This window comes from Chiloscyllium plagiosum, chromosome 21, assembly GCF_004010195.1.
Source record: "Chiloscyllium plagiosum isolate BGI_BamShark_2017 chromosome 21, ASM401019v2, whole genome shotgun sequence".
In the NCBI taxonomy this organism is placed as follows: domain Eukaryota; kingdom Metazoa; phylum Chordata; class Chondrichthyes; order Orectolobiformes; family Hemiscylliidae; genus Chiloscyllium; species Chiloscyllium plagiosum.
Window position 1 is genome coordinate 38,403,864 of NC_057730.1, and position 72,089 is coordinate 38,475,952.

Here is a 72,089-nt window from a genome sequence, read left to right on the forward strand (position 1 = left end):
AAATTCTGTGCCTTACAACTGTGCACTCCACAACCACCTGATGAAGGAGTGGTGCTCCGAAAGCTATGTTTCCAATGAAACCTGTTGGACTATAACCTGTTGTTGTGTGATTTTTAACTTTGCATCTAAGGAACAGTGTCAAAGAAGCTCCAATGGTTGCTTCCAAGTCACACGAGCACAAGCATGTCAACAAAATCTAAGAGGTAACAGAAATGTTACAGCTTACAGACACCAGTTGGACAGTATATGGGGTCAACTTGACTACATTAGAAAAGCTGAAGCCATTACTTCCATCCAAGAGCTATATCTCAAAGGATTAGACAACATGTACTTTATGCCAAAATCGACACGGCTGCCAGTGTAAATATTATCCCTTTACACATTATCCCGTTACACGAGATATATTCAGGAAGCTTACTTCATAGGAAGTGGATGCATCTCAGAAAGGTCGCAGAGCATATTTACAATAGGATAACAACCCTATTCCTCAATACCTTCAAATTGTTTCTCAAACTATAAAATGATCATCAAATGTAAAGCAAGTTGCCAAGATTTTTGGATAGCTGTGCTAAATCTATGTGTCACTCCGCTAGGCAATGTCTTGTCCTCACCAGCAATTCTCTTCTTTGGAAGATAGAGCCACACAGTTCTTCGCCTCCCACACTGTCACCATCCAAACACATCTGCATGATGCATTGCTGTGCAGAAGGATGAAAATGACACAAGAGTATGACCAATATGCATGCAGATACTTGTACCAACCTGAATCAGGATGAAACATATGAGTTTGACAGTTTCATATGAACACCTGTTAAAGGAAAAATACTTCATTGTTGCGTCTAGTCTAGGTCATATGTCATTGTACTAAACAATGGTCAACTCTTGTCCAAAAATAATCAACTTATTTGAACTGTATCTCATCAACTGTCTTTATACAAGATGAAAACTCTGATTCTGAAAATATGAACACGCATCTATGAAAACATGATACACATTTACCTGCATTGAGCACACTGCAACAATACAGCCAAATTGTGAAAGTTGTATAAGGACAATATATGGCTATGTTGTTTGTTGACCGCAGCATGAACTGATTATATAGAGATAATATATCTACAGGTGTATGCTTCCTTGTAAACATTTATCAGAAAAGGGTTCCCATTTTTAAGGGAAAAAGGAGGGATGTTGTATTATAGCATAGATTCCAGATCTAACAGGCTTGTACCTTTAAGACAGTTGTACCGCATCATGACATCTGATATTCCAAGATAAAGGCACCCATATTGATGTTAGTCATTTCCCCATGTAATGGGGTCATTAATCAGTTACTTTATTGTATGTAATATACAGTAATATCAGACAGCACAAAACCCAGAATACATATGCAAGTCTGTGACGTTGTGGCAGAATAAATACTTAATAAACTTCAAGACATCTGTCTCAACATAAACCTGAGTCTCTCTGACATATGTTATGTAGATTAACATATAGAAAGCCACAAATTGGATCAGTGGTGGAGGGATAAATATAGACCAGGAAACCAGATTGTGAGGGGTGTGGGATCTCCCTCCAATGCCACTTTCAGATAGAAAGATTGCTTTAGTTTAATGCATCATCTGAAAGATAGCACTTCTGACGCTGCAACGCTTTCTCAATACTGACATTGTAATGCCATCCTGAATTTTAAGCTCAACCTATAGTTTCCAACTCTTACTTAAATATTTCTCCACCACTACATGCAGGCCGGACTGACAGGATTGAAGAGTTTGTCATGCCTCAATGGAAACCAAGCTCCACTATCCTGGAATCTTCAGAAAAGTTAAAGATTTAGACTTCCTCAATTTACCTGGTACCTGATTTTTAGACCCAGGTTGACAGAAAACAAAGATCATGTTTCTGTACTTGACAAGAATTATTATTACAAATAAACAGATTCTATCAAAAGATAAATAATTAAAAACTGTTGTCATATAACTCTACTAGTTACAACTCTTACCTACTTGTAAATCTCCCCTCCATACACACATACAGATTGACACAAAAGGTATGTTATATGCAGGGGGAAAGATTGGAAAAGCAGTTCAGTGGTCCCTGTTCACAGGGCTTGCTGAGAGGATCCTTGTGCTGATCAGAACATTGCTTCTTGATCTTCCTTCTCAGGATACATTAACGTGCTTGTAGGAGGCACAGGGTAGCTGCTTCACATTTAGAAAGATTCAAATAAGTAATTAGAAGTCACAGGTTACATCAAATGCTGTGAGGAAATAAACTGACTGGCTTCAGGCTCGAGATGCTTCAGTACTGCAGAGCAGAAACAGTTTCATCCCTCCTAGAAATCCCAAGGCTTCTGCCCTGAACAGTAACGCCTCCAAGCTGATCAGTTAGCTGGGAGCCAATCTCCTCGTTGCTGGCAGGCAGGAGGCCCTTGTCACCAGTTCACAGCCAATCAGATGTATTGCTGGCCACATCTCCACTTGTAGATAGCCCTGGCTCCAGCTCATTTATAACTCAGGCTTCCCGACTGCTTGATCCAACAGCTGTGTAAACAGCACTCGCCATGAGTGTCAGGCAACTTCGTCCTAAAATGTTTAGAAATCTTTCAACAATTCTTGGCTTTTAAAACAGTTCTCTTCCCATTTCAGTCTACAGCCAAAAAATACAGAAAATAAAAGATTTGCAAGGATGTTGCCAAGGCTGGAGGGTTTGAGCTATAGAGACACTCTGAGTAGGCTGGAGCTATTTTCCCTGGAGCGTTGGAGGCTGAGGGGTGACTTTATAGAGGTTTATAAAATCACAAGGGGCATGGAGAGTATAAATAGACAATGTCTTTTCCCTGGAGTGAGGGAGTCCAGAACTAGAGGGCATAGGTTTGGGGTGAGATGGGAAAAATTTAAAAGGGACCAAAGGGCAACTTTTTCATGCAGAGGGTGGTGTGTGCATGGAATGAACTGCCAGAGGATGTGGTGGAGGCTGGTACAATGACAACATTTAAAAGGCATCAGGATGGGTATATGAATAGGAAAGGTTTAGAGGTGTATGGGCCAAGTGCTGGCAAATGGAACTAGATTAATTTAGGGTATCTGGTCGGCATGGACAAGTTGGACCAAAGAGTCTGTTTTCATGCTGTGCATTTCTATTACTCTACGATTATAAAAGGATATCAGCTTTAAATTTCTTGCGGGTTTTTCAGTGCTTTGAGAGTTGAGCTTGGACATTCTCAATTGAGTTCCAAGTGGGTTTCAATTCTTGCTGCAGGATACTTACATTGCCATTAATGGGCTATAAGGTTGGTTGATGTAGTAACTGGAGGCATCACTCAGGTTCAGAACAGCTGGTCGTATAAACTATGTTGGCTTTCAACTGTGTGTGAGTATTAGTGTGAAAATGTTAAGTATGAAATTCCTTCTTCAAGATTTTATTGGACAATGTTAATCAGTTAACAGCAATCGCTAACTTTCACCAAAAAGGTAATAAATAAATATTTGTTATGGATGCATAAGTCTACTTCATGTTAATAGCCATACAACCCAAGATCAACTCAGTTGACAAGCAGAATTAGACTTGCTTCATGTGCACTCTGTAATACCATATATTTATTATGGGATTTGTCAATGTTTAATTATACCTGGTAAAACGTGGGGATGGGGCACTGAAACTTCCCACTTTAAGTGGTCAGAAAACTACAAACTTCAATTTGATTTGAGGACTTGGAGTTCTCAAGTTTTAAGCAATAAGTTTAAAGGCATTAAAAAACTTTTATCAGCCTTGGACACATTAAGCTGCGAGTCTCCATGCCGTTGAGATTCACTTTAAGATTGAGTTTGCCAGTCAATCGAATACAGTCAGTGTGAACCATATCTGAGATTGACCTACTTTCCAGCTGAAATGATTATGGACCTTTCCTGTGTACCCAGTAAATAACTGGCAACTTTTGGAATTTTCTTCTCCATTGGTATTTATCAAAGGTCAAAGTTCCCTTGACATACTGTGGAGCATTAACTATTAGTGCTGTGTGGACTCACCAGTATGAGAAGGATGCACTTTGACAAGAATGATCAAAGATAGAGCTCTCTTCACTGGAAGGGAATTGAGTCAAAGTACGATGAAAAATTATGAGCGAGTTCAAAGTGGCAAATAATAAAAGAACAAGAACATGATTTCAAATGCAACAAGCATTTATCCAGATTTTATATTTAGGACATTTAATACAAAATTATGGAGGGAAAAAGACTTTTAAATTGGCCCCCAAAGCTATGAGCTGTATTGCTCATCCTATGCTCATTTTTAAAAAATCATCATAAGATTTGGCTGTCACTGACCAGACCAGCCATTTATTGCCCATCCTTAATTGCTCAGAGGGCAGTTAAGAGGCCACCACACAACTGTGGGTCTGAAGTCACATGTAGGCCAGGATGGCAGATTTCCTTCTGTAAAGGACATCAGTGAACTAGATGGTTTATTCTGGCAATAGTTTGGTGGTCATCATTAGATCCTTAATTCCAGATTTTTATGGAATTCAAATTCCACTGTCTATGTGATTCAATCTTTGGGTCCCCAGAACATTATTGGGTTGCTGGATGAATAGCCCATCAATAGTACCATTAGGCCATTGATTCCAGCTCATGATTGTCATTTTTTTCATCATTGTAATTTCAAAGTCCACTTAACAGGCATGTGTTTAGTAAATCATAGAGTCACAGAATGTTCAATGTGAACTGACATCGTTGGACCATTGGACAAATCATGTAAGTGAAAACTCTTTGGAAGAATTAGATAGTTAGTCCCATTCCATAGATCTTTCATCATAGTGCAGGAAACAAATTCCCTTTAACCAGTTGCCAATTTCCTTTGGAACATCATTTTTCTTTCTGCTTCCACCACCTTTTTTAGACAGTATATTTGATCAATTTAGAACAAGCTGCTGTGTATTTATTTCTCCTCGTGCTGTCTGTGTTTCCGTTGCCTCTATAGTAAAATGGAATGTGATGTGATAACAGATAATATTGTGCTATCATGAACAAATTTGTGAACAATAAGAATGGCTCTGGTTGCAATATTTATTCACAAGGGAAACTAACTACTGACAACTTCCTATGTCTGCTATTTCTAGTGAAGCCTTTAACCTATACTAATTTCAAATTAATTCATTATCCACAAATTAGATGTCAGAAACATGTACCAACTTACATGTGAAACTGTAAGAATGCCAATTTATTGGGACGGTTGTTCATTTTAAATTGATTATATGCTGAAGCATAAGAGATTCAAAACTGCTCCAAGGTAGCCCTAGTATTGATCATGTCCTGTATCTCCAGCTGGGCTAAATGGTTTGGTAATTTAGCAACTTGCACAATGTCAGCTGATGACTTTAACATAGATTCAGTACAGTCAGGGTAAATGTGTTATTTCTTAAAATGTCTGTGGAATCTATAATTGATTTTAAGGATGTTTGAAAAGGAGTTGATGAATTTGCAACAATTTTAAAGGGAACAATTGTATTTTGTTGAATAATAACAAAAAGGTTGACTTTGAACTGGTGACTCTTGACCTGGAAGCATGAGTAAGTGAAGGAAAGTTAAGAGTATATGTGGCTGGACACAAAGGAGAGTTACATGCTCAAAGGATACCGACAAACAAAGGAACTGAAGGGTGAAAGCACAGATGTGAACACAAAAAGACACTGATATAAAGAGGATACATGGAATTCCTCACTGCTGGAAAGAGGTGAATTCCATAAGACAAGAGCTCTTCAAGATACTGTATAAGCTAACCAAGGAGGTCTAAAACCTGGAAAACTGAGTAGGTAGTTTGGAGAAACTAAAGAATTAGGTGCTTTTCGAGAAATGGCTGATTCATGAATTCAGTTGTTATTGGTTGATTGGTTAAAAAGGAATTTCAAAAAGCTACCTAATCATGACATGTGATCCGAGCTAGAGAGAGTTCATAGAGGTGTGCATTGTCGATTGTAATTATACCTGTGAAACCTAGAAGTGAAAGCTATGTTACCCTGCATAAGTAAAGAATAGCATTTTGTGAAATTGTGTAGCTATATAATGCTATATATACTGAAGGGGAAAACTGTGGTTCTGAAAGACATCTTAGTTGAAATGACTATTTAAGTTTAAATGTACCTTTTTATTTGATGAATCATTCAGCTTTATTTTATGTTGGTTATGATTTCTGTTAAATTAAAAATCTCAAAATGTGGAAGCTTATTGGCAATTTCTTCATTTGGGGGTCATTCAATAAATCTGGTTATGTTCATTTACAGTATCCCCATGGAATTGCAACACTCTGACACACTTATCCCGATCCTCAGATTGTTCTCACACTGTTTCACAGCATTGCCCCTTTTCTCCTGTAGCTCTCAATGCCATATATTCAGAATTGGCATTGGATGCTCAACCTTTCTAGTTATCCTTGTGATGATCTCCTATCACATAGCTGTGTAGCCTTTCTTGAGTGGCAGCCACACTTTAGTGTTTGTCACTATGACCTTTGAGTCAGAATGGGTGTGGGTTAATGCCACATTCCAGAAATATTCATAAAAGTTCATGATGGATATTCCAGTGAAGTATAAAGGGATTGCTACACTGTTTGAGGATTTGCTTTTTGAATGAGATATTTATCTAAAGTATTATCTTCCCTGGTGGATTTTAAAGATCCAATATCATTAGTTAAGTAAGGCAGGGGAGTACTCCCCAGTATCCATCTGAATATTTATCCTTTATTCAGCAGGTTATCTTTTTTTGTATGATTGCTGTGTGTGAGAGCTTGCTGTGTCCAAACTGGCTGTTTCGTTTCCTTCCATCAAGCCAGTGACTGCATTCCAAAAGCACTTCATCACTAATGGAATGTTCTGGAGTGCTTCCTTTTATTTTCAATGCATTTACTGTGTAACACTGGGATCCTGGTTTATTCCTTCATTGACGGTCATTCTGTTCCACTTGACCTTTTTCGTCAAGTTTCAATCCATTCAGAACACCGCAGCCTGTACTGTCTGTCACAAAGCTGAAATGATAATCCTCAACTCCACTTTCCTGCCTTTTTCCCTATAACCCTTGATATCCCCTACTGATTAAAAATCTGTCTATCTCAGCTTTTAATGCACTTAATGATCCAACCTTGATAGCCCTCTGTCCTAAAGAATTACATATATTCACTGCCCCGTTCTCTCTAAAGTTCCTGTTCCCCAACATTAGGGTTTGTCTTTGAATATGAATTAGCCCCATCCAAACTTGGGTCATAGCTGTCCTTATATCTCTGGGTACACCTTCCTTCTACCCCACGATTGTCAACAGCTGCTCATTTCATGCACTGAGCACCTGATCATCCAGCCTTTCTATGGCTTGCCATCCTTTCACAAACTTCCACAAATATTTTCCTTTTCATCATTCCTTGTTTGAGCTCGATTCAAACCCTAATTCATTTCTTCTTTCTCCCTTCCGCTTTGCAGCTGCTGTTCCTTTTTTTAACTTGAGTGAAAAATCCTACTCAGAAGGGCAACTGTAGGAATAAAAGCTCAGCACTTACGCAATTCAGTGGTGATCTTTCAAAATATAGGAGTCTATCAAATCAGCAGGAAGTGACTTCACTGGTTACAAATGCCTTACCAAAATGCCTAAGAATAGTTTCTGAAAGGTACTTAGAAAGCAAATGTCCTCTGTTTAAAGGACATCAAGACTTTGGGAGGACACCCTGGGATGTATGATTACACCAGCAGAACTATCCAGCAGTTTTATCACAAAGTCCCTGTACATCTGTATCCTTATCATGTGAATAGTTTTATTTAACTCAATTTTCATACCTCCTGGACTGAAAGCTCCTTCATGGCTTTCCCTGCAGCTACCTCCAGACAATGCACACCAGTGAATTGGCCTCATTGTAACCAGAGTAAAGGTCAAACAGCTTGACTGCATTCACTATCTTAGATGCTCTTTGGAAGATTGGGTAGATAGACATAAGACCGTAAAACTTAGAAACACAAGTAGACCATTCAGTTCATTGAGTCTGCTCTGTCAATGAGATCATGACTGAAATGATAATCCACAACTCCACTTCCCTGCCTTTTCCCTCAAACCCTAGATTTCCCCTTCTCATCAAAAATCTGTCTAGCTCAACCTTAAATGCACTTATTGATCCAACCTTGACAGTCCTCTGTGGTAAAGAATTCCATAGATTCGCTATCCTCTGAGAGAAGTAATTCCCCTCATTGTCATAAATGTGTGAACCCTTCTGAGATGATGCACTCTGGTCCTGGACTCTCCTACAAGGGTAAATGGCCTTTCCACATCTACCCTGTCAAATCACCTAAGGACCTTGTACATTTCAAAAAAGGTTGCCTCACATTCTTCTAATTCCCAATAGTATAGGCCCAAACTACTCAACCTTACCTCATAGGACAGTTCCCCCATACCTGGTATCTGCCTAACGAACCTTCTCTGAACTGCTTCTAATGCCAGTATATTTTTCCTTATACAAGGGGCCCAAAACTGTATTGCATTGTGGACTGACTCAAGCCTGTATAGTTTTAGCAAAACCTCCCTACTTTTAGATTAGATTCCCTACAATGTGGAAACAGCCCATTTGGCCCTACAAGTCCACACCGACTCTCCGAAGAGTAATCTGCCCAGATCCATTTCCATACATTTACCTCTGATCAATGCACTTAACACTATGGGCAGTTTAGCATAGACAATTCACTTGACCTGCACATCTTATGGGCTGTGGGAGGAAACTGGAGGAAACCCACAAAGACACAGGGAGAATGTATGAACTCCACACAGACAGTTGCCTGATGCGGGAATCAAACCCCGGTCCTTGGTGCTGTGAGGCAGCGGTGCTAACCACAGAGCCACTGTGCCACCCCTTCTTCTGAGATGATGATACTGTTATACTTCATTCTCTTTTAAATAAACACCAACATTCCATTTGCCTTCCCTAATACCAGCTAACTTAGATACTAGCTTTTTATGATTCATGGATTAGCGCTCCCAAATCCCTCTGTTCTATAGCTTTTTGCACTCTTTCTCCATTTCAATAATGTTGAGCTCCTCCATTCTTCCTGCCAAAGTGCATAACCTCACATTTTTCCACATTATATTATATCCATCAAGTGTTTGCCCACTTAAACCTGTCTACAACTCTCTGCAAATTCTTTGTGTCATTATCACCGCTTGCTTTGCCACTAATTTGTGTCATCCACAAACTTGGCTATAGTACATTCACTTGCCTCATCCAAGTCGTTAATATATATTTTAAATAATTGTGACCCCAGCTCTAATCCCTGTGGCAATCACTAATCACAGCTTGTCGTTCTGAATATCCCAGCCCCTAACCCCCCACCTTACCCAAAATCTTTGTCTTCCATAAGTTTCCCACTCCCCTATCCATGCTAATATTCTACCTCCAACATCATGGGCACTTATTAAGCAATCTTATGTGTGGTACTTCATCAAAGTATTGTGAGAATTCAAATATATTACTGTTTCCCACAGTTTCCCTATTATCTATCCTGCTTATTACTTCCTCAAATAATTCTCGCCAATTTGCCAGGTGTGACCTCTCCTTCATGAAGCCCTGCCAACCCTGTTTGATCATATCTTGCATTTCTAAATGCTCTGTGATTATATCCTTTATAATAGATTCTAACATTTTCTAATAACACTAAGCTAACTTGCCTATAATTACCTGTTTTTCCCTCCCTCCCTTTTTAATTAAAGCACGATAAAGGAAGGCCACCCTGTTTCCCTGATTTACACCCCATGAGGGTGATAAAGGAAAGACAACAATTGTACAGAAAAACACCCCAGAACAAAACACTAAGTTATAGGGGATAGAGATTGGGTCCAGAAGATTCAGGCATGAGAATATACATTGACCATCCCATCCCTCAATTTTATGTGCTAAAAATTGAAGAACAACACTCAAAGTATAACAATTTGACAGCCAAATTGGACAGAATGATAAAACTATTAGCAGCTTTATTTATTTGATCAAGAACAAAGCGGAGCTCTGGTTGCAATAGATATGCATCAGGGAATTACAGAGTAGTGACTGCTCTTTAGCACATGAACCACACTGTGTAGTAATTCATTGCATAGTATTAAAAGACACCAACTCCAGTCCTCTGCCAAATTGTTTTTTTCAACATGGCAGCAAGGAAAAGCGAAGAGCACTGGATACTTCTGGGCTTTTAGAAATTCCAAGGAGCTGAGTGTCCTACTCCTGCTCCTAATTTGTATGTTTATATTAATATGCTATGACCCCACCAGCAATTAAACTAGCGTCAGACTGCTGCCCTACCCATCACTGAGGCTTTACTGAGTCAGCCTTCCAACTGTGCCTTCCTTCCTTCCTTCTTGCTGTTTGGGCATCCCCATGCCAATCATTGTCCTGCAGCTCCATACTGGCACTGGAGAGTTCACCCTTCTGATCAATAGTGTCTGCTTTCCTGGAGAGCAAGGCTGTCAGTCTTTTGATGATGCTGGCAGCTAGGCAAGTTAGACCAATTGAATAATGGGCCTGGCAACAGCCTCTGAACAGGCTGTTATATTATAAAACCTTCCCTTCAATGCCAGAGAGGTATTATGGTCCTATTTGAAGAAGAGCTGAAACTCCTGGTGTTCTGGCTGACTAGAGAAAGAGATTGATTTTCCGTGTACAGTTTTTGACAGTTTTTTTGAGAACTGGGAACCTCTGCTTTATCCTCTCCACAGTCCTATCCTGTGGTAAATTGCAGTTGAATAACTTTCCTCCAGTTAGTTGTCATGCCCAGGGAATGGAACCATTTTGTTCTGAGTCAGGCATAACATAAATCAGATGAAGGACAGTCCTCCCTTTCATCTTAATCTGATCAGATGCATGTCTTGTGGAAGTTGAACATTGTCTGAAAAGGAAACATTTGCTACGTGTAGAGTAAAAAAGGAGAGACAAATGAGTCTTGGCATTTATGTCACCATTGCAGCTGTGACTGCTCTCAAACATCAGTATCTCTGCTGTTGTTGTACATACCTTATCCACTTCATAGGTTTGACATGCAGGATGTGACATTGAATCTGATAACAATAGACATGAGCAATCTGTGTGCTTTTATGGGATCTAATCCTGTCAGTGATTGAGCCTGAATGCTTCAAGTAATTAATTCCCAACCCCCCTGTGGCAACTCATCATTGGAAGCCTTTTCTGATGGACCCATCATTATAATCAGTAAAGAGAAGTTCATACCCTTGTAAAGCCCCAACGAAGAGCAATTGCCCCACGCTGAGACATTGAGTATGCTAGGCTGATATTCCAGACTTGAGGGGAATGAGAACAAAGAATGAAACATAAAGAGTTCTTATGGAGTCTGAGAATGTTGATGTTGGGAGAGCCTAGATTAATAGGTGACCATCTCTGAGTCAGAAGTTGGCCATTTAAGTGTAACATGAGGAAATATTTATCATTCAAAGGTTTGGGACTCATTGCAATTCCCTACCCCAGGGAGATGTGGCTGCTTAGTCATTGAGTATATCCCAGGCTGTGAATGATACTTTTTGGATACTAACACAATCTGTAATAGACCCGAGCTCGAAGAGGTGAGTAGTCTACTCCTGACCTTATATCTTTTGTACTTTGAAAAAAAATGCAGGCTCTTAGTACTTACTGGTTTGTTCTTATGGTTAATTTTATGTTTAGTGGCGTAATATTCCAGAACTTGTGTATGCAAACAAACACCTCTAATTCACACATTTGGATGAAACCTGTTGGTTCTGTGAATTAAAACTGTTGCATTATAATAGTGAGGAAGATTCTCACATTCCCATTTGTCTGACTTACCCCTTACATAAAGGAAAGTTCCATTGGGACCAACCTCCTTCTTGCTCACACACAGAATCCAACTACCTCTTACATCAGTTAATTAGATTTCAGGGGTTAACGTTCACAGTTTCTGGAAATCAGTGACTACCAAATTAATGGGTTGGGTTGTCAGATTTGTTCTGCTCAAATTCTACCTGTTTATTTGTGTTGGAACCATTGGTAGATCACCTCACCCATTGCTACTGATTGTGTACATCAAGAAATTGCAAATGTACTGTCCTGACCTCCCATCTATTAAAATCAATCAAATTGTGCAAGCTGTATCAGAAAGTTTCATGTGACAAAACTGCTCCCAGCAGTAAGGTATATTTGTCAAATCATTTCCTTGAATCTCTCTTTGTGCTCGGATGATAAGGCAGCATTTGGTGGTAGTAGTGTGAGCCTGCTGCATCCTGGAGACACTCCACCACAAACAATTCCAATTTACCTGAAGGCCTTTAATCCAAAAGAAATGGCCTTTTGTGCTTCATACAGGAACAAGAACCATTAAGGGAATCTATGCCAGGGGAGGAGATATTAGTGAGGATTCTGACCTAGTGATGTTTTGTGATGAGGAAAGGGACTTGGAGGTCATACAGTCATAGAGTCAGAGAGATGTACAGCAAGTATGGTCCAACTCATCCATGTCCACCAGATATCCTAATCTAATCTAGTCCTATTTGCCAGCACTTGGCCCATATCCCTATAAACCCTTCCTATTCATATACCCATCCAGATGCCTTTTAAATGCTATAATTGTACCAGCCTCTATTACTGCCTCTGGCAGCTCATTCAATATACGCACCACCCTCTGTGTGAAAAAATTGCCCCTTAAGTCCCTTTTATATCTTTCCCCCTCACCCTAAACCTATGTCCTCTAGTTCTGGATTCCCCCACCGCAGGGAAAAGACTTTGTCAATTTATCCTATCCATGCCCCTCAAGATTTTATAAACCTCTATAAGGTCACCCCTCAGCCTCTGATGCTCCAAGGAAAACAGTCCCAGCCTATTCAGCCTCTCCCTTTAGCTCAAATCCTCCATCCCTGGCAACATCCTTGTAAATCTTTTCTGAACCCTTTCAAGCTTCGCGACATCTTTCCGATAGGAAGGAGACCAGAATTGCACGCAATATTCCAACAGTGGCCTAACCAACATCCTGAACAGCCGCAACACGACCTTCCAATTCCTGTACTCAATTTTCTGACCAATAAAGGAAAGCATACCAAACGCCTTCTTCACTATCCTATCTACCTGTGACTCCACTTACAAGGAGCTATGAACATGCACTCCAAGGTCTCTTTGTTCAGCAACACTCCCGAGCATCTTATCATTAAGTGTATACTTCCTGCCCTGATCTGCTTTTCCAAAATGCAGCACCACGCATTTATCTAAATTAAACTCCATCTGCCACTCCTCAGCCCATTGGCCCATTTGATCAAGATTCTGTTGTAATCTGAAGTAACCTTCTTCGCTGTCCACTACACCTCCGATTTTGATGTCATCTGCAAACTTACTAACTATACCTCCTATGTTCACATCCAAATCATTTATATAAATGACGAAAATCAGTGGACCCAGCACTGATCCTTGTGGCACTCCACCGTCACAGGCCTCCAGTCTGAAAAGCAACCCTCTACCACCACCCTCTGCCGTCTACCTTGGCGCCTGAAGATGTCTCATGAGGACATTACTCACTGTCTTCTTGAGGTTGAGGGTACAGTGCTCAGAGGTACATTCATATTGCAACTACTTGTCAGTGGGTAAAAATCCTCCAACTTCCGTTTCATTGTGTTTGCACCTATACCTTTTGGACTGTCATGATTCAAGAAGGTGGCTCATCACTGCCTTCTCAAGAATAGTTGGGTCAATGGGCTAAGGAGTGGCAGATGGAGTTTAATTTGGATAAATGTGAGGTATTGCATTTTGGTACAACAAACAAGGGAAGGTCATATGCACTTAAAAGTAGGGCCCTGGGTAGTGTTGGAGAACAGAGAGGCCAGGGGGTTCAGGTACATAATTCTTTAAAGTTTGCATCACATGTAGACAGGGTAGATAAAGAATGGAACCTGAAAAAGCACAGCGGCATCAGGGGAGAAAGGGAGTTGACATTTCTTAGGTCAGAACCTTTCATCAGGACTGGAGGGGGAGGAATGGGCTGTGAAGAAATTAGAGGTTGAGAGTGGGGCTGGGTGAAAGGAAGGCAGGATGGCAAAAGGAGGATGCAGGTGGCCGATTATTGGTCAGTCGGAAGGATGATGACAGGTAGGGTCAGGTTAAGAGGGCGGGGTGAAGAGGGAGGACTGGGCCTGGGATGAGGTTGGGGGGTTGGTGTTGAGGAGAAGCTGGTGAATTCTATGTTAAGGCTGTTAAGTTGTAAGCTCCCGAGGTGGAAAATGAGGTGTTCTTCCTCCAGTTTGCTTGTGACCTCATGTAGACAGGGTGATTAAAGAAGGCATTTAGCACACTTGCCTTCATTGCTTAGAGCATTGAGTGTAGGAGTTGGCAAGCCATGTTGAAGTTGTACAGGACATTGGTGAGGCCTCTTCTGGAATACTGTGTCTAGTTCTGGTCGCCCACTGTTATAGGAAGGATATTATCAAACTGGAGACTGTTCAGAAAAGATTTACCAGGATGCTGCAAGGTTTGAATTATAGGGAGAGGTTGGATAGACTGGGTCTTCTGTCACTGGAATGTAAGGAGTTGAGGGGCGACCTTGTTGAGGTTTTTAGAACCATGAGGAGTATAAGGTAAAGTGAATAGCAAGGGTCTTTTCCCTAGGATGGGGGATTTCAAGACTAGGGGGGCACATTTTATTGTGAAAGGAGAAAGATTTCAAAAGTACATGACGGGCAACTTTTTTACGCAGAGTGGTTCATGTGTGGAACGAACCGTTAGAGACAGTGGTGGATGCAGGTAAAGTTACAATGTTTAAAAGACACTTGGATAAGTACCTGAATAAGAAAGGAGGGATATGGGCCAGGCGCAGGCAGGTGGGATTAGTATAGTTTGGGATAATGGTTGGCATGGACTGATTGGATCAAAGGGTCTGTTTCCATGCTGTATGACACTCTGACTCTATAACCATAATAAATACTGCCCTAGCCAGCAATGCTCAAACCTTTTGAGATAAAGAATAAATAAGCAATACAAAATAGTCTTTTGATTTCTATTATGAAATTATGGGAAAATGAACTAAATATATTGACACATTAATTATTTAACTCCAGATTTTATTTTACCATCTGTGAAGAAATTATAAACAATAACAATTTCTATCTGTGCTTACACTGGTAGAAGACAATCAAATATTATTGTTAGATAATCAAATTGAATTGTCTGGAAGGAACATATGAATTGAGAAGAATGTAAGTGAAGTTGACTTTGTGGAACTGTACTGATGAGATTCTAAATGAGAAAATTATGTTCATGGAATGTAACCACTTTGTAAACTGTCTCTACTAAGTCACTGGGTTAGCAAAGTTAGCCCAGACACATTTTGGACCTCAAATAAAAATGATGCACAGAATGGCAAGTACAAATCATAGATGAATAAGATGGTTCCCTGGTAATGCTCCAAGTCAGTCTTCAAATAAAATAGATGAGTATATTCTTTTTTGCATGTCCATTGGGAAAAGCTAACAATAACAATGCAGGAATCACCTAAAGCAATTACTGATCTCTTTTTCTGCTAAGAGGATCATATGTAAGAAATGATACTGAACTCTACACTTGAATAGAACAGTTCACATATTCCTTCCCAGTTCAATTGCACACAGGGGACTTGCTTCACTTCTGCTCAGTACCTTTCTCTCAAGCTGGCTACCTCCAACAGCCCCATTTAGGGTGGCACGGTGGCTCAGTGGTTAGCACTGCTGCCTCGCAGTGCCAAGGATCCGTGTTTGATTCCAGCCTCGGGAGACTGTGTGGAGTTGGTACATACTCCCTATGTTGGTGTGAGTGCTCTGATTTCCTCCCATAGTTCAAAAGATGTCAGGTTAGATGAATTGGCCTTGTTAAATTGCCCCATAGTGTTCAGGGATGTGTAGGTTAGGTGCATTAGTCAGGGGTAAATGTAGAGTAATAGGGTAGGGGTATGGGTGGGTTACTCTTCGGGGGTCGGCGTGGACTTGTTGGGCTGACGGGCCTGTTTCCACACTCTGTGGAATCCTTGTGTCGGGATTCTATATTCCTGAAATTGTTTTGACTTAATATTGGGTTCCCACTTGGTCAAAATGATTTATCTGGTATTAGTACTCCTCTCCTCATCCTACCAGCCAACTATGTTATGGCACAGGGGCAGCAAGCCAAACCAAATCAGCCTCCCTATTGCTAGATATGCAACACAGTAAAATTAAATCATTCAATTAAACCACAAAATTGCTCAACTGTTATTAACCAGACTTTAAAAATAACAGATATCAGAAACCTAACAGAAATTAACAATTTATTATTAATAATGTAACTTTAGCAGCACATGGATAAACAATAAGGCAATCTACTTAGTTTTTATAATTAGGAACCGATATTCTTTAAGCAGAACCCCCTTACATACCAACAGATGGACACAGTTAAGGGACAAAATAAAACAAAGCATCATAATTTGCCAATTCAACAGTTTCATGATGGGTACCAGACCTTCAGAAATTCTTAGTTAATATAATTATTCACAGGCAATTATTCACATGTAGGTCTTCTTGAGTTGCAAAATTCTGACTCATGCAAACGAGGTCCATACCCTTTCAGGATTATTCACCCACATCTTAAGGAGAGGTTTTCTCTTACAAGAACAGCCAATAAGTTGATAACAGCAGTGAAAGCTTAGTGAGAGAGAAAGAGAGAGAGAGAAATCAAAAAATAGCAACACTGCCCAGATGCTTTTTAAAAACACAGTCATGGCTTCAAAGGCCCAGCGAGATGGCTCATCCTTCTCCTCCTCTCTTTTACAAGCATTCTCTGTGATTGGCTGGCTGATCCACACTTGATTGACCATTTCACTAATATAGTAGTTGCCCAGTCCTGAGCCTAGAACATCTTCGGGCTGAAATATCAGGAGTGTCCCTCGGACAGCAGTAAAATCTGCAGTTATCTTTCCAGACCAGTTTGCATAAGCAAACGATTATTTGCTCTCTCTTTTTTGAAATAAGCTGCTGCTCAAAGTTCAAAGTTCGATTCTCAAGTTCAGCTCAGAGTTCCAAACCAAAGATGACAAAATGAAAAAGAACGATCAGTGATGGCCTCAATAACTATCAATACCACAATCACCATGATGGGGGCAATTGATTGAGCATATAAAAAGTAACTTTTCCACTGAGAGAGTGGCCACTAACCAAAGAACGCAACTACGAGACGATTGGCTAAAGGACCGCAAGTAAGAAGAGGTTTCTTTACTTTTTGTAGTAAGTTACAATGATCTGGAATTCACCACCTGAAAGGTTGGTCAAACAGGATTTAATTGCAAATTTCAAGATGGAATTGAATAGTTACTGTTAGAATGATGAACTAGAATGCTAAAATATTTATAGGCTTTTTTTTACTCTTTGATTCCAAAATGTCGTGCTTTTAGAAACAGGACTGCTGCAGAAAAACTGTGTATTTAAATTGAGATGGTCCAATGGAGTCTTGTGGATAGTCCATGGAATATTGCACCTGTAAAGTCTCTGGAAAACTTCAAACAAGCAGAAACTTAAAAAGAAAAGGTAATAAGGGAAGCTGACCATCGGTTGGCAGCAAGCCTCCTGTTTCAGCCATGTCTCCAGAATACACAAGGACCAGGGAGTAAAAAGTCAGCTTCGACCCTCCTGGATCCATGGGGCTGAGGAGGGTCTCATTATGGGTTAGGGCATTAGTGTGCTGTGCAGATCACAGTTGAAAAACTAACCCCGAGATCTCCCGGTGTTGCAGGTCAACAATGACTGTTTCTCACTCTGTTGCAAATCAGTTCAAAAATAAAAGCAGCACAAAGGAACTTCAATCAGCTGAGAAAACTAGGATATTCAGTGTCAGTGCAGCCAACAACCTCCACTGCAATGGTCACAAAGTTCAACGATCTGCTGTTCATGAGCAATTGAAAGCCTGAATCATATATTTATAATTTTATAATTTTGGACTCCCCTCTTATTTCTCATCTGTGTGGATGTGTGTAGCTTTCCTATTTCTTCTCAGGTGTACAAACAAATAAACTCACTCTTTCTGCTACTTTAAGAAAGCCTGGTTCAATTGACTCTTTTTTTTGAAAAGTAAACTTCATTTGGTTTGGGTGAAAGGCGTCCAGAAAGGAATGGATCTTTGTAAAATTAACCCTGTAGCAACCAAGAGAGAGTGTGATTGAATAATGAAGGAGAGCCATTTCTGCCCTCCTCATTTTGGAGCTGAACAGTTTTGGGTATCCGTCTGGAACCATAATCAAACAGAGAAATTGTATTAGGTCTGGTCACGATAGTACATAAAGAGGGAAAATTTACACTCGACAGGTAAAGAGCAGCAGAGTAGACCTAATGTTTATTTCACATCTGCAGATATACTTTTTTTTGGCTTTGGGAATGGCAGGAAAATATAAAAATATTCATCACTGTGTTGAATGCAACAAGAACAATCCTTCAGTTAAAAATCACACAACACCAGGTTATAGTCCAACAGGTTTAATTGGAAGCACTAGCTTTCGGAGCGCTGCTCCTTTATCAGTGGTTGACAAACACCTGATGAAGGAGCGTCGCTCCGAAAGCTAGTGTGCTTCCAATTAAACCTGTTGGACTACAACCTGGTGTTGTGTGATTTTTTTAAAAACTTTGTACACCCCAGTCCAACACCGGCACCTCCAAATCAATCCTTCAGTTGTCACCAAGCGTTGAAGTGGGACTTGAAGCAAAGATTTTCTCCTCAGAGGTTGTTATCTGTCAAGTTACCAGACCTCCTGCAGGACTGATTGAATAACTCTTTTGAAGAGGTCAGCACAGGTGTGATGGACTAAGTGGCTTCTTTCTGCACTGTAACCCGTTATAATTCCTAGAATCCCTACAGTGTGTAAACGAGCCCTTTGGCCGAACATGTCCACACCGACCCTCCGAAGAGTAACCCACCCAAACCCATTCCCCTACCCTATATTTACCCCTGACTAATGCACCTAACCTACACATCCCTGAACACTATGGGCAATATAGCACAGCCAATTCACCTAAACTGCATTAATTCTTTAAGGTACTGTTCATTTATTATCTTTTATTGATTTCATTTGCCTGTGGTACTCCCAGTCTTTAATCTATTGTATTCCTTGTTCCAAATTTGATTGTCACAGTTAGGAAGATTAATGACTCACTAATGCAAAGAAAAGCTTGCTTCAACCACATTTACTGACACATTCATTTCAGGAACGATTTTGGCTCTAAACAGCTCTTTGTTAATTAAGCTGATAATTCTCCGATAACTAAGTGCCAACAATAATTCATTTTTTATATTAATTCATCTTATCATCAGAAAAATTAAATAAATCCCATTTATTCATTAACGGCAATTTTGGGGAAATTCAAACAGTGCTAAATCTGACAGTTGTCTCAATTCACTTCAGAGAATATGATCATTGATTCGGTTGCAGAATTGTTTATGAATAGACAGGCGAGGCAGTCAATTGATACCAAGAACTTTCTAGAAAGACGATTGGAATAAATAGCTAATTAATCTCAAGGATACATATTGGACAAGGCATTAGGAGAAATAAAGTTCCTGCACAAAATACTTGATAACACCAAGTTAAAATAATTCTTTAAGCATAGGTGTCAGGAAAAGGAAATTAAAGAGAGTGCAGGAAATCATTGTTGTGATTTGAGATATCAAAGTACTAACCGTGAAGTTACTCTGATTTATTATTTTGACCGTTGAACAACAAATGCAAGTGTTACTCAACATTCTCACCATGTCTGTGTGGGTTTCCTCTGGATGCTTCACTTCCCTCCTACAGTCCAAAGATGTGCAGGTTAGGTGGATTGGCCATGCTAAATTGCCTGCAGTGCCCAGGGATGTGCAGGTTAGGTGAATTCGCCATGGGAAATGTAAGGTTACAGGAATAGGGTGGAAGGGTGGGTCTGATTGGGATGCTCTTCGGAAAGTTAGTGTGGACTTGATGGGCCAAATGGCCTGCTTTCCCACTGTAGGGATTCTATGATACAAATAAGTATTATCAACTTTAGTAATTAAAATATGAAAACTCAGATCAAAAAGAGTGTGAATCTGATCACATGATGTTGAGTTTATTCTGAAATGCCTCAGATGCAGAAAAAATGGACTATTGACATCAGAGCAGCCATCTTTGCTACTCAAAACAATTTTTAATTCTTTTGCGTGAAGCCATTTTTAGAAGATCATACTTACAAATCAATTGGAGATCCTTCAGCCATCTTGGGAAGGGAATATGTTCATTCATTGCTATTGAGGTGCCCTATCTGGTAAAAATAATCTGAACTCAATATCGAAAACAGCATTTCAAATAGCAGACATTTAATAGTGTTCTGTTTTAGAACCATAACAATAGTCTTTACAACAACAAAAACTCAAAAGAGATATTTAATCAATTAGCGTAATACAATACAATAAAATGAATGCACTACATGGAGAACAAGATCCTAACAATATTCTTCCAGATGAAGAAAATAGTAAAAGTTTCAAGTGCTTGTCAACAATCAAACAATGCAACAAAATAGTCAATCTTACTAGCAGAAAAATTTAAGCCTTCAGATTCATTCGCTAGATTAATGAATTTGGCAAACACAATTCCTAAGATTACATGGATGTAGCATTTTATTTTTTTCTAGGAGAGTGAACAATGGTATCCAGTGCTAATCATAAAATGCCAAACCACCTCACGTTTCCCATGCAGGTACATTATCACCAACTCCTTCAGCCAGATCTATGAAAATTTTGATCCAATGGAAGCCAGCAGAGAACGTGTAAGATCACCACCCTTACCTCAAGCTTCTCGATTTGGACATAGAATTTCCTGATTCACCAACTGGAACAGGCGAATCCAGTCAAAAATTGAGGGTAGCAGAGATGAGACAAATATATACCATGAATCTTGTAATGAAAGTAATCTAGGTAACTCATTTGAGAATAAATAGGAATATTAATTAATGCCTGTGACAGCGGCAAAATGCTTGTGGAGGAGAGAGAGCTGTGTGAGAGGTTCAGGTTTATGGAACACGCATTGTAATGTTTCATAATAATGGTTTATTGTGTCATTGAAACCTGGAGATAATCCTTGACTTTGCCTTTCTCCTCAAACAGTCTGTAAAGAGCCCAAACTGAAAGTGTGTCACCACACGATAAAAGATTGATGTAGGATGCGAGCAAGTATTGTGAGCTCAAGGCCTAGAGTTAGATACAGCCCCACAAGAAAGTTTAGAAGCAGGAATGAGAATCAACTGCGTTATACAAACACATTGCCAACAGGCGTTTGACCTCAGGGCATCAGATCTTACTTCAAAAATACTTGAAAGAAGTTTTGAATGCTTTTGAATGCACTCAAATGAATGTCAGGGAGCATTATAACAGCAAGTGGTTTAACCTCATTCATTTTACACTGTTTCCCAAAGTCAGAATTACCCCTAGTGAGTTAACACATCATCCACTTATCTGTGAGGAATTACAATGAGATATCACAGTGCCCTGTCTAGGATAACTTAGTGAGTTAGTGTCTACAAAACTTGTATTTTAATTTTAGCATTTTATGCCAAATGTCAAGTAAAGTACATTTTCCGAATGTTAATCCATTTCCCTTGTGGGTGGTAAGCCTTCGATAATAGAGCACTAATTGGTGTTAATATAGTCATCAAGGATTGTGGTGGGGTTGGAAATGTTTCTTTGTACACCAGAGGGCGGTATTCTGATGGGGCAGGTAGACTGCCGGAACAGTGGAGATGCAGTAGAGTGAGGTACACCTGACGTGCTTGATATTGACCCCGTATGCACAAATTGTCAATATATTGTAATTCCCAGCACAGAGAAATTAAAATGAGCTGCGAAAACAATAATTAAATCTGTGCCATGAGTCAAAAAGTCAAATAGTTTCTGTATATTAATACAATTCGTTTTGTTTCTTTTTGCTTTATAAACATCTCCAAGTTATCAGAGGAGGCTGGTATACTTGCACACAATTTAGTGATTCTAGTCAGAGTTTTGAATTAGGATGTACAGTTACAACATTTAAAAGACACTTGGACAGGTACATGAATAGAACAGGGATATGGACCAAATGCAGGCAAATGGGACAAGTTTAGTTTGGGAAATTTGGTTGGCATGGATGAATTGGACCGTTTGGCCTGTTTCTGTGCTGTGTGACTCTGTGCAGTGTTGGATAACCAAATGAATGAATAAAAGGCTAGAAGGTGTAGGACCAGTAGAAGACCATTCAGCCCAAAATGTCTGCGGCACCATTCAATGAGATCATGGCTGTTCTGTTAATCCTGCCTTTCCCCTATTCCTTTTGTTTCCCTAACAAATTAAGAATCTCTGTGTCGTAGTTTTGAATATTCTTAATGAACCAGCCTTGATATATTAGCGAGTTTTGAGAAGATTTGTAACTCAGGTTGAGGTTTTAGATACAAGCTTGCTCACTGGGCTCCAAGGTTCATTTCCAGACGTTTCAACTGGGACAATACATCCATCTTAGGACAAGCTAAACAAAGGCACACATGAGAATTCCTAGAAGCATGGCATTCCAACTGGAACTCTATCAACAAACACATTGAGTTAGACCCCATCTACCATCTCCTGAGAAAAGGAACAGGGAGTGACTTCCCCACAGGAAATAATAACATCACAGGAAATGACATCGCCAATCCAAAGAAACCCAAACATATAAAATAGAAAGCAGGAATTTTCAGCATTGCTTCGCCTGAGGCCCACTGAAGATGTTACCTAGTAGGGTGACAAAACGTCTGGAAATGAACCTTCCAGCTCAGCAAGCAAACCTACACCTTCTCACCTATGCTTGTGAGAAGCTGCATGCTGGTCTAGAAACTAAGTCAATGGTCACTCTAACATGATAAATCCAACACAATTCTCAAATAATATGTGAAATTGAACCTTAACAACTGGTAACATGATTAAATGTCATTATTATTGAATCACAGAGCACTTGGCTGAGAAACAGTTTTTTTGTAATAGCTTCCGCAAAATATTATGGGTGGACTTTAATTTCTGCCTTCCCGACCCAGAAGCCGGCTGTGGTGGATGAGAAGGAAAAGGAGAGGGGGGATGCGTGAATCTAGGAGAGAAATTGGTTGAAGAGTGCCATTGCTTTATTGATTCTCTGTGATAAAACTGGGGCAGGAAGGGCCAGCACAGCTTGTCCACCTGGAGGACAGCTCAGACTGATGTAATCTAATACCATTGAACTATTAATCCAAAATCCCAGCCTAATGTTCGAGGGAAAGGGTGTGAATCTCACCGTGGCAAAACAGTGACATTTGAATTCAGTAAAGGATCTGGAATAGAAAGATGGCCTACTTGTTGTAAAATTCCATCCAGTTGCATAACACCTTTTTGGGAAGGCAATCTACCTGGTCTGCCCTACATGTGATTCCAACCCAAAACAATATGGGTGACTCTGAACTGCCCTCTGGACAACTAGGGATAGGCAAGAAGTGTTACCATAGACAGCAATGCCTTTAAGGTCACTGAAGGGCTTCATCTCTCTCTCTCTCACTGGTGGAATAGTAGCAGTGGGGTCAGGGGAGGAAAGGCTGTGTGGGTACAGGGGGATATGCAAACTGTGGGGCGATGCTGCCCAGTAAAACCTGGAAGATTCCTTGAAGACTTGGGATGGGCATGTCATGGGAAAGGGGTCTCTCTTGATGCAGTAGATGTTGGTCTATGGCAAACCCCTAACTAGCATCCCCGTATATTCACAATGAGCTGCCTTCCATCCTGAATGAGGCACGTGTAATTGCCACTAGCACACCCATCTAATCACCAGCATTGCAGGGGCTTTTGTAAGCACACTGCTCCAGGGTCTGTTACAGTCCCAGTAAGCACACTGCTCCAGGGCCTGTTACAGTCCCAGTACGCACACTGCTCCAGGGTCTGTTACAGTCCCAGTATGCACACTGCTCCAGGGCCTGTTACAGTCCCAGTACACACACTGCTCCGAGGCCTGTTATAGTCCCAGTACGCACACTGCTCCGGGGCCTGTTACAGTCCCAGTACGCACACTGCTTTGGGGCCTGTTACAGTCCCAGTATGCACACTGCACCGGGGCCTGTTACAGTCCCAGTACGCACACTGCTCCGGGGCCTGTTACAGTCCCAGTACGCACACTGCTTTGGGGCCTGTTACAGTCCCAGTACACATACTGCTCCGGGGCCTGTTACAGTCCCAGTACGCACACTGCTCCGGGCCCTGTTACAGTCCCAGTACGCACACTTCTCCGGGGCCTGTTACAGTCCCAGTACGCACACTGCTCTGGGGCCTGTTACAGTCCCAGTACACACACTGCTCTGGGGCCTGTTACAGTCCCAGTACGCACGCTGCTCCGGGGCCTGTTACAGTCCCAGTACGCACACTGCTCCAGGCCCTGTTACAGTCCCAGTACGCACACTGCTCCGGGGCCTGTTACAGTCTGTACGCACACTGCTCTGGGGCCTGTTATAGTCCCAGTATGCACACTGCTCTGGGGCCTGTTACAGTCCCAGTATGCACGCTGCTCCGGGGCCTGTTACAGTCCCAGTACGCACACTGCTCCAGGGCCTGTTACAGTCCCAGTATGCACACTCCTCTGGGGCCTGTTACAGTCCCAGTATGCACACTGCTCCAGGGCCTGTTACAGTCCCAGTACACACACTGCTCCGAGGCCTGTTACAGTCCCAGTACGCACACTGCTCCAGGGCCTGTTACAGTTTCAGTACACACACTGCTCCAGTGCCTGTTACAGTCCCAGTACACATACTGCTCCGGGGCCTGTTACAGTCCCAGTACACACACAACTCCAGGGCCTGTTACAGGCCCAGTACACATACTGCTCTGGGGCCTGTTACAGTCCCAGTATGCACACTGCTCCGGGGCCAGTTATAGTCCCAGTACGCACACTGCTCCCGGGCCTGTTACAGTCCCATTACGCACACTGCTCCGGGCCCTGTTACAGTCCCAGTACGCACACTGCTCCAGGGCCTGTTACAGTCCCAGTACGCACACTGCTCTGGGGCCTGTTACAGTCCCAGTACGCACACTGCTCTGGGGCCTGTTACAGTCCCAGTACGCACGCTGTTCCGGGGCCTGTTACAGTCCCAGTACGCACACTGCTCCGGGCCCTGTTACAGTCCCAGTACGCACACTGCTCCGGGGCCTGTTACAATCCGTACGCACACTGCTCTGGGGCCTGTTACAGTCCCAGTATGCACACTGCTCTGGGGCCTGTTACAGTCCCAGTATGCACGCTGCTCTGGGGCCTGTTACAGTCCCAGTGCGCACACTGCTCTAGGGCCTGTTACAGTCCCAGTATGCACACTGCTCCAGGGCCTGTTACAGTCCCAGTACACACACTGCTCCAAGGCCTGTTACAGTCCCAGTACGCACACTGCTCCGGGGCCTGTTACAATCCCAGTACGCACTGCTCCGGGGCCTGTTACAGTCCCAGTACACACACTGCTCCAGGGCCTGTTACAGTCCCAGTACGCACACACAACTCCAGGGCCTGTTACAGTCCCAGTACGCATACTCTCCGGGGCCTGTTACAGTCCCAGTATGCACACTGCTCCGGGGCCTGTTATAGTCCCAGTACGCACACTGCTCCGGGCCCTGTTACAGTCCCCGTACGCACACTGCTCCGGGGCCTGTTACAGTCCCAGTACGCACACTGCTCTGGGGCCTGTTACAGTCCCAGTACGCACACTGCTCTGGGGCCTGTTACATTCCCAGTACGCACACTGCTCCAGGGCCTGTTACAGTCCCCGTACACACACACAACTCCAGGGCCTGTTACAGTCCCAGTATGGACAATGCACCAGGGCCTGTTACAGTCCCAGCATGCACACTGCTCCGGGGCCTGTTACAGTCCCAGTACGCACACTGTTCCGGTGCCTGTTACTGTGCCAGTACACACACTGCTCCAGGGTCTGTTACAGTGCCAGTACACACACTGCTCCAGGGCCTATTACAGTCCCAGTATGCACACTGCTCCAGGGCCTGTTACAGTGTCAGTACACACACTGCTCCAGGGCCTATTACAGTGCCAGTACACACACTGCTCCAGGGTCTGTTACAGTGCCAGTACACACACTGCTCCAGGGCCTATTACAGTCCCAGTACGCACACTGCTCCAGGGCCTGTTACAGTGCCAGTACTCACACTGCTCCAGGGCCTATTACAGTCCCAGTACGCACACTGCTCCAGGGCCTATTACAGTCCTAGTATGCACACTGCTCCAGGGCCTGTTACAGTCCCAGTACGCACACTGCTCCAGGGTCTGTTACAGTGCCAGCACGCACACTGCTCCAGGGCCTGTTACAGTCCCAGTACACACACTGCTCCAGGGCCTGTTGCGGTCCCAGTACGCACACTGCTCCGGGGCCTGTTACAGTCCCCGTACACACACACAACTCCAGGGCCTGTTACAGTCCCAGTATGGACAATGCACCAGGGCCTGTTACAGTCCCAGCATGCACACTGCTCCAGGACCTGTTACAGTCCCAGTACGCACACTGCTCCGGTGCCTGTTACTGTGCCAGTACACACACTGCTCCAGGGCCTGTTACAGTGCCAGTACAAACACTGCTCCAGGGCCTGTTACAGTGTCAGTACACACACTGCTCCAGGGCCTATTACAGTCCCAGTACGCACACTGCTCCAGGGCCTGTTACAGTGTCAGTACACACACTGCTCCAGGGCCTGTTACAGTGCCAGTACACACACTGCTCCAGGGCCTATTACAGTCCCAGTACGCACACTGCTCCAGGGCCTGTTACAGTGCCAGTACGCACACTGCTCCAGGGCCTATTACAGTCCCAGTACGCACACTGCTCCAGGGCCTTTTACAGTCCTAGTATGCACACTGCTCCAGGGCCTGTTACAGTCCCAGTACGCACACTGCTCCAGGGTCTGTTACAGTGACAGCACGCACACTGCTCCAGGGCCTGATACAGTCCCAGTACACACACTGCTCCAGGGCCTATTACAGTCACAGTACACACACTGCTCCAGGGCCTGTTACGGTCCCAGTACGCACACTGCTCCAGGGCCTGTTACGGTCCCAGTACGCACACTGCTCCAGGGCCAGTTACAGTCTCAGTACGGACACTGCTCCAGGGCCTGTTACAGTCTTGGTGCGGACACTGCTCCAGGGCCTGTTACCGTCCTATTGTACACACTGCTCGAAGGTTTGATACAATTCTAGTACTGACACTGAACCAGGACCTATTACAGTTCTAGTATGCACACTGCTCCAGGGCCTGTTACAGTGTCAGTACACACACTGCTCCAGGGCCTGTTACAGTGCCAGTACACACACTGCTCCAGGGCCTGTTACAGTCCCAGTACACACACTGCTCCGAGGCCTGTTATAGTCCCAGTACGCACACTGCTCCGGGGCCTGTTACAGTCCCAGTACGCACACTGCTCCGGGGCCTGTTACAGTCCCAGTACGCACACACAACTCCAGGGCCTGTAACAGTCCCAGTATGCACACTGCTCCAGGGCCTGTTACAGTCCCAGTACGCACACTGCTCCGGGGCCTGTTACAGTCCCAGTACACACACTGCTCCGAGGCCTATTACAGTCCTAGTATGCACACTGCTCCAGGGCCTGTTACAGTGCCAGTACACACACTGTTCCAAGGCCTATTACAGTCCTAGTATGCACACTGCTCCAGGGCCTATTACAGTCCCAGTACACACACTGATCCAGGGCCTGTTACAGTGCCAGTACGCACACTGCTCCAGGGCCTGTTACAGTGCTAGTACGCACACTGCTCCAGGGTCTATTACAGTCCTAGTATGCACACTGCTCCAGGGCCTGTTACAGTCCCAGCTCGCACACTGCTGCAGGGCCTGTTACAGTGACAGCACCCACACTGCTCCAGGGCCTGATACAGTCCCAGTACACACACTGCTCCAGGGCCTGTTACGGTCCTAGTACGCACACTGCTACAGGGCCTATTACAGTCCTAGTATGCACACTGCTCCAGAGCCTATTACAATGCTAGTACGCACACTGCTCCAGGGCCTATTACAGTCCCAGTATGCACACTGCTCCAGGGCCTGTTACAGTCCCTGTACGCACACTGCTCCGGGGCCTGTTACAGTCCCAGTACGCATACTGCTCCAGGGCCTGTTACAATATCAGTACACACACTGCTCCAGGGCCTGTTACAGTGCCAGTACACACACTGCTCCAGGGCCTGTTACAGTCCCAGTACGCACACTGCTCCAGGGCCTGTTACAGTGCCAGTACACACACTGCTCCAAGGCCTATTACAGTGCTAGTATGCACACTGCTCCAGGGCCTGTTACAGTGCCAGTACACACACTGCTCCAGGGCCTATTACAGTCCCAGTACACACACTGCTCCAGGGCCTGTTACAGTGCCAGTACGCACACTGCTCCAGGGCCTGTTACAGTGCTAGTACGCACACTGCTCCAGGGTCTATTACAGTCCCAGTACGCACACTGCTCCAGGGCCTATTACAGTCCTAGTATGCACACTGCTCCAGGGTCTGTTACAGTGACAGCACCCACACTGCTCCAGGGCCTGATACAGTCCCAGTACACACACTGCTCCAGGGCCTGTTACGGTCCTAGTACGCACACTGCTCCAGGGCCTGTTACGGTCCCAGTACGCACACTGCTCCAGGACCAGATACAGTCTCAGTACGGACACTGCTCCAGGGCCAGTTACAGTCTCAGTACAGACACTGCTCCAGGGCCTGTTACAGTCTTGGTGCGGACACTGCTCCAGGGCCTGTTGCAGTCCTATTGTGCACACTGCTCGAAGGTGTGATACAATTCTAGTACTGACACTGAACCAGGACCTATTACAGTTCTAGTATGCACACTGCTCCAGGGCCTGTTACTGTCTCAGTGTTGAGACTGCTTCAGTGTCTATTACAGTCCCAGTATGGACACTGCTGCAAGGTGTGATACAGTTCCAGCATGAACACTACTCCAGGGCCAGTTACAGTCTCAATACGACACTGCTCAAGAGCATGTTACAGTCTTTGTGTGGACACTGCTTCAGGGCCTGTTACAGTCCCAGTATGGACACTGCTCCAAGGTGTGATACAATTCCAGTACTGATACTGAACCAGGGCCTATTACAGTCCTGGTACAGATACTGCTCCAGGACCTGTTCTCGACCTGGAAAGGGGCCTGTTCTTAGTGGTGCTACAGCCGCTCTGATTGGTTGGCCACTCTTGAAGGCAGTCTGTTTTCCATTTAGGACAGACAGTTCATTGCATGATTGACATCTAATCCCATTGGGTTGCCGAAAATGATTGTAACCCTCTGAGAAAATGAACAGGCAATGACAACACCCATAGGAAATGACATCACCACAGGAAATGAAATCACCAACCCCAGGAAACCTAAAAACATAAATTGAAAGCGGGTGACTAACACCAGTGCTTCACGTGAGACTCACTGATGGTGTTACCCAGTATGGTGATAAAACGTCTGAAAATGAACCTTCCAGCTCAGCGAGCAAACCTACATCCAGTCTCTGATTTTCAGTTCCTCTGCCCATCCTGAAAATCCATGCCGTGATTGAAGAGAAATGGAGGAATTTGATTTTATAGGGCTTCTCATACCTTCCAGACATTCTAAAATGCTTTTGAGATAGTTACATATTTTTGGAGTGTCGTTGCTGTTATGATGTCAGAAATATAGCATTGTGCACAGCAAGCTCCCACAAGCAGCAATATGATAATGTCCAGATAATTTACTGGTTAAGGTATAAATATGATCCAAGATTCTGGAGATAATTCCCTTCTGCTTCTTCAAACTATTGTTCTATTTACCAAACAGGGCATATGTGGTCAAACTTTAACATCACATCAGAAAGACAGCACCTTAAGCAATACATAGAGTCATAAAAACAGAAACAAACCTTTCGGTCCATGATGGCCATGTTCCCAAACTGAACTAGTCCCATCTGCCTGCGCTTGGCCCATATCCTTCCAAACCTTTCCTATTCGTGAACTTATCCAAATGTCTTTTAAATGCTGTAATTGTACCTGCATCCACCACTTCCTCTATCAGTTCGTACCACACATGAACCACTCTGTGTGTAAAAATGTTGTCCCTCCTGTCCTTTTTAAAGCTTTTTCCTTCATCTTATAAATATGCACCCTAGTTTTGGACTCCCCCACCCTAGGGAAAAGACCCTTAACATTTATCTTATCCATGCTCCTCATTATTTTTTAAACCTCTGTAAGGTCACCCCTCAACCTCCTACATGCCAATGAAAAAGCTCCCAGTCTATTTTTACATCTCATGATTTGTGCTCAACCTTCTGCTTTATTTGAACCCACCACATGCAGACTTAAAAGCATTGATCCGAAACACTTACCTCTCCACGAGCGGCTAAGAGAAGATTTCTCTCAGAGGGGTCGAAATAAATTGTTGAAATAAAATTGTTGGTCAAGCTGCAGCTTACTCAGCTTTTCCTGGGATTCCACAGGGACCTGTTTGTACCAAAATGAGTGGGTTCCTGCTGAAGTTCATCAGTTTCCTCTACCAACGTTACTTCAGCTCCCTCATCCAGACAGACTCAGTAACTGCTCCTGAACAGGAATATTCCTTCATGCACCTGAGCTGATGTGCTATCTGCATTAAAATGGTCGCACTGTTTGGGAGGTATTAAGATTGAGATTCTTTGCCTTTCAGGACTGTTCTGAGCCATATATCTTGTGGCCAGTCATAAATCAAGGTGTTGCTTAGATATATCTCTATTGATCACTCCTAGTCTCCGAATTATCATCAGATGAGTCTTAGGTCTTACCATTAAAAGTCAACAAGGCATGGGCAGCAAAATAAATATTGATATTTATTGTAATCCTTCATAATGGTTTCAATATAAAATTGGTAGTGATACGCTTTGGAAGGTTCTGAGTGCTAAACTGTACAAGCATGTAGTAAATCATTTCACTTGGAACTGAGCAGACAGCTATTTCTGTAAGAGCTTGCTCCTGGTTAAGGGCTAACTCTCAGCAGCTTCAGGGAATGTATGATAAAGAACCCTTTTACAAGTCAGAATCATCCATTCTGTATGTTCAAGGCTAAAAAAAAAGGTATTACCACTTTGTGGTGTGTCAGATCAGAGGTCACAGTGATGTTATCAGGAGGAAGCTTTATACTGTTCCAGGTGTATCCTGTTTATACTGTTCCAAGTCTATCCCCACATAAAGCTATATGGGGATAGCTTCATACTGCTCTAGGTGTACAATCTGCTCAAAGTGCTTGCAGGACACTGACTTAAAATTTTAACAGTGACAGATCAGAGCAGTTCCCTGTGTTGCCCCAGTTTATGGTTTGAGCTACCTTGTAATTTCACAACACGTACACCGGCCATTCTATCCCGCCCAAACATATGTGATGTCCTTGGATTGGTGAAAAAGCAAATTTAAACTGGACCAATCTGGGGATGGGAAAGGGTCGTCAGGGTCAAATCTGGGAAGTTCGTTTCAAAAATCCCAAAAGAGTGCGGAAGCTGACAATCTGAAGCAAAAAAAAACCCCAGAAATTGCTGGAAAAATTCAGCGGGTCTGGCAGCATCTGTGGAGAGAAAGCAGAGTTAAAGTTTTGGGTCCAGTGACCCAAATTCTATGATTCTATGACCTTTTCTCAAAACAGTTCTGAAGAAGGGTCACTGGACACAAACATTCATTCTGCTATCTTACCACAGATGTTGCCTGACCTGCCAGTTCATTTCAAATTTACCTTCCCTCAGCTAGAAATAACCTAGAGTGTTGTGACAATTTACAGAAGCATAGAATTGTAATAGTGCAGAAGGAGGACATTCGGCCCATTTTGTCTGCACTGACTCTCTGAATGAGATTCATGCTATTCTCCTGCTTTTTCTTTGTAACCCTGAATACTCTTTCTGTTTAAATTTTCATCTAATGTCGTCTTGAATTCGGGGCATTTTTGTACAAACAGGAATAGATTCTTCAATAATTTGTATTAAGAAGCAAAATATCACAGTCAAAGGGAATTAGATGTTCTAAAATGAAATGATCCGTTCACATCAATTAAACAAATTTGAATTATGAAGAGTAATGATGTTCATTGCTTATCAAGCAGTGTTAAGTATTTGCAGGGGAAACATCATATTCAGTGTTTTGTTTATAGTTGATGTTTCGTGTTCACCAATGTGATTTATAATCTGGAAACATTTTTTGCCAGTTGTTTCTCAAACAGCATGTAGCAGTCACAAGAATATTGAGAGGTGCAGCATCGATTGGATGATGGTTAAAGCACAATATTTGCCTCAATTCTTAGCTCAGAAGGAGCCCTTATCATTTCAACTGTTCTCTTGTGTGATACACAAAGTGCTATATCTACACTCAGTATTGTTGGGCCAGGTAGCAGTTGACTCTATAATGGCTACAATATTTGGAGCAGAGGGCATTTTGTGTTGCACAGCCTACATAATGAGACTACGGATCTTTGATGACTTCTGTGCAAACTCATTATGAACTGAGCATGAAGAAAACCCTTGGTGACACAAATGAGCATAAAGACCCTTCCCCTTGATACCAATCACTTTGGTTTGTGGGTTAAGAAAGTATCCTGCACATTCTTACAGGCAGGTGCAGTCTATTGTAGAACAAGGTAGGCTTTATAAACGCCTCGGTCTATCAGAGCAACAGGAGTAGGCCATTCAGTCCATTGAGTCTGATCTGTCATTCAATTAAATCATGGCTGATCATCTACATCACTGCCATCTTCCAGTACCATCTCCAATAATTTTAATAATGTTTACAGACTACATTTGGGATTGGGGTTATAGGTAAAATGTAGAACTTGATGACTTTGTTACCATCTCCTCTGCCTTTTTCACTTAGACTGTGGCTTTTTATCATGTATCCTTTCAAATCCAAGAAGTTATCATAGAGTCATAGAGAAGCGAGGTGCTGCATTTTGGGAAAGCAAATCTTAGCAGGACTTATACACTTAATGGTAATGTCCTAGAGAGTGTTGCTGAACAAGGAGACCTTGGAGTCCAGGTTCATAGCTCCTTGAAAGTGGAGTCGCAGGTGGATAGGATAGTGAAGGCGGCATTTGGTATGCTTTCCTTTATTGGTCGGAGTATTGAGTACAGGAGTTGGGAGGTCATGTTGCGGCTGTACAGGACATTGGTTCGGCCACTGTTGGAATATTGCGTGCAATTCTAGACTCTTGAAAGGGTTCAGAAAAAATTTGCAAGGATGTTGCCAGGGTTGGAGAATTTGAGCTATAGGGAGAGGCTGAATACGCTGGGGCCATTTTCCTTGGAGCAGTAGAGATTGTTTTTAGTGGTAATGGAGTATTGTTGGGGCAGTTCATTCCTTGATTACTATCACAGTACATTTGCTTTGAACTGACACTGGAATGACAGAGGTCACTTTTTGTCAAATGACTACACTTATCAAGAGTGATCCCTGGCTATGCCCAGATAACCATGCTCTGAATGGAAAGTGAGCTCATTTACATACTTCTAATGCACAGTCCATAGCATGTTGTAGCTAGAAAGCCAGAATGTTGTTTGACAGGGCACAAAACGCTTCTGAATGCCCATAAAAATGTCAGTATTATTTTTTGATGTCAACTGTGTGGGTTTAGAGGAATGTCACCAAGAAAAGACACATGTGTGGCAAAGAAGAAAAGATAGTAATTTTGGAAAGGAAGGGTTTCATTGTGGCTTCTGGGCTCACAAATCCTACACGTTGTCCATCAGCAAAGCAGTCATTTTTGACAACTGCATTAAATCTGTATCGTAAGTACCAGCAACACCACAGCATGGAATGACAATCAAAAATCTCAGAATGCTGGAGTTTTTGTAAGAAACATGAGGAGGAAGTATCAGGAATGGTAGGCATTATGGGATTGAGTTTCTGGTCATAGCCTAATTAGCACATTTAAAGGAAGCTTCATGCTTATAAGTATTTCCAGGGACCAGTTCTGTCGGTATCCTCTCTTACGTTGTCTTCCAAATGATAATCTTTGCTATTTCAGCTGTGTAGAGTCAGCATTAATGTTCGGCTGTAACTGCAGATGATGGGCCTTGATCGCCAACTTTTCAATAAATACTCGAAACATTTTTTCTCTGTTTGAAAGATTTTCATTAATTATGTTTAATGTTATAACTTTAAATGATTCGGCCAAACCATGCATGGGCATTAATCCAGAGTGCTATCAGGTAAAATGATCCAGCAGCTGTTTTAAAGGCTCCAGCCTAACTTTATTTGCCTTCCAATTAGCAAAAAGTGTTTCTGTCTCTGAAGGAAAATTGAAAATTTATAACAATGGTAATAGATAAAATTAAATATAAAAAACACAACGCCCTGAATCTGAACAGAAATCTTAATGGATCTGGCAGACTTGGGAAATTGGTGCCCTGCTTTTCACATAAGGGCCAGGTGGATGCAGTAGTATAGAGGAGGAATGCTGCCTTCCCCCATGACTGGCATAGGAAGGCACGATACCAGACCTTGCCATCCTTGACTGAGGTTACCATCCAGGTCAGTGCAGTCTGCATGGGAGGGAGAAACACCGAGCTATTGTAGGAGGAAGGTCAGCACCCTTCTCCATTGCAGCAGGGTAGACATCACCATGTTATCTCTGCTAGCTCACCCGCACTCAGTCTTTGCTTCTGTATCCCCACTCACCAAGGCTCATGTGCTATCACTCCCAATATTGCCAGTAAAACCTTCTGTCAGTCACTTTGACAATCACATCATACACTCCAACCAAACTCTCAGACCCCTAACTCCTTCCAGGCTTCTTTGTTGCCTACTCGATAGCTCAGTGCCTTTCCCCCACCTCCCACACACTTGGGACACTTCAGTACCTTTCCCCACCTACCCACACACTGGGGACACCTCTGTACCTTTCCCCCACCTACCCACACACCCGGGACACCTCTGTACCTTTACCCCACCTACCCACACACTCGGGACACCTCAGTAGCTTTCCCCCACCTACCCACACACTCAGGACACCTCAGTACCTTTCCCCCACCTACCCACACACTCGGGACACCTCAGTACCTTTCCCCCACCTACCCACACACTCGGGACACCTCAGTACCTTTCCCCCACCTACCCACACACTCGGGACACCTCAGTACCTTTCCCCCACCTACCCACACACTCGGGACACCTCAGTACCTTTCCCCCACCTACCCACACACTCGGGACACCTCAGTACCTTTCCCCCACCTACCCACACACTCGGGACACCTCAGTACCTTTCCCCCACCTACCCACACACTCGGGACACCTCAGTACCTTTCCCCCACCTACCCACACACTCGGGACACCTCAGTACCTTTCCCCCACCTACCCACACACTCGGGACACCTCAGTACCTTTCCCCCACCTACCCACACACTCGGGACACCTCAGTACCTTTCCCCCACCTACCCACACACTCGGGACACCTCAGTACCTTTCCCCCACCTACCCACACACTCGGGACACCTCAGTACCTTTCCCCCACCTACCCACACACTCGGGACACCTCAGTACCTTTCCCCCACCTACCCACACACTCGGGCACCTCAGTACCTCTCCCCCACCTACCCTCACACTCGGGACACCTCAGTACCTCTCCCCCACCTACCCACACACTCGGGACACCTCAGTACCTCTCCACCACATACCCACACACTCGGGACATCTCAGTACCTTTCCCCCACCTACCCACACACTCGGGACACCTCAGTACTTCTCCCCCACCTACCCACACCCGGGCCACCTCAGTACCTTTCCCTCACCTACCCACACACTCGGGCCACTTCAGTACTTCTCCCCCACCTACCCAAACACTTGGAACACCTCAGTACCTTTCCCTCACTCATTCCAGCACTAAATACAGTGCCACCCCGTTTCACCTCCCTCAACTCCTTCCTTTCTCTCACACCAGAGCAAACACGTCATTGTAAGAGCCTGGCCGGGTAGTGGGGAGGGCGTGATTTTGGCACTGCCTGTCCTGTGTGGAGATGCTGAGACCTTCATGTCCCAGCCACCATTTGAGAAGCACTGTGGTGCTCCTCTCCCATTACTGCTGCAGTGAATGGATTATTCTCGTGTCACAATCTTGACACCTTCTCTCTTTTGGAAGGTGGAAGTGACTTGTCCCAGTCTTTATGTTCAACAGGGTGGCCTCACAAGACATCTCGTCCTCTGAGGAAGGGATCATGGATGCCTAGAGGAAGCATCAGCAGGAAAGCACGGACAGTGGAAACAAGTCTCGGACATCAAGACATGATTATCGCTAATGACCGGTGACTGAGCCTCATGGATTATTGATTATTGCCAATGGTTAATGCCTCAGGTTTACAAAGCATGTAGTACTCACAGAAGTGTTTCAGCTTCAGGGTATGAGTGTCAGTGTAATGCCAGGCCCCTCTAAATTGCCTGAGATCCTTTGAAATTAAAGCCCTTACCCTCACAGAAGGAAACGTTTCCTCTCCCCCACCCCCTCAAACCCCCCCAACCCCCACCACTGACTCCTGGGGAGGTGGCAGCCATTTTCACCTCCATTGTGCTTGTTATTTACCTCACAATGTAAAGCAACAGCAGCCGCTCTGCAAACAGTGAGTCTCAGTCTCAGACTCTCAGTATTGGGAAATCCTTAAATGGATACATTTCCTTCTTGCTAGCCTTTCCCTATTAACTCCATAGAGTTTGAATATCCCCAAGTCTCCACCCAGCCTGTCTATCTACATCTTCATCTGCCCACTTTACCAACTCCATCCCAACTCCAGGACTAGCAAGGCATCATTGTACAACGTGAGTGAGCACAAAGAAAGTAAGGTGTGGACCCCTGGGGTACAATCTGGTTCAGCCCATGACCTGGGTGCCAGTCCTTGTCCTTGTGTATAAAATGTCTGTGCAGCAACATTACAATGAGAGGTGCTCCAAACTGCAGCATTAAAGTGCTGAGATGTACCATGATTAGATCAGAGATCTGCCATGATGCTGCAGTGAGGCTGGTTTGTGTCAGATGCCATCCTCTATGGACATGAGGTACATATGACCATTGCCCGTGGAGAGTACCCTGAAATGTTGGTGCTAAGCTGGAGGTCTGAAGGTACCCACTCAAACTTTCATGTTGGGAATTCTCAGTGTGTAGCTTGAACCTAATGGGTGGGAGAGAGGGAGGTTAGTTGGTAGTGATGGTGATCATGAGTAATAGTCTATGAGAATAGGCCTCTCCTTGCTCATTAGCGAGCATTGTATCTTGATGTCCAAGACCTGTTTGAACAATGCGATTGCTTTGGTCTCGGTGTCAAGCAAGACCTCACTTGATACCTCACTCGATCTTTTGAAACATCTTGCTGTAGTCCATGTTGTTCAAGACCCAAGAAGATACCAAGCTATGTAATTCAATCCTGAACCTTCGGCAACTTCAGAGTGATCAACTTCAAATTGCCCTCAGAAACCGGATGGACGTTCAGTCAATCTCAAGGAGACTGCATCAGTCGGCATTATTTCAGAGTGAGAGGAATGCAGCTTCCCTTTATTGCTCACAACCTGACAGGCACTAAGTTAGGACTCGCACAAAGTGATAAGTACAGCAGAATAGCCTCAGGCTGTTCAGTTGAATTTATTTACAATGTCAGTTTATTTATTAAAATGGTAGATTCATGGGGTGGAGAGAGTTGTGAAATGAGCTGAGACCTCATTAGTGGGGAAAAAAAGGCAGATTTTTCAAGGTGAAATCCTCTGTGGCTTCTCACTTCAAGTCTTATCCACTTTTCTCATGGAGAACCCTGTTTGCTTGTGTCTCACAGTACAGGGACAGATAATTGAAGAGAGAAAGAAACCTGTTGTGGTATCAGAACAGCACTTACAAGTTTTTGCATCTTTTGGTGCATATGGCATTATGGCAACAGATTGTAGGCTGCAGCATAGGACAGAACTGGAGACACACCCAGTACTAGCCTACCCCTCCCCTGCTGCTGTGCTATCCCAACATCCAGGATCCTCCTTGTTTCTCGCATCTGGCAAAACAGACTGAGAGAGTGGGACAGCAGAAAGAACCTCACTCCACTGTAACCAAACTCCTTAGTGTTGGTTTGGTTGTAAAGTGTGATCAAGTTTGATGGATTTCATGGTTCATTTCTGCAATTTGATTTCTTAAGAGCAATAATCACTAAAACCACCCTTACTGATTCCACATGAAGCTTGCACAAATCAGAAAGACGTTGACCTGTGCCTGTGTATCTACCGTAATCAGGGGAAATCTACTATTAGCACGCTACTGCTGACAGATATCAGTCAAAGTAAAAAAAAATCAAACTGATGCTGAAAAGATGAAATAAAAGTCGAGATTGTGGGGTCGTATTCAGCAGTCAGACAGCATCAGTGGTGGGACAAACAGAGTTGCCATTCTGGGTGGAAGGCTACGGGCCTTTCCACAACTGCTGTCTGGATTGTGAACGCTTCCAATATTTTCCATCTTTCTTTCTATCAAAGGTCCACTTGAAGGGGGAGAGGGTGGTGTTAAGGTAATCAGCTACCTCAAACCGTCTTTGTCCTGTTCCACAGGTTTGTGTGAGATCATCTAAGGTATCTGGACATGTTATTCCAACCTGTAAATCAGATCACTCTGGATCAACAGAGTTAGAATTTGGACTTTGTTTCCAGAGAAGATCAAGAATCATTGTATAATGAATAATTTACTTGAATGACACTTGACCTTCACTATAAAGTTCACCCTGGACTACCTGTTGCCAATTATAGCCCGTATTAAGGCAGTGATATTTCTGTACGAATTGCGTTTCTAACTTCTGAGATGGGACCCAGCAGTGTACATGATTTCCAATGCTGTTTGAAGTTGACGTACACAGCACAAGACAAGACTTGCAGAAAGAGCAATTCACTTATGAATTGGAGAGTAAGAATATCCCAGACTGTTGATTATTCAAATTTGCCCCAAACTGGCTCCTATTTTGTGTCAATAAGAAGACAGAGAGTTGATTCATTTGGAAGATCTGTCATTTGTAATATCGGTCCTATCTAAATTATAAATAGAGGAGTGCAAATGTTTAGATTTTAAAGGACAGATGCACTTAAATCATGCACTGAATAATTGAAGTATAATGTGTGTAGATATTTATTCCCTTTCCAAAATGAGGATAGTATGGATCACTGAAGGACACAATACAAGAATATAGCTATTAATCCTCCAATCTAATTATGAATTGTCTGAGACAAATATGGAAAATGCATTATTAATGATTATTCCATGCTCAATGATTCTTTTTTATTCTTTGGCTCCCAGTCTAAAAAAGAGGTTCTATTTTCCTCTGATAATTGAAAGCTAAGTTACAATAGGTGGCCTTAATATATTCTGATTAATGAGCAAAGCTTCTGCAATAGCAGATTCAAACCAACTTGAATTTAGTTTGAATCTGGCTCAACTTATTGGTGCATTATTTTATAACATTAGGCCCAGTTTTCTGCTACAAGGAGTCACACCAGTGTGTTCTCTAGATATTAATATGTACTTACATTTCACTCTTTCATGGTGTGTGAAAAAAAGTAGCAGACTGACCTGTGCTAATGTGGCAAGTATATGCAATTAGTCAAATTGTAATAGCAACATTACTCCAGCTCTCTTTTTCTTTAGAAACCTTCATTCCAACTGCCAAGCAAAGGCAAATCAAATTAAAATTCCTAAAAATTAATTTACATGAACTACTGTATCAGGGAAAGGAAAAGGTTTATGACAAACTTCAAATCAATTTTCTTACAAACCTCTAATAACTATTGTCTGTAAGAAATGGGGAAGTGTGCTGTTTTTGCAGAAATAGAAAAGCAAGAGAGTGTATGTGCAGGAAAGGGGTACAAGAAAAATATCAGCTAAGCAAGCATTGGGGAAATGTGTCTTTATCTTTAATGAATAATTGTGGATAACTAAATACTAACTATAGTGCAGAATTATTAAAGCAAATAATTCTTTCATCATAATGTTTTAAATAATAGTCTCAGCAAAATAGCTGAGATAGCTGAAAAGCATAAACCAAGCATGAAAAGATACATTGTTAAAACGTATGTTCAAGAATGCAATTTACCTGTGAACAATGGAAGATGTTACAAGCTAAGTAAAAGAACATCAAGATACAAGTTTAGCCTTATGTCAGCACTTACAGAGGGAAAGACGGCCATCTTGGAGAAAAGGGGGCAATAAGGGTGGAGCACAGCTGGGTAGTGGTAGAATACAATAAGAAAGATTGGGTAATATAAGAGTCGGGAGAGATGACCTCACGCAGCTCAAAAGTATAACTGTGTACTAGTTTGAATGTTCATTGCTCATTTGCTTCTGCATTTGCTACCCTTTCTTGCAAGATCGTAGAATAAATAGTCTTGTTTCCAGTTTTGGTGGTCTCGTCTAATTTTATTAAAACTTGTTTCTAACAGATTTGGGGGCTCGTTAAGGAATCCCAAGCTCCGGTCGCTCGGCATTTTTGGGAAAACGGAGAAGGGGCACCTCACTGATTTCAGCGGTCTCTAGTTTTCCCTTGTTGCCGCGGCAGCTTGGGCAAGCATGATCCGGACTGGGAGACCCTGGAAACAAGACGGGCAGACGCGGTGGGTTCAGTCGGGTGACTCTTGTGTGCACAAGACCCGGGTAAGAAAGGTCTTAAAAGATTTATCCGGGCGACCGTGGTAGGCTGTGGTATTTGCTGCCAGTCGGATATATCCGGGGATCCAGGGGACCAGGGTAGGCAGCGGTAGTTACTGCTGCCAGTTGGATATATCCGGGGAATTGCTGCAGGACAAGGCGCGCTGACATACAGCGGGAGGTTTGGTCGGGTAAGCGACCGGGATAGGCAACGGTAGTGGTTGCCAGGTATTGCCGCGGGACAGGGCGCGCTGATTCAACCAGGTAACTCTTGTGCACAGACTAAGGTAAGAAAATTGACCTTTAAGTATTGCCTTGGTGGTAGGGGACGTAAGAGAAGTACGGGGAATTGGCAACATATAAAATAAAGTATTTAATTGGCTAGATTAACCTGACGAGTAAGGTTTCTACCTGATTCGATCACCCAGCCTTAGACCGGTTGTTAAGAGGGGAAATCCCCCACGTGAATGTCAGGACCCTGAAGTGGGTGTGGAAGAAGGTGACACCAGACCTCAGTAAGGTTAACTAAATTACATAAAGAAATGGCCGAGTATTAAAATGGGGAATAAAAATAATGATTTAAGTTTAGAAGGAGACATTAGAAGAACGTCCGAGGACTACATCCCAAAGGACAGTCCTTTAGGAAAAATGTAAAGAAAATGGAAGTACAATCCTCGGATGCGAGGAAAGGATAAAAAACAAATAATAAAATGTCAATGAAAAACAGCCTTACAGTCAGGAGGAATCAGGTTATGCTTCGTGTCAGAAGGGCTAGTAGCTGAAGGGCTACTGAGGGTGCACTTCGTAACTAACTTATGGCCAGACGTCCAGAAAAATATTCAAAAGCTAGAGAAGTCGTTGCGAGAAACTCAAAGTGTCTGTGAGACATGGTGTCTGTGTGTGTGTGTGTGTGTGTGAGAGAGAGAGAGAAAAAAAAGCTGTACAGCTAACAGAAAGTTTAACCCTTTGTGATTCGGTTTGAATGCACATTTGTTTGTTGGTGATTGAATGTTTGTGCTTTGTTCCCTGGAGCTTGAGATCCGGGACTGTTTTGAATCTGATTTCTATTATGGAAATTTTAACATGATTTCTTTGAAGGTTAAGGATTTTACAGATTATGAAATAAAATGTTAACTCCTGCTCTTTTTACAGGTCATGACTGCCTTACTATCAGTTTCTAACTAATCTCTTTTATCCTTACATAAAAGCGATTTATGGAGGACAGTTGAAGTTTTAACTTGAATAGACAAATCCTTTTTAAGGCAGCTCTGGTTATTTCACGATCTATAACATTGTAATTGAGCAATGACTGGTCAGGACTACTTGGGAGGACTAGTTTTGGATTTGAATCGGGGGACTGGAACCAGATGATTGTGGTGGATTTCAGAGATGGGAACTGTGTGCATTTTGCATTTTGAATATTAAACACTGAATAAATGAATTTATAATATATAAATATATATTTACAAGTAAGATTCCAAAATGTATAGTTAGGAACAGGCTTTAAAGTTAGACAAGCATAAATTGATAAATTGTATTTGAGATTACAGAGAGCAAGAAATATTGCAATATTTCTTTTAAAAAAAATCAAGGTCTAAACAAAACATTGGGTGATGAGGAATGGCCATGAGATGGCCCTAAAGCTGTTCAGTTGGTTGAATTGGCTCTGGCAACGTAACATGAGAAGCAGAAACAGAAGGCAAAAATAATGATAGCCACGGTTGATGAGGGAATAAAGGAATGTTGAAAATAAAGGGAGGAGAAGGGATTGGGGAGGAGATGTTAAGGGGTCTGGTAAACAGGAACAAGAATCAAAGTGGAAATCCCCACAGGTGGGATGTTATTACTGTGGAAAGACAGGTCACTTTAAGAGAGGGAGTGCCCTGATCCAAAAAAGGAAGTAAAGGCAGTGTTGTTTATGAACCTTGATGAAAAATAGGGGTGTCAGGAGTTCCTGCCCCCGGGGACCCACCAGGAACCCTTGATAAATTTAAAGGTGGGACCTTACACAGAGGACCTAGTTTTCCTAGTCTATACGGGGGCAGCAAGGTCATCCTTAAAGTTTAAGCCCAAGGGAATGGGAACAAAAAAGTTAATTGGATTATGGCAACAGTTTTGTGATGAGAGGCACGAAGAATCAGTTTTGCGTTCATGACGAGATATTGCCACCAAATTGGGGATTGAATTAACTGCAAATGGTGCTATGAAATCTGTTGAGGTTCTTAAAAATGAATGCGCTGGAAAAAATTGGGGGAGCCTTAATAGTCAGCACCCCACATCAGGTACGGACCATATTAAAACAGAAAGCAAGACGATGGCTCACAGACTCTAGGATCTTGAAATATGAGACAATCTTAATAGAACAGGATGACCTTGTGTTAGTCACAGACAGTTGCTTGAATCCAGCTGCATTTCTGTGGCGGGGAGAGGGGGGGTGGCCCTTGGCAATCCAGAACATGACTGCCTTGATATTACTGAATATCAGACTAATGTGCGAATGGACTTAAGAGACGTACCGTTGCATGTGGGAGCTCGGTTGTTTATCGACGGGTCCTCCTGGATGATTGAGGGTAAAAGGCACAATGGATATGCTGTAGTAGCCGGGATAGAGGGAAGCGTTATCGAGGCTGAAAGACTGCTTAAGGGCTGGTCAGCCCAAACTTGTGAACTCTATGCCCTAGAAAGAGCTCTCAGAACCTTAGAAAACAAAAAAAGGAATGGTATGTACAAACTCCAAATATGCGTTTGGAGTGGTACGTATCTTCTGAAAAATTTGGCAAGAAAGAGGACTGATAAATAGCAGAGGAAAAGAACTAGCTCATGAGGAATTGATAAAACAAGTGCTGGAATCCCTGTTACTCCCGAGAGAAATAGCGATAGTTCATATAAACGGACATCAGAAGGGGAGTGAACCGGAAGCCAGGGGAAACAGACTAGCAGGCGAGACAGTCAAAGAGGCAGCTATGAACCATACAGTAACAAAGATGCAGGTTCTTACACCCCTAGTTGAGTCTTCTTCTGTGAACCCCGTGTACACAGAAGAAGAGGAAAAAGAATTCCAGGAAATAGGAGCCACTAAGTCAACCGAAGGAAGGTGGACCCTCCCGGATGGGAGGGAAATGTTGAGTAAACTGGTCATGAGAAACATCTGAGCCACTTTACACCAGGGTAGTCATTGGGGCTCCCAAGCTATGTGTGACATAGTATTAAGGAAATATGGATGTAAGGGAATATATATGTTGGCAAAACAGATATGTACAGGGTGTATAACTTGCTAGAAGATCAATAAGAAAGTAATAAGGGAAGGGCCCAAAGGAGGGAGAAACCCAGGGTAGTGGTAGAATACAATAAGAAAGATTGGGTAATGTAAGAGTCGGGAGAGATGACCTCATGCAGCTCAAAAGTATAACTGTGTACTAGTTTGAATGTTCATTGCTCATTTGCTTCTGCATTTGATGCCCTTTCTTGCAAGATCATAGAATAAATAGTCTTGTTTCCAGTTTTGGTGGTCTCATCTAATGTTATTAAAACTTGTTTCTAACATTGTCAATGCCCATAATGAATGGGGTTTTGTGTAAAGATTCCTCTCTTTAGAACATAGAACAATACAGCACAGAACAGGCCCTTCGGCCCACGATGTTGTGCCGAACATTTGTCCTAGCTTAAGCACCCATCCATGTACCTATCCAATTGCCGCTTAAAGGTCACCAAAGATTCTGACTCTACCACTCCCACAGGCAGCGCATTCCATGCTCCCACCACTCTCTGGGTAAAGAACCCACCCCTGACATCTCCCCTATACCTTCCACCCTTCACTTTAAATTTATGTCCCCTTGTAACACTCTGTTGTACCCGGGGAAAAAGTTTCTGACTGTCTATTCTATCTATTCCTCTGATCATCTTATAAACCTCTATCAAGTCACCCCTCATCCTTCGCTGTTCCAACGAGAAAAGGCCTAGCACTTGGCCTCTGAGTCTTTAGCATAATTGAGGAGGTTCCTTTGAAAGCTCTTTGTGGAAACTAACCACATCCAGACATTAAGTTGATTTATCTGAATGGCAAAATTGCTCATCAGTATGTGATCCTCCTTGAGACTTTTTGGACAGGGGACTTCATAATGCAAACTTGGATTTTCGCCAACTGCTTGAGGAGCTTCCCAATATCGCAGTCTCATGCTGTGAGCGGCCATTGTTCTATATTGACTCTCAAGATGGATAATCTATCGCTCACATTGCCTCATGTGGCTTGCTGTTGCATTTCCAGTTGCTGAATTCAGGTGAAGAGGCTGAGATAGCCCAGATTGGAGTGTGGTTGTTTAACTTAACCGCTTCCACCCACAGTCCAATCTCTTCACTAACTCGCCAAGCTTCAAGACAATGAGCATTGTGACACAATAAAGGAGGAGGAGTTTCTATTGTGTGGAGGACATAGATTGAAGACAATTGTGAGGAGAATGAGAAGGAGGTTATGACCACATGGTAATGCATTGTCAGAAAGGGAAGCAGATTCAAGAGTGACTTTCAAATAGAAATTAGATCATGGCAAAACTAAGGATTGTGAAACCTACTCCCCAACTACCAATGTCAACCCCCACAGCAACAGCTGCAACTTTCAATTAACTGCTGTTTGCAAACAATTCAGAGACTGCTCATTTGCATCTTTTAACACTTACATTTTTGGACTCATCTCTTATCTCTATGCGTACGTGTATTCAATTAATAACTCTTCCTGTGTTTAGTAATAAATAATTTCACTCTTTGTTAACTCCAGAAAGTCTGCTTAAATTGGCTCCTTATAAAAACCTAAGTTTACTTGAGTTTGGGAGAAAGGCATCACAAGGAAAGAGGTCCACTTTTAAATTAACTTTGTTGTGACCAGCCTATGAGCCAAACAATTAGGGATATCCTGCCTGGAATTGTAAGAAATTAGGGAACATAACATTATGGGTGAAGGCGCTAACTGGAGGAATGGTTCCAGGTAAAGGGTCAAAGTGTAAAGGTTACTATGCTGCCTTCTGGACATTAATGGTAAGCCATTCAAGCATTTTAAAACTATATAAGGTATAGTACAAGTGTCAGGCATATTTACTCCATTCCTAGAAACACTGAGTGGCTCCAATTACTTTGTCTGCAACTTTATTCAACATATACTGATATTATGTTTCTGTGTGTGGGACCCTCCTGCATCATTGATGAGCTTGGGTTAAATATAGGCTCCCTCCTACTGCACAAACTGTGCCACGAATTCAACATCGTGTTTGGAAAACAAATCTAAGGCTGCCTTTATACTGACAGCTATCTTGCCTCAGAGGCACATCATGCCTCGAATGAGTTCACATGCCTTATTAGAAAATTTAGACAGGCTAGGCCTGTATCCTCTGGAGTTTAAAAGAGTCAGAGGTGACTTAGTTGAAATATGCAAGATCCTGAGGGGACATGACCGGGTGGATGTTTAAAGGATGTTTCTTTTTGAGGGAGAATCTAGAACTAGGCTTCGCAGTTTAAAAATAAGTGGTCACCCATTTAAAACAGAGATGAGGAAATATTTGGCTCTCAGAGGGTTGTGAGTACAATACCCTTCCTCATAAAGCAGTGGATACAGAATTTTACAATAATTTTAAAGCCGAGGTAGATAGATTCTTGATTGCCAAGAGGATGAAAGATTATTGGGATATGCAGGAATGTAGATATTGAGGTTAAAATCTGATCAGCCATAATCTTATTGAATGGTGGAACAGGTTTAGATTAGATTCCCTACAGTGTGGAAACAGGCCCTTTGGCCCAACCAGTCCTCACTGACCCTCTGAAGAGCAATCCGCCCAGACCCATCGCCCTTTGACTAATGCACCGAACACCAAGGGCAATTTAGCATGGCCAATCCACCTGACCTCCACATCTTTGGATTGTGGGAGGAAACCGGAGCACCCGAAGGAAACCCACGCAGACACGGGGAGAATGTGCAAACTCCACACAGACAGTCGCCCAAGGCTGGAATCGAATCTGGGACTCTGGTGCTGTGAGGCAGCAGTGCTAACCACTGGGCCACTGTGCCGACTGAAGGAGGATAAATAGAGAAAGTCTTTTCCCTGGGGTAGGGGAGTCCAGAACTAGAGGGCATAGGTTTAGGGTGAGAGGGGAAAGATATAAAAGAGACCTAAGGGGCAACCTTTTCAGGCAGAGGGAGGCACGTATATGGAATGAGCTGCCAGAGGAAGTAGTGGAGGCTAGTACAATTGTAACATTTAAAAGGCATTTGGATAGGTATATGAATGGGAAGCATTTGGAGGGATATGAGCCGGGTACTGGCATGTGGGACTAGATTGGGTTGGGATATCTGGTCGGCATGAACTGGTTGGACTGAAAGGTCTGTTTCTGTGCTGTACATCTCTATGACTCTATGGCTGAGTGGCCTGCTATTGTTCCTTGTTTATATGTTGGTATATAAGTTTATGAAGAATCATTCCAGAGACCTAAGTGGGAAAACTAGGCTTATTCAGCTCAATCCTTTTGTTCCATTTCAGGTGGACATGCAAAATTGCATGCCATTATTTGAAAATTGCAGGTGAGTCCCAGATGTCCCAATGTATATTTACAAACATCACCGAAATAGGAGATCGGCACATTGATCTCATCAGCTGTGGTGGGACCTTGCTGTATACCAATGGCTCTAATATTTTGCCATTTTACAACAATAATACTTTGTTGGCTCTCGGATGCTTTATGGGCCTCCTGGAAGGTGCTGTAGAAGTGCAAGTGTTTTTATTTTCTTATATATAACATTTCCTTTCCTTACAAGGTGGTGCCTGTTTATAACAGCCAACTAATTTAGTTCAAATTCAGGCCAAATTGTAAACATGTCTTTACTCTGGAAATATGCCCACTAGGAGCTGGGTCAAGCTTATTCACAGTATTTTCACTTACAGCCTAGACAAAGAGATGAGACTTTTTTGTGCAATCATTCTGAACTGGATTGAAGTTTACTTCAATTGTTTAATGATAGACCTTTGAGAAGAAAGAAATTTGTATGACAGGCTTTCTTTTCTAAGCTGATGTTGGGTTTTAGAAAACAAGTCATGTTATTAATTGGCAAGAGCTAAATGAATACATGAGCATAATGAAATGGGAAAGTGTCCGTTACTCTTTGCATCTTGTTTCCAATCAACCAAGTGAAGCTTGCTCAGTTACTCCTGTTGATTTCTAGTCATGTCCCAGGCATGAGGTTGAGCCATGAGAATGTAAGTTGCCCCTAAGTTTATATTTAATGAAAGCTCACAAATCTGACCTGAGTTGGTTTACATTTGTTGGATTTATTTGTGGTGCTGTGGTCAATATTGTTGCCTCTGACTTTGCAAATCATGGATTCTCACGCCACTGAGTGCAAAATCAATGCTGTTGTATTGCTGGGGTACTGTGATAATGGGCTGAATTTTCCCCTTCATAATTTGAAGATTGGTAACCAGTGAGTTTCAGATCATGGCCGTCCTCACTTCCTATCTGATGATGAAGGAAAATCTTTGAGGAAGAAGCTGAACCTGATTAGACCTTAGACATTACCATGAGGAATTCCTGCAATCATGTCCTGAGGGTGAGGTGATTGTCCTCCAACGAGTGGAGATATTTCCCATGCTTCCTAATGCCTTCAAATTTACCAGGATGCCTTGACGTCACATGTATTGAATGCTGCCTTGGTGTCAAGGGCAATCACTTTTACCTCTGTCCCCGTTTCGACCAAAGCTGCAATAAGTTTGGAGTTGAGTGGAACTACTGGTATTCATTGGTGAGCAAGTCTATTGATTTTATTCACCATTGCTTTTTTTTTGAATAGCAATGGCATTAAATGCCTGAAATCAGGTGCACTCTCCTATCTGGCAGTGACATTTCAATTTAATTTAGATAAGTTTCTCCATCAATTAGGCGTTTGATTTTTGTTTTCATTATAATGCCCCATCAGGGCTGTCTATCTTGTTTAACATTTATTTTAAAAGAGTAGATGGAAAATTGTCCATTTCCAGGACTACTATTTCTCAACTCAGCTGAGAAAGAATTCCCTACTCTTCACTGCCCCTCCATACTTCTGAAATCAATTCTAACAGTTTTATGTAATGGCCTCGCACAGATTCTTCAGAATGTTATAAATAGCTTACATTTCAACTGAGTAATATGGCTTTAAACAGTACTTCAGTTTGCAATGACAGCCAATGGATGCTCAACTGGAAACGATGCACCAAGACACAATTAAGGATTTGACTACAGTTGCTGTGAATTGAGGATGGGAGGGGAGTTGTGGTTATACTGTGTTTTATTACATACTTGCTTTTGTTTATTAATTTCACAGTGATCACCTTCAATGTAGCTCATTCTGTTAGTGGTTAACTAGAAATTTATTGATGTGTGAGAGATAATACTAAGAAGAACTGGCACTGGGACAGGTGGAAATCAAATGTTAGCACGAGTCCCTGTACTATGATATAGATAGAGATAAGTGAGTTGAATGTTAACTCATATGTGAGTTCTGAGTGGAAACAGATCATGTTACATAGCCAACTGCAATCATATTCCAGTTATATATCTGGTATATTATTTATAACTATGTTATCTTTTGACTATTGTTTTAAGGTTAATAGGAGCTGTATTCTGGTAAAAGAACTGGCGAGATTAGAATATTATTACAGAGAGAGTTGTTGTGATCAAGGATGTACTGTTTAAAAGGAAGAAGATTCCGTTAAAGCTTTCAAAAGGGAAATGAGTACGGTTTTGGAAAGGGGAATGATTTGTAGGGAATGGGAAAGAGTAGAGGAGCGGGACTAATGGGAGAGCTCTTTAAAGAGCTGATAAAGGCATGATGGATAAATCGACTCTTTCTGTAGAAAATGATCCAATGGGTGGACAAATTCTCATGCATCCTTGGAGGTTATTTGTCTTTGAGGCAGGCTTTCCAATGGGCTTTTAACTAAATCACAGCATGAACATTCCACTGATGGATTCCCAACCAATTGGAAGGCAGGCCATGTCTGTCAAAGGGAAGATTCTTGTTAACTGGTTGAATTATCTCTTGCTTTCAACAACAATAACAATGGAAAGTGCTGGAGGTCCCTGTCTCTTACCTGGAGGTTTTGTTGTGGGATCTGACTGGCTGAGATCAGATGATGTTTCTGAAGGACAGGAGGGAACATTAACCTCTCAAAGCTAGTAAGCGGCAGGAGTGTGTTCACTCCAACTTGTACGCACTACCGTAAGAAGTTCAAAAATGTTCCAGAATCCATATTATAGAGGGGATGTAATCGCACTGGAGTGGGTACAGAGGAGATTTACCAGGCTGTTGCCAGGGCTGGGGAGTTTTGGTTCTGAAGAGAGATAGACTGTGGCTGTTCTCCTTAGAGCAGAGGAGCCTGAGGGGTTACATATTTCAGAAGTACAAAATCTTGAGGGGCATAAGTAGGTAAACAGGAAAAAATGTTCTCCTTAATGGAGCGATCAATGGCCATGGGCCATAGAGTTAAGGGAAAGGAGAGAAGGTTTAGAGGGGTTGTGAGGAAACATATTTTCACCTAGAGGATGGTGGGAGTCTGAAATTCACTGCCTGTAAGTGTGGTAAAGGCAAAGTCCTCATAACATTTAAAAAGTATTTAGATGTGCACTTGTGATACCAAGGCATGCAAGATGGTGGGCCAAGTGCTGGAAAATGGGATTAGAATATTTGGTTGTTTTTGACTGAATGGGCCAAAGGAGTACCACAACCACCTGATGAAGAAGCAGCGCTCCAAAAGCTAGTGCTTCCAATTAAACCTGTTGGACTATAACCTGGTGTTGTGTGATTTTTAGCAATGACAAGTGATATCCTACTTTGAGGTGCCAAGACACACTCTCAGCGTTGTCCTGCACAGCGTATCTCAGGCCAGCACACTTTGCTGCTCCACCCCTTCCTGTATATTCAGACCCTCCTGCATCTGAGCACTCAACACTCTCACTCACTTTTACCAATGTGCCATCTCACAGTGATGTCTGAAAATCACTCTCCTTTCCACCCCTTAGTGCATTCTGTTCTTCTCCCTAAGAACTGCCTCCTTGCAGGACAAGAGAGTACACAGGTACAGTGGGGAGGCAGTACCTCAATGGTGGCATAACTACTGTATTAGACAGTGAGGACTCTTGATGCAGGTGGTTGAACAGTTTAGAAGAAGCAGAACTAAAACAGCTGAGTCAGCATTACTGCCTATGATTGAACCTGATCCAAATGATGGCAATATCCAAAGGAATATGAGCAAGAAGGATCACATGAATCAACCTCACTGCAGCGTCAAACAGAGAGGGTGAATTCATTCAGACATCCAACTCTGCCCTCTGACACTATTTGAGGAAGCGACAGGCCTTCCAAGGTAAACCAACATTCAGCAGTAATATTGATGCCAGAAAACATTGTCAGCAAAGTGCATCCGGGAAATTGAAGATTTGTCAAAATTCCTGGGTGAAACCAAACTGTAACTTTCATCCTCCATCAGCAGACTGTCAATGCAGCGGGTCATCAGTCATTTATAAGGTCAGAGACTTGTGGGTTTTAAAGGGGAATGGGGTGGTGATAACCCCCCCTTTACTTATTTGAAACCAATGTAACAAGAATTTAATGACCAGAAAGAAAAGCTTGTTGTATAAGACAGATCAGAACCATGAAGGTGAACTGAAATCATGGGACAGGCTGTGCCTCTGTCTTGAACCTTAAATGTGGTACCTATGGGCCACAACGCACAAAGGCAATCCAAAATCTCAGAGGCTACGCAATAATATGGAAGTAAACAGTCCAGGGTCCAAAAAATTTGGAAAAAAAACTGGCAGTATGGAAAAGGGGGAGGGTTAGCTCTGAAAGTAAAGAATGACATCATTGTGCTTTAGAATTAGTTGAGCTTTTCCAGTACAGTTACACAACTGGCAACTACCTGTGAATAATTGCCCAGGTATCTGTGTAAAAAGCAAGACAAATTCAGCCTCAACAGTAACCACCTATCAGTCTACTTTCCATCAATATGTGAAGTGATGGAAGGAACTGCCGACAGTGCTGTCAGAGGCACCTGTAATAGAGTAATCTTCTCGTTGAAGGTCAGTTTAGGTTTCACCCGGGTCACTTGATTCCTAGCCCCATCACAGATACAATGACAACATTCAAATGATATTTAGACAGGCACATGGATGGGAAAGGTTCAGAAGGATATGGGCCAAACGTAGGCAAATAAGATTCGTTCAGTTTATGAAACTTGGTCGAGTTGGGCCGAAGGTTCTGTTTCTGTGCTGTGTACCTCCATGACTCTATCACAGCTTATTTCAAGCAATGGCATAACAGCTGAACTTCAGTGGTGAGGCGAGAGTGACTCATTTCACACCAAGGGTCCTTTGAGAGTACCTTCCAAACCCATGGCCTCTACAACCTGGAAGGACGAGAGCAGTTGATATGTGGGAATACCACCACCTGCAAATTCCCCTCCAAGCCATTCATCATCCTGACTTGGGAATATATCATCATTGCTTTGTTGTCATTGGTCAAATTCCTGGAACTCCCTAGTTGTACTGTGGTCATACAGTTGTCCGTGCCACCCAGATATCCTAAATTAATCTAGTCCCATTTACCAGCATTTGGCCCATATCTCTCTAAGCTGTTTTCTATTCATGTACTCATCCAGATGCCTTTTCAAGGTTGTAATAATACCAGCCTCCACCACTTCCTCTGGCAGCTCATTCTATAAGTGTACCACCCTCTGTGTGACAAAGTTGCCCTTTAATTCTGTTCCTACACCCTAAGGACTGTAGTAGTTCAAGAAAACAGCTCACCACATCATTCTCCAGGGCAATAAGTGCTGGCCTATCAAGTGATGCTCATCTCCCTTAAAAAGAATATTTTTTAAAATGTGTCAGCTGGAGTTTAGGACTAGCAAATGTCAGAAGATAAACCATGTTGTTATGGATCTGGTGTCACATATCGGACAGATCAGCTTAAATCTGAAGGTTTCCTTTCATGAGGACATTAGCAAATTAATCACCATTGATAGTTTCATCTTCACCATTACTGGCACTTGGTGTTCAGATCCAGATTTTAACAATGCAAATGTAAATTCCTCCAGCTGACATGATAGGATTTGAGTTCATGCCTCAGAGCATGAACCTGGGTTCCTGGGTTATTAACTCAATGTCTGGTCTTATTATCCTGAAGTCCACTCTGGTTAAATTCTGAATTTAGTGGTGGTGTGTAGTACCATTTTGCTTCTTATTTTCCCTCACTTTCTTTCCTCCAGCCCTCGCTGAGATCACTTTACTCCTCCAGTTTTGACCTATTTTGCATCCTACACTCCTTTCATCCACAGCTTGTGGCTCTGTCTTCAGTTCAAACCATTGGAATTCACCTCTCCCCCCTCTCATCAGATTTCTCCATCTCTCTACCAGTATCTCCTCTTTTGCTTCTTCCAAGTTAACTCTCCCAACAACTCCCAAAGCATCTCAATGTCAAGTTTCAATAGCACATTCTCCATAAAAATGTTCACTTTGTTTGAACAGCTTTATTGGCAATAATGGTCCAACGATTGAGTTATGTAATATTTCTTGCAACACAGAATTAAGAAATCAGCATTCATATTAAAGACATTAAATCCTTTAACTGTTAGTTGCATTTGCAGTCACATTATATTGGGTTGAAGTATCTCATGCTGTGATCAGTTTGGTCGCTTGAAGAAAACAATGGTTGGGTGCCCTTGAATTTCCTCTCAGTACATCACACCCCCCAACCCCAACCTCAGATTTTCCACAGCACTACCTCTAGTACTATAATTGGGTGACTATTCTGCAGCAATCGGCACGGTGGGCGGCACGGTGGCACAGTGGTTAGCACTGCTGCCTCACAGCGCCAGAGACCCGGGTTCAATTCCCGCCTCAGGTGACTGACTGTGTGGAGTTTGCACGTTCTCCCCATGTCTGCGTGGGTTTCCTCTGGGTGCTCCGGTTTCCTCCCACAGTCCCAAGATGTGCAGGTCAGGTGAACTGGCCATGCTAAATTGCCCGTAGTGTTAGGTAAGGGGTAAATGTAGGGGTATGGGTGGGTTGCACTTCGGCGGGGCGGTGTGGACTTGTTGGGCCGAAGGGCCTGTTTCCACACTGTAAGTAATCTAATCCATGTTTTATAGCATTATATTCAACCGCCACCTCTCCCCAAATCAGGGCTATTTAAGATACGAACGGCAACTCTCAGTGAATATTTAGCACCCTTTTCCTGAAAGATTGAGATGAGGTTAGAGCTTGCACTGCATGCTGAGAGCTAAATACTCACACTGTACAGCCTTCTGACTTGGAACAAAGTGTTAGAATTTTAAACAGCTGATTCATTGCTGTTTGTGGGAGCTTGCTGTGCACAACTTGGCTTCCCTTCGTCTTACAATAGTGACTACATTTCAGAATTGTTCTTAATTGGTAGTACATAACACTCCTGCAAAGCGGCCTAGGACGGTTTAAATGCAAATGGTGAAAGGAAGTTTTGTGAGAGTTGTTCTTTGGGACCGTTAAATGAATTCTTTTGCTGTAGTAACTTGCATTTATTAATTCCTATCAAAATTCAGGATTTCCCAAGGTGTCGCAAAACCAGTGAAGTAAAGCATAGACATTGTTGTAGGAAACGAGGCACCCAATTTTCATAAACAAAGATTTCAAAAAACACAAAGAATTAACTTACGATCAGGTCATTTCTATTCCAATGGATCATCTTCCTTTTAGATATTGCCTGGTAAATAAGAATTGTCTATGGCACTGGGGAAAACCCATTGGCTGTGATTTTCCATTTTTGAGTCGAAGTGGTAGGATGGGTACACTCAGTGTTGACTAACTCAGCACTGAGAAATCGTCACTGATCATGCACCAATCAGCTTGCTAAGAGCCGATCGGTGAGCTGCAGAGGGTATCTTGGCCAATTGCAAGCCTCAACAGTGGTGTCATGACTCCCCAGAATTGACCAACTAATCAGAAGCCAATGACCTCTGGGTCCTAAGTGGCTGTCGATGCCACTTAGTTAAGCCTCAGTGGACCTAATGACAAGCAGGTAGGTCTTTATCCCATCGCTTTCCTTGCAATAGGGGTCAGAAGAGATGATGTCAAGTGACTAGGAGGCAAGGACAGCAGCTGCCCCATCTATGTCCTGCCATCTATGCCTCTGATTGCCCCCGGACTGGGGCAATTGGCTGCCTGTACAAAATTCAGGAGGCATGTTCCCATGGTTACCCAGCCACTTTTCTTGCCTGCTGGGATTGCAGGCAATTGGTCAGTGGAAGCCTTTAGTGGCTGTTAATTGGTGGTGAGTCAAGAATGTCCCTAAAGGACCTTCTCACATAGAGCTTAATTGGTGAGGTAAGGGCAAGTATCTCTCAGGGCCAACTTGCCCAAATATATTCATCTCCTGTCCCCTCTCTCATAACCCACAGGGGAGGGGAAAATTGCACCCACTGCTTTTTTTCAAAATTGTGCCTATGGGATCTTGTGCATCCACTTATTTCTTTTATACGAGTTTCCCTACAGTGTGGAAACAAGTCCACATCGACCCTCCGAAGAGCAACCTACCCAGAACCATCTCCCTCTGACTAATGCACCTAAAACTATGGACAATTTAGCAAGGCCAATCCACTTGACCTACATATTTTTTTGACTGTGGGAGGAAACCAGAGCACCCACAGAAAACTCGCACAGACAAAGGGGAAGGTGCAAACTCTACACAGATGGTCGTCCGACGCTGGGATCAAACACGGGTCCCTGGTGCTGTGAGGCTGCAGTGCTAACCACTGAGCCACTTCGAGGGAATACAAGCTTAGTGTATAACCTGGCCTCATCACCTAATGCTATTTTTCCCCGATTGGTATTTTCCTGTTTTTATTGGCTTCATGTGGGATGCTGAACTCGATTCGGGGCATCAGAAAAATGTGAGAAAATTTCGAAGGGCTATTTCAAGCCGCAACCCCTCCATCACCAAATGTTACAGCACGTCCGGAAAAGATAAAATTGCTGCTACAAAATAACAGCGAGAAAAAAGGGTCTGTGTGGTGCCAAGGACAGATCACTTTCTGGAAAACAGGAGCTGTGCACTTCCGATACTGGAATCCACACACTGCTGTGATTGGCAGGAACACATGGCATAAGGGCAAAGGTCAGCAGTATGTATTAATGAGCCAGAACACTCTGCAGTAGGCCTCTGCAGGGCAAATCCGGAACAGCTCCATTAAAGTAGTGGCTTAGAAAACTGATACAATTGGGCAAGTTCACAATGAGCAATTTGTACATGGTGTGAAGAAAATGAAATGCAAGATCAAAAGGGCAAACAATTTTGTTTCATTCTCCCATTAAGCTTTACTAAGAGTTTCAAAACCTCTTGACAAAATAATCATTCTTTCGGTATAGTCATTGCCTTATATTTGAGAGAAGATAAAGAGTAGCAACTGCCTTAGCTCTTTGAATCCTTGCTTCACTCCCATCACTTCTCTACTTGCACCCATCTGTGTTTCATGGTGAAAAACATTGCCTAATATGGATCTGAGCAAGTTCTTGCTCCATCCTCCAGGTAGGGACAGCAGTTAGGAAGGTTCTGTTGGTCAATGATTCCTAGACTGAGAAGAGAAGAATATCAGGTTTCATTGTCTTTCAATAGAGTCTGTATGTGCGGTGGATGCTGAGAAAGACATTGAGATTGGCTGTAACATTCCACACTCATGGAATCAAATAACGTTCCTACAATTAGGATTTGCCTTAGAAGCATTGGAAAAGGAAAGGGCCACTCAGCCTCCCACGACTGTTCAACCATTCAATTAAGATAAAAACTGATTTGCATTAATATTGCCTTAACCCATCTTAGCTCCTAGTAATCTTGATACTCAGTGAACAAAAATCCATTGAAAGCTCCAATTAGGCCAGGTGCCTCCACGTCTCTGTCCCAACATCCATAAGTTTTTAGGGGAAAGGGGTTCAGGATTTCTCCTACTTCTGAACAGGTAGTTGAGGTATACAGCACAGAAATAGACCCTTCAGTCTAAATCATCCATGCCAAACAGTGTTTGGTCCATATCCCTCTAAACGCTTCCTATTCATATACCCATCCAGATGCCTTTTAAATGTTGTAATTGTACCAGTGTCCACCACTTCCTCTGGCAGCTCATTCCATATATGCACCACCTACTGTGTGAAAAAGTTGCCTCTTAGGTCCCTTTCAAATCTTTCCCCTCTCAGTTTAAGCCTATGTCCTCTAGTTTTGGACTCCCCTACCTCGCCTGGGGTTAAGACCATGGCTATTTACCTACCTGCGCCTCTCATGATTTTATAAATCTGTATAAGGTCACCCCTCAGCCACTGACGGTCCAGGGAAAACAGCCCCAGCCTATTCAGCCTCTCCCTATAGCTTAAACCCTCCAACCCTAGCGCCATACTTGTAAATCATTTCTGAATCCTTTGAAGTTTCACATCCTTCTGATAGCAGAGAGATTCTCAGGTCCATTACTTTATCTTAGGTAAATGGGGGAGATGTAAGCATCCAAAGTGTTAGTGCAGTTAGTTCCCCGAGGAGGAGGTAGCACAGGACCATAACTTCCACAAAGGGAACAACTTCAGGAGATTAGGCCAGATGACTAGAAAAGGAGAAACAAATACAATATCCCATTGAGTCTGCAACAGAGATGCTCTTATTGATTCTTGATTACTTATAAGGTGAGTAAGGTACTATGTTGATTTTGAATAGACATATTTAGAAATCCAACTTACTGCTATAACTCAAATCATATCCTTACATTGGAGATAGCTGAGTATATTCATTATCGTCAACAGGCGACTATGAAGACCTCATTTACTGTATATTGCTATTCAGTCAGTTTAATTATACATTTACAATTTGCAGGGATATCAAGGTATTTTGCAGCTAATTTTCCATATCTTGAAATCAATGTAAAAGGGATGACACTCACTGCTGATTGTGAGATAAGCTGGTGGTGGGCACATTTTGAGCGTTGTCAGTTTGAATGTGGTTCTCCCTGTCAGAGAACTATGATGTCCAATAAAAGAGCACACAGCAGAGAGATCGATCAGCCAATCCAACTGAGGCATTCTCAAAGTCAGCAACTCAAGAAATAAATAGAGGGAATACAAATCACATTGAGAATATTGCACAAAGAGTAAAATAAAGAGTGATACATACACACAGGTTAAGGGAGAATTCAAATATCGGAACAGGAACACTTAAGAAACTAATTTGATTAAAAATCTGCAATACTTACAAATTATATTTTAGGATGAGACTATTTTATTTGGAGTAGTTATAACTTAGTACTTTTAAAGAAATTAGTTATTCATAACTGAACAAGACATAACACTTTAATTAGTTTTTTTTTAAGCCAGGATAATGCATAATGGATGAAATATGCAAGGAATGAGTGATTCCAGTGATCCTCTGGTGAAGACTGTAACAGTGTATGATGTGGAGGCTGTCACTGACAGCAATTTCTGGGATTCCACCTTTTCTGCCTATGCCAGAGGTTTCTGTCAGTACACAGCAGTGAATATTTACAGCATCACCATTACGAGCTCAAATTCTCACCTTTTCTTTTGATTAGCCTTTTTTTCCGGTGAATTTTGTACTGTTGCAGCTTAAACTGTTCATGCTGGAGAATAAAGTAATTTGCACTTGAAGTAGGATCAAGAGCACATGGAGTCACGTGCGAGACAGGTTGATGTAGAATGAAACTTTGACTCAATCTGTGAAGCATTTTAATTGTGACAACAGAAAACCATCATTTCATTTCCCAAAATAACCATCCAAACTTCCTGACGAAACTGCTGCTTTATTGCTAGTAAAGAGCAGGTTTGCCTTGTGGAATTAACCTCTTTGTGGGCTGTTTCAAGAATCATAGAGCTGTACAACACTGGAACAGATCCTTCGGTCCAACCCATCCATGCCGACCAATCTAGCCTTATTTTCCACCATTTGGCTCATATCCCTCTAAACCCTTCCTATTCAGATACCCATTCAGTTGCCTTTTAACTGTTGTAATTGTACCAGCCTGCATCACTTCCTCTGCAGCTCATTCCATACATGCACCACCCATTGTGTGAAAATGTTCCCCCTCAGGTTACTTTTAAATCTTTCCCATCTCACCTTCAACCTTTGCTCTCCAGTTTTGGACTCCCCTCCCCTGGGAAAAAGACCTTGTCTATTTACCCTATCCATGTTCCTCATGATTTTATAAAGCTCTATAATCTGGGACCCACATTTGTTTGTTTACAGCAATTTTGCGATGAACAGATAGAAGTATGCAGTGAGGAAAGAATCAGCATAAATATAGTACAGAATTGCTGCCAATGCAGAACAAAATGATCACCATATGAAAACTGAAAATGACTCCTGATATAGTGCAAAACAGTTTCTCATATAATAGAAAGCATTTTCTCATACCAAAGGTTGGATGCTTTCTCATTGCAGGCATTCAAATCAGTTTAATATGCTGTTTAAAAATAGCTAAACCAATGATCTTCCCAACACAGCTCACATTGTTTTCGCGAGGCTTCACTCTCTCTTCTGACCATGGAATAGTTCATGTTGATTATAAACTCTGTAGTTAATCAATATATAGAATTCAAAGGTTTATGTGTAATTGAGTGCTGCAGCGAGTTCCAAAGGGGTTCGCTACTTTTTTCATATAAACGTGGCCTTATTTAGAAACAAAAATCTTCTTCCAATTAATCAGGATTGAAAGACATCCCAATTTTTTTAAAACCGAGTTCAGCTGTTGGCATACCTAATTCAGGTCAGTGACTCTGGGCACGATGATGTAACCATGTTGTGACATATGAGAGTGAATGATTCATATGAGTTTAAAAGGCACCGCGTCTATTTAAATCTTAAGGAAATACACACACGGACTAAAATCGTGTTTGAAAAGCTGAGGAAGAGGTCAGCTGCATGCCTTGTAACAAACTACGTCAAGTGGTTGGAAGAAGAGGATAAATAAACAGATGTTATGAATCCATAGCATTATAGATAAGGGAGGAATGTCATCCATATTCCAAGATTATGGTAGCCTTAGCTCAGTTCCTTTTTCCAGCCCAAATCTCTGTTTCTTAGCATCCAGCTGATCCTTAAATAATTCCAAGTTTTTCAGTATCACGAACCAACCCCATGACCATGCCACAGGCTGATCACTCTGTGTGAAAGATAAATTGATATCAGTCAAACGCTTTGCCTTTCAGGTGCATTTGTACCATTCTTGTCCAACTGCTATAGTTTAGAATGTGGGGGATTCAGAATTTAGCTCTTTCAGAACATCTCCTCAAGTATGAAATCACAATTTGTTATTTGAAACGTAAATTAACTGTTTTTCTTGCTCTTTCAGTTTCGATGGAAAGTTATTTATAACTTGAGACGTGGAGTGGGTAAGTTTAGTTTAATTCTTTTGTGAGGAAATTAATATGATCATATGGAACACCAGATACATTTTACACACACACCCCCACCCCACCCAATACATATAACATTTAACTTTGTAATTATTCCTGAAATTTGAAGCGACTATTAATTAGATGAAGCAATAATAACGTTTAAGATATTAAGCAAAAGTACCAGAGGGCAAATTAACTTTTCATACACATTGAATGTTATTATAGGGATGCATTTGTTGAAATGTTGGTGGAAGCTAAAAGGAAACTAACCAAAACTTTGAAAAAAGTAAGGAAGATTGCTGAGCTATGAGGAAGTAGTCTGTTGGAGTGGGAATGGACAGGTCTTTCAAACAGAGTCCAGATTAGAGTGCTGCTGGAAAAGCACAGCAGCTCAGGCAGCATCTGAGGAGCAGTAAAATCGACGTTTCGGGCAAAAGCCCTTCATCAGGAATACAGGCAGAGAGCCTGAACCTAGGTCTTTCAAACTGCCAGCATAAGAACACAAGAACTAGGAGCAGGAGTAGGCCATCTGGCCCTTCAAGCCTGCTCTGCCATTCAATAAGATGATGGCTGATCTTTTCATGGATTCAGCTTCACTTACCTGCGCTCTCATCTTATCCCTTAATTCCTTTATTGTTCAAAAAGATCTATCTTAGCTTTAAAAATGTTTATTGAAGTAGTGTCAACCACTTCACAGAGCAAGGAATTCCGCAGATGCACAGCCCTCTGGGTGAAGAGGTTCCTTCCTAATACAGTCCTAAACCTGCTCCCTCTAATCTTGAGGCCATGCCCTCTTGTCCTAGTTTCACCTACCAGAGGAAACATCCCCTCGACTTCTATCTTATCAATTCCCTTCAAAATTTTGTATGTTTCTATAAGATTTCCCCCTCATTCTTATGAATTCCAATGAATATAATCCCAGTCTATTCAGTCTCTCCTCATAAGCTAACCCCCTCAACTCCGGAATCAACATAGTGAACTTCCTCTACAGCCCCTCCAGTGCCAGTACACCCTTTCTTAAATAAAGAAACCAAATCTGCATACACTAGCAACCTGTACAGCTGCAACATAACCTCCCTGCTTTTAAACTCAACCTCTTTAGCAATGAAGGACAAAATTCCATTTGCCTTCCTAATTACTTGTTGTACCTGCAGACCAACATTCTGCGATTCCTGCACAAGGACACCCAGGTCCCTCTGCATGGCAGCATGCTGCGACTTTTACTATTCAAGTAATAATCCTTTTTACTGTTACTCCTACTGAAATGGATAAGTTCACATTTATTAACATTCCATCTGCTCACTCACTCAAAGTATCTCTGTCCCTCTGCAAATTTTCACAGTCCTCTGCACATTTTACTCTGCCACTCATCTTAGTGTTATCTTTGGCATACTACACAGATATAAGTTGTGAATAACTGTGGTCCCAACACCGATCCCTGAGGCACACTAGTCACTGATTGCCAACCAGAATGACACTCATTTATCCCCACTCTTTGCTTGCTGTTAGTCAACCAATCCTCTGTCTATCCTCTGATGGACTGAGCAGCTTCTTCTGTGCAGTCTGATTCTTTGCAAATTCTATGAAAATGAATAAAATAATTACACCTTGTGACACTTTATGCTGTTTGACTGTGGTGTATTCTAATAACACAAAGGAATTTGAAGTAGAAGCAATGAAGGATGACTTCTCTGAAAACTGCATCAACCTGCCAGGAAGAGGTCAGTACACCACCTTCTTGTGGATATGAAACCTTTAAAGTAGTGGGTACTTATCTCTCTCTCTCTCTCTCTCTCTCTATCTCCAACCAGTCTATAAGCTTTAAGTCTGCCTGTTGTTTGATCACATGCTGCAGCAAGTAGTTTAAGAACCAATCCATCAGCTGCTAAGTACAGCAGAAAAAGGAAATCATCGACCAACATTTTAAAATTGTTTTGATCCAGAATCCAGAAGGACCAGTGAGCTCAGCCTAAAGCCATCCATATCATCCATCAACAAAATTGGAATACCATTTCATTAGGGTTTAATTAATCTGTCCTCCCAGTTTGTAATCTACTTGTAAATATGTGTGATCTCTTGAAAGCACATATTTGAGACAGTCTGGGTGTTTTTGTTATTTAAACCATATGTTAAGTGCAATACACACTTTTAAAAACTTACAAGGAAACCTGTTTGTATGTGCCTTTAATCGCCGCAGCACATAAACAGGTAAACATTCACTGGAGTGGCAAGTAAATTGTTGTGGTCTAACAAATAGTGGATGAAGAGAGGAGAAATTCTAATCCTTTTTATTGTAGTGTATCAAACACGTGATGTAGTAAAATAAACCAAGGGACTTCATGGGAGCATCATCAAACAAAGAAACATGATCCAAAATATTAAGGAAAGAGGCGAGCATTGAATCCTTGGAGGGCCGTTGTGCTGAGGAAGTTGCAGAGATGGCAATAAGCCAGGCATTGAAAGATTTAGTAACAAGGTCAAGACTTTTAAAATTGAGATGCTACCACACCAAGGCCAGTGTGGCTTTGTGAGTACAGGATGGGGTAAGGGAGTGATGTTTAGGCTCAACTAAAGGACAAGATACGAAAGGTTGATTGGGAAATCATTGGAATAGTTGTGCCTGTACATAACTGGCCTGGCAAACCTGCATAAAGGAACGTGCACCATCTATAATGAGGATTCTCTACTTGATCAAGTGGTAAGCTGAAGGGTGCAGGTTTCCTTTTATCCTTAAGTGGTGAAATATTAATGTAAAGAGAGCATGCCAAAAGAAATATTATATTAATGCAACTCCCTGATGCTGATGAGATCCAGTGTGATTTGCTTTCCTATTCTCACTAGCATGTCCTACTTTCCCACTGCAATCAATCATAAACCTGCTGACGATTCAAAAGAGAAACAGCCTATAAACTGAATAATGCTGGAACCCAGAAATGAAGAGAGTTATTAAATTTGTCCTTGTTGCTGCCAAGTAACAAACTTTCACAATAAACTTTTAATGAAAATTTAAGGTTCCTCCGTGATGGTGATTGAAATATTTGTAGCCTCTTAAATATTGGCAGTTTTTTCATTTGTTGTTGCCAAGTTGGAATGCTCTGTTTATAAGATTGGGATCCTTCGAGATGTTAGATCACTTGGCATAGACGATGCATGTGGTGCAAGAGAAGGAATCAGGTTTTTTTTAATGCACTAACAGCTCTCTATTACCCATATGTTGGCATGCATGTTGCCAGAGGAGAACAGAAACTTCCCAAAAATGTTTTATCTCCAAATGCCCAGCGTCAAACTCTGTAAATGTCCAACAGGTTTGAGATTCTCTCAGGCTATGGGATGGATGAATGAAATGGCCATGGTACCGCGGTACAGGAAACTATTCAAATGGGGAGAGGCAAAAGAATTATAGTGATGGTAGAGGGCTACATAGCTGTGGAGGTTGGCACTATTACCTTCAGCAAAGAACCTGAGGTCAGGTAGTTGTGTTGTCAGCCTGCTGCCAAGGTTAAGGATATCTGCTGTGAGCTGGAGATGACCTTGCAGGGGGAGGAAGGATCCAGTTGTCACCAACCGTGTAAGTACCAATGACATTGGCAGAACTAGGAGATAGGTTCAACGTGGCTAATATGAGGAGCTAGGCACAAAAATAGAGAAGCAGAATCACAAAGGTAATAATCTCTGGATTATTACCTGAGCCACGTCCAAATTGGGCTGGAGTGAACAAGGTTAGAGAGATGAATACATGGCTGAAAGACTGGTGTGGGAGAGGTAGGTTCTGGTTTGTGGGGCACTGGTACCAATACTGGGGAGAGTAGAATCTGTGCTGTTGCTATGGTTTACTCCTGAACTGTTTGGGCACTGCTGTTCCTGTGAGCTGAATAACTAGAGCGGGAAATAGAGCAAGATTTAAATTGTAGTGACAAGGGACAAATTTCAGAAGTTCTGATGGATCAAAGTGGGAAAAGACAACAGGGGAATATGTTACTGGAGGAAATAATAATCTGACAAAGACTAGAAGGGACAAAAAAATAGAGATCTGAGAGCCTGCAGCCATGACTAGAAATAAATAATAATGATGATCATCATCATCACCATTGGCGGTCCCTTGCAGAAGAGGATGACTCTCTTCCACTCTCAGGGGGAGTCTGTAGGTGGCTGTGCAGTCGATGAGGCTTCCACAGACTCTGACACGTTTGGGGCAGAAGGTGGTCATGGGAAGGGGTGGGTGAAGCATTTGTGTGACAGCGCACTCCTTCTGCTGTTTTCACCTGCTGCTTCTTCCTGGTGGCAAGTCTCTCAGTGTTGGCATCTTCCTGGGTGCTACTCCTCCACTTAGGATGGCCTTGAACCAGCGATTCTGTGGGAATGCTAGTTCAAGGCCATACACTCCCGAGGTATTGGAAGTGGTCAATGACCTGTAAGGCCTCCCCATGGACCTTGCTGATCAGGGGCTTGCTCCACATTGCCAGGCCAGGTTAGTGGAGGACCTCGGACTTGCAGATGTTCACGGTGAGACCCATGCTCTCATATGCCTCCGTAAAGGTGCTGGCGATGGTCTGGAGTACGTCCTCGGAGATTGCACGTACACAAGCATCATCGGTGTACTGCAGCTTGATGAAGCTGGTTGGGGTTACTTTGGTTTTGGCTTGAAAGCTGTGGAGGTTGAATGCTTTCCCAAGGGTTCTGTAAGTTAGCTCCTCTCCAGCTGAAAGCTTGTTGGTGCTGAGGCGAGGTATTACAGTGAGATAGATCGAGAACAACGTAGGGCAAAAAGTCCGCCCTGCTTAACACCGGTCTGAATGGGGAATAGGTCGGTGGTGGAGCCACTTGTCAAAACCCCAACTTCCATGTCATCATGGAGCAGATGAAGGATGGTGAGAAACTTCATGGTGCAATTAAAGTGGAGAAGGACACTCCATAATGCCTCCCGATTGACTGTGTCAAAGGCCTTTGTAAGGTCAAAGAAGGCCATGTACGGGGTGGGGGGGGCGCGGTTCTTTTCTCTGCATTTTTCCTGCAGCTGTCGCTCAGTGAATATCATACCCAAAGTTGTGCAGGTCAGCTGGATTGGCCATGCTAAATTGCCCATAGTGTTAGGTGCATTAGTCAGAGGGAAATGGGTCTGGGTGGGATACTCTTCAGAGGGTCAGTGTGGACTTGTTGGGCTGAAGGGTCTGTTTCGACACTGTAGAGAATCTAATGCTCATGATTGTGGCATCTTGGAGCTTTCCCAGAATGCTGTCCTCCTCCCAGATAAAGTAGATAAAGGTATGTAGCTGCAACAAGCATTCTTTGCCTCCGCACTTCAATGCCTCAGCGGGGATACCTTGTTGTTCTTAAGCTGGTGAGTGGCCTGCTCTCTGTCATGCAAGGCTGGGGTTTTGCTGTGCTCACGGTGTGTAGTGTGCTGTGGACTGCTTGCAAGGGCACTCAGATCGATGACAGAGCCCTGGTTGAGGAGGTCTCTGTAGTGGTCCCCCAGTGTTGTTCAATGGCTTCTTTGTCTATGATAATAATAGAAATAATACAGAAATAATGAAATGACAAACCATTTCAGATTCAGTTCTGAAGAAAGGTCTCTGAATCTGAAACATTAAATCTGCTTTCTCTCCACAGATGCTGCCAGACCTGCTGAGTTTTTTTTAACTATTTCTGCTTTTATTGCCAACTTCTGCAGCCCTTTGGTTTTCAGAAATAATGGGAACTTGTCAAAAGGGCGCAGCAATTATCATGTAGGATTTTAACCTACATATAGACTGGAAAATCAGATGAATAAAAAGTAGTCCTGACGAGGAATTCATTGCAAGTTTTCAGGGCAGTTTCTTATGTTATGGCACCAATTAGAGAGCAGGCTATATTACATCTGGTTTTGACCAACAGGATAGGATTTATTACTGACTTCATTGTGAATACACCCCTGGGAAACAGCCAACTATAATACGATTGAATCTTAGACACAGTTTAAGGGATTGGGGTGTCCAAGAATGTTATTTTTTAATTTGAGAAAGTACAATAATAGTACATGAAACCAGAGCTAGCAAAAGTGAGCAGTTCGTTCAGATTAAGGGATAGGTCCATAGCGATATGGTAGCAAACATTTGAAGGTATATTCTAGAAAGTGCAGAATATATACATTGCAACAGATAAGAAACATTCTAAGAGACGTATCTGCCATCTTTAGTTAACTAAAAAAAGTTGAAGTTAATATCAAAGCCAAAGGAAGAAATATGTAGTTGTACAAAGATAGCTGGCAGAAATTGAACAGAGTATTAGATACACCAAAGAATTATTAAACGATTAATGAGAAAGAAAATCAGAAGATGAGGGCAAGTTAGCCAACTTTCACGGTATTTAAATTGTCATTGGATAAACATTTGGATGAAAATAGTGAAGTTTAGGTTGGATGGGCTTCAGATTGGTTTCACAGGTCAGTGCAACATCGAGGGCCGAAGGGCCTGTAATGCCTGTAATGATCTATGCTCTATGTTCTAGGACAAAGAGATGACAGATGAATTTGACACATATTTTGCATCGGTCTTTACTAGAGAGGATATAAGTAACAACCGAGAAACAGCTGTAAATCAGGAATTGAAAGGGAGGGAGAAATTCAAGAGAATTATAATTACCATGGAAGTGGTCCTGAGTAAATTATTGGAACTGAGAGCTGACAAGTCCTCTAGTCCTGACAGTTTCATCCTGATATCTTAAAAGATGTAGCTGGTGAGAAATATGATGCATTGGTTTAATTGTTCCAAAATCCATGAGATTTTGGAAAGGGTCCTTTAGATTGAAAAATCACTAACGTAACTCCTTTATTTGAAAAGGGAGAAAGGCAAAAAACAGAAACTTACAGACAAGTGTGCTTAACTATCATTGAGAAAATGTTAGAAGCTATTATTAAAGATGTTATAATAGGCCACTTGGATAAGTTCAAGGTAACCAGGCAAAGCCAAAATGGTTTTTTTCAGAGGGAAATCAAGCTTAACTAATTTATTGAAGCTCTTTGGAGGAGTAACTTGTGCTGTAGATAAAGGAGAACCAGTTGATGTATTGTACTTAAATAAGGTGCTGTTTGAAAGGTTATGGTGGAAACTATGTTAATGGTATAGGTGATGATATATTGGCATGGATAGAAGGTTGGCTGGCTAACAAAGAGTAGGAATAATTAGATCTTTTTCAGGTTGCCAGAATATCACGAGCCCCGTGCATAAAAATCTGTGCTGGGTCTCATCTTTTTACGTGTTATATATATAATTTGAAAAGATTAAGGTGAGTAAGCAGGAGGTGTTATCAATTCTAGAAGGTAGGATGACCCCAATACAATATATCCACTGGTTCTCCTTTATCTACAGCACAAGGATTTTTCCGAGAATTCTCTGGAAAGTTAGGAAGGAGATAGCTGAGCCTTTGGCTTTGATGTTTGAGTCATCATTGTCTACAGGTTTAGTACCAGACGACTGGAGGATTGCAAATATTGTGCCCTTGTTCAAGAAGGACAGTAGAGATAACCCAGGCAATTATAAGCCAGTGAGCCTTACGTCTGTTGTAGGAAAAGTTTTGGAAAGGATTATAAGAGATAAGATTTATAATCATCTAGCAAGCAACACTTTGATAGGAAATAGTCAACATAGATTCGTCAAGGGCAGGTCATGTCTCACAAACCTCTCTGAGTTTTTTTGAGAGGGTTACCAAGCATGTGGATGAGGGTAGGGTAGTTGACGTAGTGTTAATGGACTGCAGCAAAACCCTTGATAAGGTTCCACATGGTAGGCTACTAGAGAAAATGCAGAGGCATGGGATTGAAGGTGATTTAGTAGTTTGGATTAGAAAGTGGCTTTCTGTAAGAAGGCAATGAGTGGTGGAAAATATTCAGCCTGGAGTGCGGTTACTAATGGTGTGCCATAGGATCTGTTTTGGGACCATTGCTGTTTGTTATTTTTATAAATGACTTGAACACAGGCATAGGTGGATGGGTTAGTAAGTTTGCAAATGATACTGAAGTCAGTGGACTGGTGGACAGTGTGGAAGAAAGTTGCTGGTTGCAGGGAGACTTGGATAAACTGCAGAACTGGGCTGAAAGGTGGCAAATGGAGTTCAATACAGATAAATGTGAAGTGATTGACTTTGGGAAGGATAACAGGAAGGCAGAATACTGGGTCAATAGAAAGTTTCTTGGTAGTGTGGATGTGCAGAGGGATCTCAGTGTCCATGTATGTAGATCCCTGAAAGTTGCCACCATGTTGATCGTGCTGTTAAGAAGGCATACGGTGTGTTAGGTTTTATTGGTAGAGGGATTGAGTTCCGGAGCCATGATGTCATGCTGCAATTATACAAAACACTAGTGCGGCCTCACTTGGAATATTGTGTACAGTTCTGGTTGCCCATTACAGGGAGGATGTGGAAGCATTGGAAAAGATGCAGAGTACCAGGATACTGCCTGGTCTGGAGGGAAGGTTTTATGAGGAAAGGCTGAAGCACTTGGGTCTGTCTGAGTCGGGAATTGAACCCGGGTCTCTGGCGCTGCGAGGCAGCAGTGCTAACCACTGTGCCACCGTGCCGCCCACAAAGATGATCAGAGGATTCGATAGGGTGGACAGTTAGAGTCTTTTTCCTAGGATGATGACATCTGCTTGTATGAGGGAGCATAGCTGCAGATTGAGGGGTGATAGATTTAAGACAGATGTCAGAGGCAGGTTCTTTACTCAGAGAGTGGTAAGGGCATGGAATGGCCTGCCTGCCAATGTAGCTAACTCAGCCACATTAGGGGCATTTAAACAGTCCTTGGATAAGCATATAGATGATAGGGTGTAGGGTGATAGGCTTAGATTAGTTCACAGGTTGGCTCATCATCGAGGGCCGAAGGGCCTGTTCTGCGCTGTATTGTTCTATGTTCTATGTCCAAGCCCAAGATCAAGGACTATTGGGATTGAACCTTCTCACACCTCGTGTGTTGCTTTTCCAGCTAGGATTGATGCATTGGGTCACCTGTAACTCGGTGGGATGGGATCCCAACTACACCCCCAAAGACAAGGCTGTTTCTGAGGTGTTCCTGAATGAGCTTATTGCCCAAAATATGAATCCGTGAGCATGCCAATGGCTATGATAGATATAGTATTTCCCTTATTTTATCTAATTCACAAACCCACATCAAATCCCTGAAATGGCCAGGAAGTGGCCACATACACTTCCCCTTGATGTTGGGGGCAATAGGAGTGGGCAAAGGTATCCTTGCTCTCCTTTTCCTGCACTGCCCTCACCAGACTCACCCCATTATATAGTGTTATTTGCAGATTGCAGAGGCTGGAAGCCCAATGGAAGTTGGCTGTGACTCACATTCTGTTCCTCAGGTGGAGATGTGTGGTTTCCCCATCTTCCCCATTTCTCCCCTTCTACACTACCTAATTTTTTACTGCTCACAATCTCAAAAGTATGAAACTCCTTATGCCTTTTGCTGTTCTTTTTCTCCTGCAGTATCTACACAGTTAAAAACCCAAAGTTTCCTATCACTGCTGTCTGCTTGGCCTCATCTCTTTCCACTTTACCACAATCTTGAAATCTGGTTTCTCAAAGAACAGGAGCTGCTCTTCACTAACATGGTATCAAATTAATGTCTTCAGAATGCCATCATCTGACAATACCATTTCACTTTCTAGGCACAATTCTAGATGAAAAGCTGCTTTTAACTTTTGTTCTTTAGATCAACATTGGCAGATTATTAAGGGAAAATTGGGCTGATTCACTGCCAATGGAACTGCATCTTTTATAGCACCAAGTCTTCTTCCCTATTTCAGAATCCTATTGTCAAAAATTTGGAAAACGTCAGGTCTTTAGGACAGAATTGAAGACCTGCATTGCTAACATTTTGTGTATTCTCATTTATAGATTCATATTGACTAAATCAAATGTAATTCTGCTTTCTCTCCACAGATGCTACCAGATGTGCTGAGTTGCTCCAGCAATTTCTGCTTTAGTTCCAGATCTTCAACATCCACAGCTCTTTCTCTTATTTTTGTGCATTTTGATCATGATTTAATAGCCATAGTTTATTTGTGAGAGCAGGAAGTTCATCAGCAATGCCATGGAAGGCGCAATGGCTCAGTCGTCAGCACTGCTGCCTCACAGTCCGAGGGACCTGGGTTCGATTCCACCCTTAGGCAACTGTGTGGAGTTTGCACATTCTCCCTGTGTCTGTGTGGGTTTCCTTTGGGTGTTCCAGTTTCCTTCCACAGTCCAAAGATGTGCAGGGGGTGGGTCTGGGTGAGATACTCTGTGGAGGGTTGCTGTTGACCTGATGGGCCAAATGGCCAGCTTCCACACTGTAGGGATTCTATGGGTACATTTTTAACCCATTCCCTTTGGGAATGAAGGATGTAACATTGACCATTTTGAACTGCAATGACACTATCTGAATGAGTCAAACAAGAGATTACACATCCTTATCAAGTTTACACACTTACTCATTGGAGAACAGAACATCTTTCCCGTAAAAGGCTGGCCCAATTATACAGACTGGCAGATGATGTCAGTTTAAAGTAGCACAAAATAAAATTGGTTCTGGCTTGCTCAGTAGTTTCTTTTTATTTATTCATTTTGTGGGATGTGAGTGTGGCTGGCTGGGCCAGCATTTATTGTCCGACACTGATTGCCCTTGAGAAGGTGCTGGTGAGCTGCCTTCTTGCACCACTGCAGTCCAGTTGGTGGAGGTTTACTCACACTGCCGCTTGGGAAGGAATTCCAGGATTTTGAACCAGTGACACTGAAGGAACAGCAATATATTTCCACGTCAGGATGGTGAGTGGCTTGGAGGGGAACTTGCAGGTGGTGGTGTCCCCATGTATCTGCAACCCTTGTCCTTCGAGACGGAAGTGGACATGGATTTGAAAGACCCAATTTGTTTATATGGGGCACTAATGCTATGCCATGTAAGTCTTGTCAGGAGCATGTAAGACATCCTGAAGCATGACCTTGAAGAAGACTGGGAATAATTCTAGTCAATATTTTGTCTCAGTCAAAAATCAGAATGTCTAATCATTATCACATCGCTATTAGTCAGAGTTTGTTGAATGCAAATTGGGCTGATATGTTTCTAACATTATCACAGTGACAACACTTCAAAAGGATTGCTCCTAATGCACTTTGAGAGTCTGGTAAAGGGAGCTTTATAGCTGCAAGATTTTCTTTCCTTCACACTTTGGCTTGGGCATCACATATTATGCTCAATCCTTGCAGAAAGAGCTTTGATGTGTGACTGATGACGGTGTGAGTGTTTCCCTGCATATAGGGAAATTTAATGATGTGGAGTCTGGCCCAACCCAATTCCCTAATGGAAATTCACTGAAGTGCTTCCTGTCAATCTTAGGAACAAGGCGACAGGCGTGTGGGCAGGGGTGAGAGTGGAGAAGTTGGTGGGGAACATAGGAAAATATTCTCAAATTGTATCCTACCAAGCTATGTGCAACAAGGCAATATTTAGTACAAAAAGTACAACAACAACTTGTGTTTATATAGTGTCTTTGGTCCACTCATAAACAAAACTTCCTACTGCGCTTCACAGGTGTATTAGAAAGGATGTTCCCTTATGTTAGGCAATCAATCTAGAATGAGGCATCATAGTTTTAGGATAAGGGTAATTGATTTAAAACAGAAATTGGGAGGGATTACTTCTCAGAGGGTGATGAAGCCATGGGATCCACTACCCCAGGGAAGCTGGGACATTGTGTAAGTTTGAGGAGGAGATGCATGGATTTTTAATTTGTGAAGGGTTGACGGGTTCTGGAGAGTGGACAGGAAAATAGAGTTGAGACCAAGATGAGACCAGCCATGATTGTATTAAATGACGGAGCAGGCTTGAGGGGCTGAATGGCTACTCCTGCTCTTAGTTCTTATTGTAAGACAAAAATTTACACTCAAGACGTATTAGGACAAGTTACCAAACTCTTGATCAAAGATGTGGATCCTAAAGGAGTGACATAAAGGAGTAGGGAAATGTGGACAAGCTGAAAACTTTATCAAAGAATT

The 72,089-nt window shown here is 42.6% G+C and overlaps 1 long non-coding RNA gene across 1 annotated transcript; it reads right to left on the reverse strand.

The window, feature by feature from the left end:
• Positions 1–15,932: 15,932 nt before the first annotated feature.
• LOC122560781 lies at positions 15,933–43,745 on the reverse strand. The gene is made up of 3 exons (XR_006314806.1): positions 43,166–43,745; positions 20,200–20,266; positions 15,933–16,655 (listed from the first exon to the last, which is right to left on the reverse strand). It is a non-coding gene; the product is annotated as an uncharacterized LOC122560781 (long non-coding RNA).
• Positions 43,746–72,089: the final 28,344 nt, after the last annotated feature.